We start from the raw sequence: 72,089 nt of genomic DNA, 5'->3' as shown, positions 1-72,089 counted from the left end.
ACTACATTATTTTCCCCTTTAATATTTCATTTAAAGGCACTGTTGAGGGATTCCTGGATGGCTCATTCAGTTGAGCGCTGACTCTTGATTTCAGCTCAGGTCAGGATCTCAGGGTCATGAGATCGAACCCCCCATTGGCTCCGTGCTGGGCATAGATCCTGCTTAACCTGCTTAAGATTCTCTCTTCCTTGCCCTCTACCCCTCACCCTCCCCCTGCTCATGGGTGCACTCTTTCTAAAAAATAAATAAGTAAATAAATAGAGGCAATTTTTGGGACAAACTTTGGAATGAGATTTTTTATTTTAATTGAGAGTAAATTCAAACTATTCATCCAGGAAATATATTCAGTAAATATGGCAATGTAGCAACAAACTTGGGCTCATAAGCCTTTGAAATACTCAAGTAATCTTCAAGATGTTGTTCAGGAAATTCTTCATTGGTGGGAAAAAATTACTTTTCCTCTCCAGGATTATATCACCTGGGACTATTCTGAGACTCCTTTCAATGATGCTTCTAAATGTGTGATCTTGAGTGAGACACTTTACTTCTCTGTGCTTCAATTTTCTCACCTTTTAAAGGTGATAATAACAGGCTTGCCTGGGTGACTCAGTCAGTTAAGCATCTGCCTTTGGCTCAGGTCGTGATTTCAGAGTCCCACCATCAAAGCCCTGTATGCCCATATCAGCCTCCCTGCTCAGCCAGGGAGTCTGCTTCTCCCTCTTCCCCTCACCCTGCTTGGGGTCTCTCTCTCTCTCAAATAAATAAATAAAATCTTTAAAAAATAAAATAAAAAGGATAATATTAGTACCTACTCTATAGAGTTGTATGAAGATTAATATATGTACATTTCTTAGAATAGTACACAGAAAAATTGAGCATTATACACATGTTTGCTGCTGTTACTATGTAGTTGTGCCTGACTTCTAGAAGGTATGTTCTCTCGACATTCAGAATGGGATTCAAAATCAAAATCAAGACCTCTCCAAGCATTTTTCTGAAGAATGGGATTCAGGCAATTCAAGAGCACAGGAGTGTGTTGGTAATAACCCTGGGCACTTAGCTCAGTGATAGAGACCACTTGGGCAAACCAGGTTTGCTGAAGACTGGAGCTGGAAGAAGTTGCCTAGAGTATAGGCTAAAAGAGCCCAGACAGATGCAACAGAGCAGAGGCAGAACTCAGGGAAAGAAGAGGAGACAGGCTGGACTCACAGGGTCCTAGCCAGGATGGATGTTCTGAAGAACTCGTGCCTACTTTGGTAGGGGCAGCTGACCTCAGTTTTCCTAAAACAGAACTTGACAATAGTTGCCCATCAGGAAAAGGGCCACCACCTTAGTAGGACGCTAGATATTGAAAAGAAGATGTTGAAAAGAACAGAAGATTCTGGCAAGAAGTATATGACATGCAGGACATTCAGGGGCCAAGCAAGTCTCATCCAAGACAGCCAGGACATCAGGACAATGGAAACAAAGGTATTGTGGACCTCTGAGATACATCTTTGCCTGGTCAGGATGAACTCCGAAGTCAGGTTTTTCTTTCTGGCCCCTCCTGCATCTTTGCCTGGGACATGGCCCCTGCGCCCCAGTTTGCTGAACTTGCCCTAAAGCACCAGCTGCTCTCTCCCCAACCTCTCCATTCACTCCACTGCACTGAGTTCCCTCAGCTCTGTGGACTATCAGAGCCATGAAAGCATGGAAAGACCCAAGACTTCAAGCCACTGTAAAACATGACCTTCCATAATTTCATTTGTCACTATGCTGTGAGTAGAGTTAGAGTCATCCCTTCATGCAAAAGAGTAAAGTCAAAATTAAGCTGAAAGACAATATTGCCAGGTGGAATGTCCACAGCTAGACTTGCTGCCAGGGTCTGCTGGGGTGAGAGTTAGCTGTACATCTAGCTTTGCTGAGTCCAATCTTAGAGTGAAACCACTCCTTTATAAATATGCAGTAGGGAGAAGGCAATTGGATGACATTTATTAAAACTTAAAAAAAAATTTGTAACACGTACATAACATAAACATCCTAACAGTGGGAATTTGATTTTCTTCACTGCTCTACACTGCCCTGAACCCCAGAATCCAGAATAATAGATTCAAAATATTTTACTTCAAAATATTAGTGAAATTGACTTAAACTTATGACTCAATCATTCTACTTCTTAGAATTTAGTTGCAATTTTCAGCTTTTGCTATGGTATTGAATGACCCTAAAATCCCAGTGGGAATAAGAAACATCTCTTTCTGCATTACACCACATGGAGCCTGTGGGTCAGCTCTGGTCCTCTCTGCATGTGCTCCCATTCTGGAGCCGTGAGTGGAGGAAAAGCAGCCCTTATCTCAGATATGCTGTTCCTCAGGCAAAGAGAAGAGCAGCATGTAGAGCTGATCCAGACTACCACCAGCAGATCTCCCTCCGGATGTGGTGCTCACCACATGTTCAAAGACAATAATGGGACAGGGAATGTGCTTTGTTTGCTGGAAGGCATGACAAGGGTAGGATGGACATGATGCAGTGTGAATCATCAGAACAAAATCTGTCACAGTATTGTAGGGAAACCCATCATGAATGAGTAGGCATGACCCAGGGTATTTTTTAGTCTCTTGTTTGTAAATTGTCAAAAATCATAAAATACTATTATCAATGATGGAATGGATAGTGCATACTTGAGAATACATACTTGAGAATAGCAGTTGGACATGGTGAGGCAGACTTTTATGGAATGAACAAACTCCTAAAACATCCCATTTGGTGGGGAAAAAAAAGACCATTGCAAAATGATATGTAAAATAGCAAACAGCACTAAATACTAACTTCAGTGGGTACGTTTATATGTCTACATGTCTTTAAGAAGTATGACAGTTTGGTAGATCTATTTTTAACTTTTTTGAGGCACTGCCATACTGTTTTCCATAGTGGCTGAACCAATTTGCATTCCCACCCACAGTGCACAAGAGTTCCCTTTTCTCCACATACTGGCCAGCACTTGTTATCTCTTGTCTTCTTGATGACAGTCATTCTAACAGGTATGAAGTAATATGTTATTGTGGTTTTGATTCTCATTTCCCTGGTGATTAGTGATGTTGAACTGATTTCCTGTACCTTTTGACCAAATGAAATATTATTCAGCCATGAGAAAAAAGGACATCCTGTTATTTGTGATAACATGGATAGAACACGAGGACATTATGCTAAATGAGATAAGTCAGAAAGAAAAAGACAAGTACTGGACGATATCACTTTTGTGTGGAATTTTAAAGAGCTAAACTTGTAAAAACAGAGAAAGTAAAATGGTGATTACCAAGACATGTGGGAGGGTAGGACAGATGTTGAAGGATACAAACTTTCAACAAGTAGTAAATAAGCCCTGGAGACTGAATGCACAGTAGAGTGAATATAGAAAACAATATTGAGTTATAATCATCAAATGTAATTACTCCAACCACTAAAAAAAGTGATAATTAATGTAACATAGAAGGTTTAATTATGGCTACAATGGTAACCACATTACATGTGATTACACAATCACATACACATTACATGTGATTACACAATCACCTATAATGGTAATCACGTTACAATATATCAATGTATCAAATTAAGATGTTGTGCACCTTAAAACTATAAAGTACTCATGAAAGAAATTGAGGAAGACACAAAGAAATGGAAAAATGTTCCATGCTCCTGGATTGGAAGAATAAATATTGTGAAAATGTCTATGCTACCTAAAGCAATCTACACATTTAATGCAATTCCTATCAAAGTAACATCCATTTTTTTCAAAGAAATGGAACAAATAATCCTAAAATTTATATGGAACCAGAAAAGACCTCGAATAGCCAAAGGAATATTGAAAAAGAAAGCCAAAGTTGGTGGCATCACAATTCCGGACTTCAAGCTCTATTACAAAGCTGTCATCAAGACAGCATGGTACTGGCACAAAAACAGACACATAGATCAATGGAACAGAATAGAGAGCCCAGAAATGGACCCTCAACTCTATGGTCAACTCATCTTTGACAAAGCAGGAAAGAATGTCCACTGGAGAAAAGACAGCCTCTTCAATAAATGGTGTTGGGAAAATTGGAAAGCCACATGCAGAAAAATGAAATTGGATCATTTCCTTATACCACACACAAAAATAGACTCAAAATGGATGAAGGATCTCAATGTGAGAAAGGAATCCATCAAAATCCTCGAGGAGAACACAGGCAGCAACCTCTTCGACCTCAGCCGCAGCAACATCTTCCTAGGAACATCACCAAAAGCAAGGGAAGCAGGGGCAAAAATGAACTATTGGGATTTTACCAAGATCAAAAGCTTTTGCACAGCAAAGGAAACAGTGAACAAAACCAAAAGACAACTGACAGAATGGGAGAAGATATTTGCAAATGACATATCAGATAAAGGGCTAGTGTCCAAAATCTATAAAGAACTTAGCAAACTCAACACCCAAAGAACAAATGATCCAATCAAGAAATGGGCAGAGGACATGAACAGACATTTCTGCAAAGAAGACATCCAGATGGCCAGCAGACACATGAAAAAGTGCTCCATATCACTCGGCATCAGGGAAATACAAATCAAAACCACCATGAGATATCACCTCACACCAGTCAGAATGGCTAAAATGAACAAGTCAGGAAATGACAGATGCTGGCGAGGATGCGGAGAAAGGGGAACCCTCCTACACTGTTGGTGGGAATGCAAGCTGGTGCAACCACTCTGGAAAACAGCATGGAGGTTCCTCAAAATGTTGAAAATAGAACTACCCTATGACCCAGCAATTGCACTGCTGGGTATTTACCCTAAAGATACAAACGTGGTGATCCGAAGGGGCACGTGCACCCGAATGTTTATAGCAGCAATGTCTACAATAGCCAAACTATGGAAAGAACCTAGATGTCCATCAACAGACGAATGGATAAAGAAGAAGTGGTATATATACACAATGGAATACTATGCAGCCATCAAAAGAAATGAAATCTTGCCATTTGCGACGACGTGGATGGAACTAGAGGGTATCATGCTTAGCGAAATAAGTCAATCGGAGAAAGACAACTATCATATGATCTCCCTGATATGAGGGAGAGGAGATGCAACATGGGGGGTTGAGGGGGTAGGAGAAGAGTAAATGAAACAAGATGGGATTGGGAGGGAGACAAACCATAAGTGACTCTTAATCTCACAAAACAAACTGAGGGTTGATGGGGGGAGGGCGACTGGAAGGGGGGGGGTGGGGTTATGGATATTGGGGAGGGTATGTGCTATGGTGAGTGTTGTGAAGTGTGTAAACCTGGCGATTCGCAGACCTGTACCCCTGAGGATAAAAATATATGTTTATAAATAAAAAATTAAATATTAAAAAAAAAGATGTTGTGCACCTTAAATTATAAATGTTATATGTCAAATATATTTCAATTTAAAAAAAAGAAGCATGGCAAGATATTAGCAAACTGATAGTAGATGTTGTCAGTGTAAAAAGCGAGTGGGAGTGGGGAAAGTCTTCAATAAATGCCAGAATAAAACTGCTATTCTTTTCATATGAGGGGGTTTGCTTAAATTAAACTGCTCTGCCCAAGAAGATAAGAAAAGCTGATTTTTATGGTGAACAGCTCTTCCTCTAGTCAGACAAGAACGGCAACTGAAAAAATGACCCCATGGCTCTGGCAATTAAAACCAACTCCTATGTTAACAGTTCCCTTAAAATTGAGCCTAAAATTGGTGGCTAAATTTGGTTTAAAGAAATGTTAAAATTTCTGGCAATGGTTTTTTTCATGAAAATAATCCTGATTTGAGCCCTAGAGGCTGTGTGGGCACCACTGGGTCACTCCACTAAGCTCCCTGGACGTTAGTGGGAGCTTCGGACCACTGGGCTCCCAGACACTAGATGATCTGTGTTCATGCTGGTTTGATTCTAAGAGAGAAAAAAAAAAGCAAAGCATGTAACACTTTCTATTCTCAATGAACTCTGGCTGAACCTGACAGATGTCAGAGCTTTTCATTTTCTACTCAAGCAAGGCTTAATGGAGATTTTGTTACCAGGGTAATAGCCATCACTGTTTGCTCTATTAATCTACACTCTCTAAATGTTGACTATAGATATATAAATGTGGCCTAAGTGTCCATTTTTTTCACAGATTTACCAGCTTGGCTTTCCATTTTGCAATTTTACTAACATCAATCCTCTAATTAAAAAGAGAGAGAGAGAGAGAGGGAGAGAGAGAAAAGAAAATCTTCAACTACCACGGTGGTAAATCACAAACTTGGAAAAAGGAATTTTACTTGTTCTTTGGGTCACTTCAACATGAGGATGTTATTCCAACTAAACACTTCTCAGGATGTCTGGGATTTGGAATCACACAGATTTGTGTTCACCCATTTCCTAAAAGGGAATTAGAAAAACAAAACAAAACAAAACAGAACAAAAAAACCTGTGGACATGTGTGAGCCTCTGTTTCCTCCCCTCTAGTACAGAGATAATCACTACCTTACACAATGTCATTAGGGGGATTAAATAAAATAATGTGTGTTAAGTACTAAGCTACCATCTTCAATATAAGTTTTGATCCCTTGAAATGTAATCAATGGTTTTGTGGTTACATTATATGGTGACAGATGGTAGCTACCCTTGTGGTAAGCACAGCATAAGCATAGAGTTGTTGGATCACTATGTTGTAACTTGAAATTAATGTAACATTGTGTGTTAACTTAAAAAAAAAAAAAGGACTTATTCCCTGAATATTAGTTCCCAAGATTCTGTCTCTGATTATATGTGAGAAGACTGGTTATACTGACACAGAGTATATTACTCCCTCTCAGTTGCTACAAAGTGAGTACAGGAGTATTCCTGGAGAAGGGGTAGAGGAATGGCTGCTCCAGCCAAGGGCAAGAAAATGTTCTGGGAGGGGAAGTAGACCCTTCTCAGACCAACCCTACTCTACCTACTAGTATTCTGATTTCAGTCACCACAGACCTCACTCAGGGCTGCAATCTACCCAGCCTGCTGAACATTCAGTGTTGACCAGCCCCTGGACTTCAGGCTGAAAACGGAGCATAATAAAGGACAAGAGGTATTCAAAACACATGAACTTAGCTAGACATTTTATCTTTCAGAGTCTTAATGTTACAGGATTTTTATTCCCTAATGCCCATAGTTCTAAGAATGAAGAGGTAGACCAGATGAAGAATTGTGGGCAGCAAAGCTAAATTTATTGAGTGATAGTACAAAGCTCCCAGACAGGGAGGGGACCCAAGAGGGTTGCCATTTTGGTGTTCAAATCTAGGGGGTTTTATAAACTCTTTTGCAAAATTATCCTGATCATCCTGAGTGTGGGCCCCCTGTGGATTGGCTGCTAATAGGGGTTTGATCATGCACCTGTCTACCTATTGGGTTATTGTTCACATGTTGATGGCCTTTGGGCTGACATTTGGAAACTAACTGCCTTAACTTGTGATAGTGACCAATGTTTTTATGGTTGTTTTGTTTCAGGATGTTTTGCAAAAAAGTCACTTCCGCAGAGGCTGCTAGACAAGATGTTAGTATGGTCTTGTCTAAGCTAAAAAAGAGAATGATAGTGTTTGTCTTAGCTTACCCAGATTTTTCTTTCTTGTTGGGGACCCTAGCCCTGACTACTTAAGTGTCCAATTAACTCCTAACAATAACGCTTTCATCTAGAAAGTTAGGGGGGTAAATTAGATTATCTCTGAGATTCCTTCCAGGGTACACCCAGACAAATCATGACCCTGGTGTTCTAATGTGCTGGTTATATAAATAACACAAGTAGGTGCCGTGTAACTGAATGGTGACCCACCAGCGGTGGCTTCTCAGTTCCTAGAGCTGTTTCTTTCTGTGTCTCAGGAAATTATAGTTGCTTTACTGATTTCCAAGTACTCTCCTGCAAACATGTGCTTCCTGGTATACAAAGAAATGGAATGGGTTATACTGATTAGGTATACCTTGTTAGAACTTTGACAGGCAAACTGACAAGGAATGGTAGATTCGCTGTGCTTAATTAAGGGTTTAGTGGCCATGCTGTGTTGTTGTTGTTGCTGTTGTTTGGCTAGTTCTAGACAGAGACAACCGACTTGTCTAAGACCAGGCAGAAGAGAACACCAATATGTGTTGAGCATACACAGTGGGCCCAGTTACACATGAGAAACTTCAGATATAATATATATAATATAAATATATAATGATGTTAGTATATTAAAAATAAAACAAACAAACAAAAAACCCACAAGAGTCCCATTGTGAAAATAAATAAAGTGGACTTAAGTGGACTTGAAGTTCATGCACTTCAGCGGACTCAGGATGCTACACAGGGAGGCAGCTAGGGAGAGCCATACCACCCAGTGCCGCTCACAGGAAGAACCGTCAATTAAGACCCAACGGAAGAATCCTTAATAGGAAAGAACCATCAGTTACAGTTCTCAATAGAGAAAGATGTACATTGTACCTTCTACAGTAAATTGACTCCCCCTGCAACTCAGCCAATGAGAAACGGTCATCGCCCTGAACTCTTGCTTTTCTCCAGTGGACTTTCTTTCAAAACAATCCCTCCAGCTTCTTTCTTCTCTATAAAATGTGCCTCTCTTTTGTATTTTTGGAATCACTTATGATTTTTCTGTGGCTCGCTAGCCCCGGATTGCAATTTTCTGCTATTCCCAAGTAAATCTATCTTTTGCTGATAAGATAACTGGCAGTTTTATTTTTAAGGTTGACATCATACATTCTGAAGTCTAGTTAACTTGTGTCCAGATTCTGGCTTCTCCACTTACTTATGGTGTCACCTTCCTTAAGCTATTCAACTTACTGAAACTCAGATTTCTTATCAGTAAAGTAACAATAACCACCAGCTTTACAAAGTTCTGTGTGAATTACAAATAGTTTCTGTAAACCATAGCACACAGAGTGATTTCCTTCATCAGTGGCTATGGGTACATAAATGTCACATGGAATATAGGGGATGCCCTATGTCACACCTCTGCTTTCTGTACTCCTTATGTGAGTACAAAGTCTATTTCCTCATGTTTAAAAAGGATTAAAGTAGTGTATACTTCTCAGGCTTGATGTCAAATGCATTCGGTAGAGTGAGTCCTGGCAAGTAATTAGCACTCAGTAAATAATTGCTGCTTTTCCCTACACCTTCTATCATGCACAATAGTGTTACATTCAGAGCAATCTCTTTCAGCTGATCCATATCACTCCCTGAATAATTTTTGTTCAATTCAATGCTTGAAATAGGCCAAAAGTTAGGAAGCATTCTGTGATATAGAGGTTGTGCTGGGATTTATAAACATCTTTTTCCACCCTGCTGACATCTCATGCTCACCAGGAAAAAAATACTCTACATGTTTTTCTCTATAGAAAAACAGAAAACTTACATTTACCTCTGATTTCTTCCAGGAAGCACTCAGTAGATCTCATTTGCCACACACAGGACCAGGTATCAGAGGAAAACATAAAAAGCCAGGTGTATGACAAGATGAGATCTAAATAGAAAGTTGCATTTCAAAGGTGGCTCTTAGATGGAAGGACTTTTTTAAAAAAACAGGTGTTTGGAGGTTCCCCCCCTATATTTCTACTATGAGTTTTTCCTCTGAGATTAAAAAGCAGTCAGCTTGCAAGAGGCTTCTTTCCATTTTCTGTGCTATTTTTATGCTATTTTTCTAGTATTCAGCTCTGCAGTTTTTTTTTCCCCCTCCAGTCTTCTTCACGCTTTTTTGACTGCACGTTATTATCACTCTTCTGTGTTTGGAACTGGTCCCTAGGAAGCTCAGATTCTCGCATTTTCATTTCTAATCTAGGCTGTGTGTTCTCACCTTTTGACTGTCTGCCTCTGACTTAACTTTTCACTTACGTCTACTTGGGACAGTTGGCTTTTATTTTTGTAATCAGCAGACTTTATTTTGTTAAGGCAGTTTTAGGTTTATAGAAAAATTGAACAGATACTGCACAGAGTTCCCATTTATCTCTTCTTTCAGTACTCAGTTTCCCTACTATTATTTTAACAGATTTGTTGAGGTATAATTGATATGCAAAAACTGCATATATCTAATGTACACAATTTGATGAATTTGGATATATGCACATGCATATGCATGGAACCATCACCACAAACATGGTAATAAACATATCCATCACCTCCAAAATGTTTCTTCGTGCCCCTTTGTGTTTGTGTATGTCTGGGTGTTATAAGAACACTGAACATGAGATCTACCCTCATAATCAATTTGTAAGGGCACAATACAGTAATGTCAACCACAGGCTCTATATTGTACAGCAGATCTCTAGAACTTACTCATCTTGCATAACTAGCTTTTTTAAATTGAATACATTTTATTTTAAAATATTGTCTTCCACTGCTCTGTCAGTGATAAAAACTAAAATACTTGGGCTGCATTCCCATAAGGTACATTTTAGATCTTGGCTTCCTTGAGATGCTTCCTACAGGGACAATTTAAGAATGAAGCAGTGCTTTATGAGTGACAAACCCTAGAAGGGCAGAGATCGTAAATGCTAGGTTTCTTACTAAGATGTTCTGTTTAATTTTTTCTTACTAGCATTGCCTTTGGTGTCATCTCACCTTTACACATTTATATTTGTTAAGGAAAGAATGACAACTTAGCTAGGGTTCCCTGGAAAGCAAAGCCTGAAGCAAAAGTTATGTATTACTACTTAGAAAGTACAATTCCAGGAAAGCTGAAGTGAGGGCAAAGGAGGCAAGACAGGGAAGAAGGGAGAACCAGCCATCTCATTCATCAACATGACTGTTCAACCATGTGGGTTCATCTTCTGAAAGGCAATGTGAATGTCATATTTCAGCATGGTTGAAACAGGGAAAGGAAGGAATAGGAATGTATTGACTGATCTTCACTTCCTATGGGTTGGAGGATCATCCCAATAGTACTTTGTTGTCCCAGCATTTCCAGTTGCACAGATGTGGGTATAGAGCATTTCCTGTAGAATCTTATGCCTCAATGCCAATAGGCAAACCTATGGAAGGTGATGAAAAATGACTATTGAAGGCAGGAGGCAAGGTGCTGTTGGGTTATGCCTACATGGAGCTGGCTGCCTATGAGACAGTGAGGTTGGAACAATGCAGAAGGAAAGTAGAAGCAGAAGGGCTGAGAGGATCTGAAGTAGCAAAGTAGAGTAGGTGGTGATATTTGGGACATTGTTGAGGGAGACTATAAATCCGACAGAAAGGAATAGTGTCTTCACACCAATAGTATGGCTGAAGCACAGCCATACGGAGATTCAATACTTTGACAGTCACAAGATAACTACATAACTAAGTATTCGGTTTTCCTAATCAAATGTACTTTGATTCAATAGAAATTGAATGAAATTCTAGTTCAAGATGGAGACTTCGGAGGCTCCTGAACTTATCTCTTCATTCTGACAACTGAATCTACAGCTGCATACAGAAGAATTCCCTCTGAAAGAAATCCAGAAACTAGCTGAGTGACTCCTACATATCAGGTGAACAAGGAGAAAACTCATCTTGAACTGGATAGGAGAGGCAGAAACAATCATACCACCACCCCACCCTGGGGATGGAAACATGATGGGGTGGGAAATCACAAACCCCAGCTCCTCCCTGAAGAGCAAAGGGTTTAGATCCAACACCCAGGACCCCACTTTAAAGACTTCCACATGGGGCACCTGGGTAGCTCAGTGAGTTAAAAGCCTCTGCCTTTGGCTGGGGTCATGATCTCAGGGTCCCACGATCGAGCCCCACATTGGGCTCTCTGCTCAGTGGAGAGCCTGCTTCCTCCTCTCTCTCTGCCTGCCTCTGCCTACTTGTGATCTTTGTCTGTCAAAAAGTAAATAAATAAAATCTTTAAAAAAATAAATAAATAAAGACTTCCACAAGAGCGACAAACTCCCAAAACATCTAGCACTGAAAGCCAATGGAAAGCCAATGGAAGCTGTGTCCATGAGACCTACTGATTAAAAGCAAGATGTTCCCTATCCTATAATGGATAAAATAAACTGTGACATATTCGTAAAATATAATAATACTCAACAATAAATAATAATGGGCTATTGATTTAGCTCAAGAGCATGGACAGATCTTTTTTTTTTTTAATTTTTTAATTTTTTTCAGCATAACAGTATTCATTATTTTTGCACCACACCCAGTGCTCCACGCAATCCGTGCCCTCTACAATACCCACCACCTGGTGCCCCCAACCTCCCACCCCCCACCCCTTCAAAATTCTCAGATCGTTTTTCAGAGTCCATAGTCTCTCATGGTTCACCTCCCCTTCCAATTTCCCTCAACTCCCTTCTCCTCTCCATCTCCCCTTGTCCTCCATGCTATTTGTTATGCTCCACAAATAAGTGAAACCATATGATAATTGACTCTCTCTGCTTGACTTATTTCACTCAGCATAATCTCTTCCAGTCCCGTCCATGTTGCTACAAAACTTGGGTATTCATCCTTTCTTTTTTCTTTTTTTTTTTTTTTTACAGCTTTATAAACATATATTTTTATCCCCAGGGGTACAGGTCTGCGAATCGCCAGGTTTACACACTTCACAACACTCACCATAGCACATACCCTCCCCAATATCCATAACCCCACCCCTCTCTCCCAACCCCCTCCCCCCATCAACCCTCAGTTTGTTTTGTGAGATTAAGAGTCACTTATGGTTTGTCTCCCTCCCAATCCCATCTTGTTTCATTTACTCTTCTCCTACCCCCTCAATCCCCCATGTTGCATCTCCTCTCCCTCATATCAGGGAGATCATATGTCTTTCTCCGATTGACTTATTTCGCTAAGCATGATACCCTCTAGTTCCATCCATGTCGTCGCAAATGGCAAGATTTCATTTCTTTGGATGGCTGCATAGTATTCCATTGTGTATATATACCACATCTTCTTTATCCATTCGTCTGTAGATGGACATCTAGGTTCTTTCCATAGTTTGGCTATTGTAGACATTGCTGCTATAAACATTCGGGTGCACGTGCCCCTTCGGATCACTACGTTTGTATCTTTAGGGTAAATACCCAGCAGTGCAATTGCTGGGTCATAGGGTAGTTCTATTTTCAACATTTTGAGGAACCTGCATGGACAGATCTTAAATGCATTTTGCTAAGTAAAAGAACCCAAAGGTCACCTCACCCCTCAACATCCATTTGAATGAGTATCTCTGGGTGTGGTCTGGGAATTTGCATTTCCTAGCTAGTTTTCTTTTTATTTTACTTTATTTTATTTTATTTTATTTATTTGACAGAGAGTGAGATCATAAGTAGGCAGAGAGGCAGGCAGAGAGAGAAAGGGAAGCAGGCTCCCTGCTGAGCAGAAAGCCCGATTCGGGGTTCGATCCCAGGACCCTGAGATCATGACCTGAGCTGAAGGCAGAGGCTTTAACCCACTGGGCCACCCAGGTGCCCCTCTAGCTACTTTTCAAGTGATGCTCATGCTTCTGAGTTCAGGAGCATAGAGTAGCCCTATTCCAGCATATATCTACCCGAGACCTTATTGGTCAACAGTCCCTACAGACAGATCTATATGGGAGGGAACCAAATTTCTACAAAAGGGAAAAACAAATGTGAGTGGAAGTAGGGAATGTAACTGCAAAAACATAAGCACTTCTTTACAATATATTTTACCTTTTAGTTTACTTATCTCTCTGAATAGACAGAAGTATGAAAAAAATGTTTTCTTTCAGTTTTACATTCTCATGGCTTAGTACGATTATAATCAAGTTGCAGAAACTAAATATATATGTTAACATGTAAATAAAAATCACAAAATTGGGACGCCTGGGTGGCTCAGTGGGTTAAGCCGCTGCCTTCGGCTCAGGTCATGATCCCAGCGTCCTAGGATCGAGTCCCACATCGGGCTCCTTGCTCAGCAGGGAGCCTGCTTCTCCCTCTGCCTCTGCCTGCCACTCTATCTGCTTGTACTCACTCTCGCTCTCTCTCTCTCTCTGACAAATAAATAAATAAATAAAATCTTTTAAAAAAATCACAAAATTAGAAACCTCTTTCTTTACTACTTTGTAACCTTGGGAAACTTATCCAACTTCCAGCTACAAAATGTGAATAATGACAGTAATAAGGATAAAAGGAGTTAATACATATAAACTGCAAAGAATGGTGCCTGACACTTAGTAAATGCTCAATAAATGTTTGCTGTTGTTATTTTACTGGTAGAATAACATAAAATGTGGTTTCGTTCAGTACATGCCTGATTACCTTGGAAGGAGAACACTATCTGCTGCTTTGTTGCTAGGGAAATACAAATTTCAGCAACAGACCGATTGAATAAAACATTTTCAGGGGTTTAGGGACTTGCATTCTTAACTTCCATGCTACTAGAAGTAATTGTAATTGAATAATATTTTCTCCTCCCAAAGTTTCTATTTTTGAAATGCTACACAAACATAACATTTTAAAAAAGATTTCCTTCTCTTTATTTTGGCAATCAAAATTTTCTCAAATAAATGTAAGACATTATAGTGTTTCATTAACCTCTTATGCTGAAAAAGACAGTCATTTTATCTCCACTGGAAGTTATACTAGCTTAAAATGTAGTTTACAGATAAAATCTTTATTTATCCAAATATAAGCACAAGTGAAAGGCATTTGATTAAAGTGGCAAAATTTATCAAGTCCCATCACACTCCTTTTTTGATTGGAAATAATAAGACATCGCAAATATACAGCAGATTAGCAAGAGGATGATTCTTAAGTAATTACATTCAATTCTGTAGCTATTTGGATAGATTTTATTGCCATTATCCAAACCACACTACCCTTGCACACTATAATAAAAATAGCCACCAGCCACATCTGGGTATTTAAATTAAAAGTAATTAAAATTAAATAAAATAAAAAATTCAGTTCTCCTGTCACACAAATCACATTTAAAATGCTTAATAACAGCAAATATAGAACATTTCCATCACCACAGAAAGTTCTCTTGTGGAGTGCAATTGTTGCATTAACTAATTGTCAGTGGAAACATTAGATTTTATCTCAGAAGAGGACTGTTTGGGAGTGGTTAGTACTTTTTCTTTAATGCTTCCATCTTTGTAGATAACACCGTGGATGAACTGAAAAGCGTCCTCAGGGGGTCCATGAGTAGCTCTGAATGTTCAGAAAGCTGGTCACAACAGACAGCTTCGGTTCAGTGTAGGCCCTTGGGTAGAACTCAATTTAAAATAACTTTGCACCTGCTCATTTGCTGAACACGACTAAGAGAGAGAAATGGGCTTCTGCACCATTCCCAGAGTCCATTCACCCAGACACTCACTCTCTCCCCTCTGCCCACACCACACACCTGGGCTGCTTTCCCTAAAATGGCATGGGAGACAAATTATGCCATATTGTTGAAATGTCGAACCTGTAAATTATACAGGAGGGTTCTTCAAGTCAGTCAGTTTCTTTTTCAAGAAATTAAAACACCGACTAGGTAAATTTCAGCCCATTTTCAGAAATAATCTACCTTGATCAGGCCCCAGGTACTACAGGTACTATAGGTATGTTGAGGACATAGCACTGGATGAGGTTGTGGACATTTTATCTTTTTTTTTTTTTTTTTAAGATTTTATTTATTCATTTGACAGAGAGAGATCACAAGTAGGCAGAGAGGCAGGCAGAGAGAGAGGGAGAAGCAGGCTTCTGAGCAGAGAGCCTGATGCGGGGCTCTATCCCAGGACCCTGAGATCATGACCTGAGCCGAAGGCAGAGGCTTTAACCCGCTGAGTCACCCAGGTGCCCCGGTTGTGGACATTTTAAATTGAAATACAAGCCTAGATCAGAAAAGGTGGGATTTTGAATTGCCAGAATGTAACATGAGTGTATGAAATAACAGAAGAAGGGATTTTTTAAAATTTTTACTTATTTATTTGACAAAGAAAGAGACAGCTAGAGAGGAAACACAAGCAGGGGGAATGGGAGAGGGAGAAGCAGTCTCCCTGAGCAGGGAGCCCAATGTGGGGCTCCATCTCAGGACCCTGGGATCATGACCTGAGCCAAAGGCAGATGCTTAATGACTGAGCCACCCAGACGCCCCCAGAGGGAAAGATTAATGGTAAAGTGATTTCTAAAGGGCCATGCAAGGCCACCAACACAAATTTTCCATAGGGTCAAGATGATGGCAAACATCAGTCTCCTTGGCAAGCTTTTGCATTGGGCTTTTCTCTATGGGGAGGAATTCAACAAAGTGGTGTGTTGATGGGCCTGAGGGTGATGTTCAGTATGACAGGTAGGGAAACCAATAGGTTATAATGGTCTATATGAGATATAGGCAGACACCACTGGACTCTGCAGCTGCCTCATTGCTCTGCTGTAGAATACTGAGGCATCGAGTTCAGCCTCTGGAATAACCTGGGACTCTGACAACACTATGCATTAATAAGAAGTATGTTGTTAATTAAGGGGGAATTTCCCTGTTCTATGTTCCATAAAAGTCTTTCTACAGGTATGGATAAAAATGGGGATTCTTTAAAAAAAGCATAAAAACTAGAAAATAAATATGCATTGCTCAGAGGTGAGCACACAGCAGCACTGACCAAAGGATACCCTCACTCTCTCAGGCTTAGATCCCAAGCCTGGGAGTATCCTGGGCTTTACCCAGTCTTGTGGGACTGCTTATGTCATGATGTCTAGTAAAGTCAAAGTCGTCATGTGCACAGGACTATTTCAGGAACAATTCCAGGAGAGAGGAAGTTGGAGGCTGCTAGTTGAGTGTAGATTCAGGATAGGGTTACTTTGTTACAGGGCTCAAATGCATAAGGGAGTCCAGATTTGATAATCCATAGACTTTGTTCTTTAAGAGAAAGAGTCTGACTTTGGACCTATTGCACAGACACCTCTCATAATGCCCTCTTACCCAGTAAACCCCTGGCCATTCTTATCTTGAAAGAATATTCATGTTCTACTTCATTTACTTGACTTTCTGTTCACCATGGGAAAAGACTCTTGATCAAGTCTCTAGGGATCTCCCTGACCTGCTATCCCCTCAGGAACAGATTGCTGCCTGTCTTCTGATTCTACTGGGAAAATGAATCTATGTATCTGGAGTTACTCATCAATACTTTGGATAAATAGAGTCCTGCTTACAAATGCCTACTTAATATGAGGACATATTAAAGACATTTATCCTTCCTGAAAGAGGGATTTTATTCCTGTCACTGTGTTTTGATTTTTTACCAACCGAGTAAGCATAAGAATGGTGAGGGGTGCCCGAGCCTACCCTCTGCTTCAGCTGTAGGCTAACCCTATGGGTATCCTTAGCAATCCTCCCAAACCACCTGGCCCCAGTGGGGGCAAATGTTTCTGCTTGGGTGAACAACCTGAAGACCATGACTTAGTTTAACTGTGGCCATCTGATAGTAAATGTTTGACTACCGTAATAAAATAATGAGACATGAAGAAAGAGAAAAGATTGGTTAATGATGAAAAGAAAGCAACAACAAGGGCTTCCTTTATCCCTTGAGATAATAACTTCATAGCAAACCCATCCTTCTTTGGATAGGTTTCCCCCATTGCCTTCCTGTCCCTCAGCTTCATGAGGAATATGTTCTCATTCTCCTTAGTTTACACAAATCCCCAGAGAGCAGATCTTCAGCTTGTCTAGATTTGTCCTCTGGGCACTTAAAAAAAAAACAAACAAACAAACAAACAAAAAAACAAAACATATCTCTCTTTACACATCTCTGTCTCCCTTGAAGACCTCCAATGAAAACCCCACCCCACGGCCTAGTTGGTTTGGGATCAGGTGAGTCAGGAAGGGGAGGATTCTCACTACCTGGTGTTCTGCATGGGACCTTCCTGTTAAGGTCGGTTTACATAGGAATTTCTGAGGTACATTGGGGCTGCTTCTCCTTTTTCAGATTTCTATGTTTATTCCTAGATGACCCTTGTAGTATGTAAAGTAATGGTCCTCAAAGATATCCAAGTACTAATGATTGGAACTCATGACTTTCTTACCTTACAGTCTTTGTAGATAGGGTTAAGTTAAGGATCTTGGGATGATTATCCTGGACTATCTGGATGGGCTAATCACAGAAGTTCTTATAAATTACAGAAGGAAATGGGATCATCTAGATCAGAGAAGATGTGATCAAAGCATGAGTTGCAGTGATTTGGTACGTAAAATTGAAAATGTGGCTGACCTCTAAAAACTGGAAAAAGCAAGGAATGGATTCTTTCCTAGAGCCTCCAGAAAGAAGGCAGCCCCAAACTTGTCTTCATTTTAGGGCTTCTAATATCCAGAACTGTAAGATAATAGATTCATGTTGTTTTCAGCAACTAATTTTTGGGCAATTTGTTACAGCAACATTAGGAAGTTAATATGAGATTAGAAATATTTGGTTTGGCTACATAGCAATACTATGAATAATAAGAATTCTATATAAACTTCTTTGTCTCCATTTATCACACACTGAAATTATTATAAAAGTCATTAAATATTTGGTATATAGAACTTGTTTTTTTTTTAATTATAATACTAAACTTTGCATGGATAAGACACAAAGCTCCATGATACAGCAAATCTGTACGTGATACTGAATTGAGAGCCAGAAGATCCTGAGTCTAGTGCTGTCACTGTTACTTAAATGTGACCTATGACACATTTCTGAGCCTTCTAGCTTTAACAGTTCTTAACTAAAATGGAAATTTTAATTAAGTCTGAGTAGTGAGTAAAAAAACAAAAACTAAAACCAAAAAACAAAAAAACAAAAATCTCTCAGTTTTTAATGCCTGTGGTTCATACCAAGAGGTAATCAAGTAGCAATTTTTGTTTCTAAATACCAAATTATAATTATGCTCATTGGGAGAAACAAAGGTACAGCATGGTGTACTGTTAAAAACATACTAGTGAAGCCTCGGAATGTGCTGTCAGAACTAGTAAAACAAAGAGCTAAAAGGGAATCTGAATGCTGCCTTATTTCAAGACCTCTTCACACCTCAGATACGCTCTTAAAATCTCTACCAAAAAGAAAAAAAAAATCTCTGACAAAGACAATTAGAAATATGTAAATTTTTCCTACTATTAAAAAAAAAGGAAAGAAGGAAGGAAGGAAAACAGGGAGAAAGAAAAGAGATAAGATTTATTTGGAGTCTTCCCTTCCTCTCTCACTACATTTAATTTACCCAAGGCAAAAAATAGAGATCTAATTCAATGTATTCAGAACAACGGTTGTAAACACTGGTGATGCCAGCCCAGCATCATTTTTTTTTTAAATTTTGAACTTTTGCATTTTAATTTAAAAGAAATTTAATTTAATTTAAAAGAAAAGAAATGTTGGTGCAGAAAAGTGTTCCTTGCCCCACATCTGCTCATCCCATATCCCCAGTCCCTCCCTAGAAGCTTCTGCTTTTCATTTATCTAGATCTTGCCCCATATTTCTACAGATTTTTGATTGTCTGAGTTATCAGCCACAGCAGCATCAACAGTTGCTCTCAGTAAACATTCATCCACTGGACCCATGTGTACACTGACAGCAGAACTTAACCCCTAGATACTACATTATCAAAATCAGAAGGAGTCTTCAGTCTTTCATCTCCCTGGCCAAAATAATTGCTGAAAATGACCCTATTAAGAGTGTCCCCTAGGATGTCAAAATGGAAGCCAGGAAACATGGACATCCTTTCCACTTTGGCATTGAGTTGTGGAGGAAGTGAACCCAAATGTGTGAGCACCCTGCTTTAGTCTCAAGGAAAATATAAGAGAAGATGAACCGGTCGAAAGTTATGGAGCCCTTGCTTCCAGTCTGCCAATTAAAACCCTGCGCTTCCCTCATCCATGGTCAATAAATCTGCATCTTTGACAGGCTACACCCTGTCTTCACCACAGGTAGTCCAAGGAATCGAAGCTATTACTGAATCAGTCCCAGTGGATGAAACACATCAAGGTTAAAAGTTATCAGTGTTGCATTCCTCCTTGTGAGTTCTTCCCTTTTTTGCTTGCAGTAGCAACAGTGTTGTACATACCACTTGCTTGTGGCTTTGGACCTACTGACTTACCAGAAGTCTCAGGTATGGTATTAGGGCAATAACAAATTCTTGAATCCACCAGCATTAAGGCACAATGGTGTCTTCAGGAGCCAGTTTAGCTTATAGGAATCCTTTGGGATTGGGGTCAAAGACCCACATATTATTTGCTGAGTATATTCTATATATTCACTTTTACTGACAATAAGGAAGGTGCATATGGTTGATCTGAACAGGATTCAAGTATTGCCCAATTCTTTAGAAAAAAAAAATAATCATTAATATATGAAAGAACAATTCATTTCATTATGTTTTTTTCTAGAAGATTAAGAATTTAACATGCACTTAATTTTTATTTTCTACATCACTCATCTTTCCAGGTCGTTGTCATTATAATAAACAGGGTTAGGATTGGAGATAATTATTAGTATTTCAAAGGAAGTCTTAATTTAAATATTTAAACAAATTTCCACCTGGGAGTTTCTTTTTCAAAAAATAGATTTATAACTGAAGACGTACCATCTAAAGACATTCTAAAGCAGAAAAGCTATCACATATCTTGAGTTATTTTAATGCCTCTCTACCTGAAGCACAAAGCTAGAACCACAGGAGTTGTGAGGGACTTTTCTCAGTACACTTGTCACAAAGACAAAGTTCACCATCACATAAACCCATAACTAAGGAACCTACTGGGACTTATCCTGACTTAGCTTTCAGAATGCTTAGAGTCTCTATGTTCGGAAAGTCCCCAGATGTACTTCTAGAATGAAACAGTAAATGAAGTCACTTAAGACTAGGAAACTGGTGTTGATTTAAGAATCATATAGACATGTTTGCATAAGTTCAGAGGTAATTCAGATCACTTATTTGTACTTATTCACCATCCCTCTGCCCTGGCTACTTAGCCTGACTCAGATGTTGGGAATTAAGAGGGCAGTCAGAGCCCATCCTTGTGCTTCTCTCTTCTCCCCTGAGGACCTGCCATGCTAGACCACTGGAGTGTGCACTCAGGGACTTCTTGTTTGAAGGTGCACTTCTGCTTCATGCTGTGTCCTTCCAGTGAGATTCAGCAGCTCCACCATCAGCCAAACCAAGCCAAACAGAACCTCAGCACACAACACAGCTGGCATGTAAAAAGAGCTCAACTGAAAAGAAAGATGCATTTTTTCCACTCCAATAAACAAAGTCACACACCCATGGCAGTGGACTAGGGCTAGGCAGGAGGTAAAATGCCAGAGACGTAAACCCAGGCTATTATAGTAATCTGGTGCTTAAGGAAGTGACTTTTCCCATTACCTGATTTCTCATTTTTTAGGGACTGGTTTCAATTTAAAAGAAAAGTCTCCAGAGGAGCACGAGAAAGTGGCACACCAAGGAAAAGATAAACATCACCTTAGCCAGTGAGTCACAGCCTCCACTATGTGCCTCATCTTCTGTTGCAGGATCTGAGACTTTCTACAGATCTCCCTTTGCAATTCATAATTTAAAAAAATACATATCTTGAGGAATTAGGAGCTTGAATCCCATTAGATTCCAGGTTTTCTTTCCTCCTCCTATAATATGGGTACATGCAGAAGATTTGACCTTCCGTTCACATCCTCCTGGCTCTTACCTCACCTGGGTCACTGGAAGCCCAAGCCTCTTCTGCACCTACTACGCAGATATAAATACAGACCACATTCAATTTAAGGTGATTTATCATATTCTGGTAAATGATAATGATCATTTTTAAAAGAAAAAATACCTAAATGGATTAGAGTTTCCCATTCATGACCTCATTTTGCTATTCATTATGTTAAAAAGAATCACATCACCCATCATTGCATTTGCAATGATATCTCAGTAACACTGTACCACTTCATAAAGGTGTTGTGAGAAACCGATAAAATATAAAGTGCTTTTCAATTATTTATGTTTCCAGGAGCTATAAGTTGTCTAACTTAAAAATGAGATATGACATGATTGGGCCAAATATTACTAGGCTGTGCATTGACTTAATATCCATCGAATGAAGGAAAAACTGGGGTTCTGATCTCCTGAGTCAGGACCACTGGGAAGCAGCCTCCTGCTGGGGGGGTGGGGGCAAAAGTTTCAAGATACTTGGCTGTGTTATTAGTAGGAAACAAAACCCAATGTGGCAACACTAAAATGTTAAAACTTGGCCCAGTTGCCTGTTCCTGAACCATCTGTGGTTCCTCAGTGTTCTCTCCAATAGGAGAAATGATCCTTATGTTAGAATGAGATTTCCAAATACCTTGGAATGCATCTGCAGTACTCCATTTGCTTTTGGACAAGAACAAGGGAAGGGGATATTCTTGTCACCCAGCCTGAAGAAATTGATAAACCAAGAGAGGAAAATACTGAGGGCTGAGTTTATGAAGCTGGCTCCAGTAACCAATTGATTCTGTTTTTGTACATTTAGGAATAATATGGAAGATAGGCTTTGAAACATGATTCATACCAAATGAATATTTAAAGGTTTAAAACCTGTGCTAACAAGTTGTTTATAGATTTAAGCTGCCCCTTCTGTTAACAACATGAGATAATTTCACAGTTTCTCTAGATCACTCCACGAAATACAGACTAAAACGAATTTAATAGTCCAGTGAATTGACAATCAACAAAAAATACACAATTCTCTAACATATGAAGATTTAATAGGCAATGTTATTTGTTTTTTACTGTAAGATGTGTGACTAACAATATAAATCCCAGCATTGTAAGTAAGAAAGACATTTATATTCAAGGTCATGAAACTTGATAATCCTTCTCTGTGTGACTTGTTACAGTTGAGTTTTTGTCTAATTTAGGCTCTGAACTGAGTGGAGAACAATTCTATGTTCTATTTTAAAAACAAATGGTCAAAATGTTAATCAACCCATCAAATTACAATTAGAATATGTCATGATCTTTGCTATTTTGGTTGACACCTGAATAAATACATTGTTAAACCAAGGAAGAGATTATGTAAAACATTTTTTGTTTAAGCACACTTTTTTCTCAGACCCTTAGATTTCAGTCTGCTTCATGTGCCCATATGTGTACTTGGGCACAGATGATGTGAAGAATTATGAGTGCTGAGTATTTTTATAAGTGGATATCATCATAAACCTTGAAAATAGGCATAAAATGGGAATTATTTCTGGAAAAATAGCCAATTAAAAGGGTGGAAAATTAAGTAAGAAATTCATTCCACTCAGCAAAGAGAACTGTATTTATACAAGCTGTTCCTTCTGGTGCTGTAGGCTAAGCTGAAGTATTTTGCTGAACTCTTATCATTTGATCAAAGAATTAATTTTTGTTTTATGAACAATAATATTTGGTTAATTATTCCTCTTAATATAAAAAAATGACCTTTTTTTTTTTTTTTAAAGTACAGAATAGATACTAGTGGGAAACAGAGGTAGTATGGCTAAAGGTGTTGCAGCAACACCCATGGGTCTGTCTTAATCCATTCAGGCTATTATAACAGATCATAAACTGGTGGCTTATAAATAGCAAACATTCATCTCACAGTTCTGGAGTCAGGGAATTCTAAGATCAAGGGACTGACAGACTCAGTGTCTGCGGAAAGCCTGCTTCCTTGTTCATAGATAGTCATCGTCTCATGATGACCTCACACATTGGAGGGCCCAAATCCCATTCATGATGGTTCTACTTTCATGATCTAAGCAGTTGTCAAAGACCTCACTTCCAAGTACCATCACTGAGGATTAAGAGTCAACATATAAATTTTGGGTGGATACATGCATTTGGTCTCTAGCAGGGTTCTCATCCTGCTCTGCTCGATGACCTGTAGCACTCTGGAAGGACTGACTCAGGGCCCATCTGTGACTAAGTGCCACCTCTTCTCTGTTCCCAGACAAAGTCTGTAAAACCTCCATCTGTCAAAGATAAACAAGGATGACTGCGATTTTGTTTAAACATTTACCACTGTCATTTTCAGACTCCTACTGTGTGTCCCTTTCCTTCACTGGAGTGATCCTAAAATTTAGAATCTTCAGCCTTCTAAGTGACTTACACTCTTCCTTTTTATGGAAATAGGAAGGCATCTGATAACAGCTATTTATAGTTATTGCTTGATTACTTTATTAGAATTTAGATTAGATTAGACTTAGATTAAATACAAATGTTCTGAAAAACCATTTAGATCTGGGGTCTCTTTCTTTCTCAACTACGGAATAATGGATTTTGTCATCACTGGCTAAAGGAGTGTCAAGTATTTTTAAGGAAGAGTAGAAATACCCTAGAGAACATGAAAATGTTTGCCTTCTTACCCAAGAAGACCTAAAAATAAATCTTTAAAAGATAATAGAAAATTCTGATTTTGAGAGTTTCTTTTCCAAAAGTTCCTCTGCTTTCCTAATGAGGGCAAGTGAGAGATTGGCTCCTGGATGTGTAGTACAGGAGCTACAGAAAGTTTTGGAAACCAGCAGTTTAACCTGTTCATGTGTGTGACAGTAGCTTTGTAGATCCAATCCTACCATCCCTGTAGTCCAAGATTTCTAAATGCCATTCTTTCTGATACATTCTGATACAGTATGTCTTCTGGAAGACAAATGACAATCTTTCCAATGTGGAGAAGAGGAAACAAGACTTAATGTATGATTACATTTACAGCTCAGCTGCTTACTTTTTTTCACGTAGACACCATGAATGATTGTTTTCTTCTAGTACTTTGAAGTTTGCATAACTCTTCCATATACTGTCTAATTTTATACTCAAACAATACAAAGTAGGTTGTCAAATATTTTGTTCACTCTTTTACAGATGTAAAATCCAAGGTGTAGAAAGAGTAAGTGACTGGTTTTCAATTCCCCATGCCCATACTGGAATAAGAGAAAGAGCCAGAATTAAGACAAAGTCTTCCAAGTCTTGTTCAGCATTCTGAACAATGAACAATGGCCTATGAGTTGGTGTAGAATGAGGTTCATGAAAACTTTCTGGCCCTCAGGGCATTTGGCCTAAAGTCCTCTATAAATTCTAAGTACCTACTTTGTTATTCTGCTTGACTGAAGGGCCTCTACTCTGAGTGCTTATAAAATGTCCATGAACACACTAATAAGTTTAAAATGTTAACTAAAACTTCCAGGTAGTAAGTGCCCAAGGAGTCACTCAGGAACAAAGTTAATCTTGACCCTGCAGTGCAGGGAGCTGGGTGGAAACTTCCTTCTGGCTAGACCATCCTTGTCCAAATATAGGCTCTACCTAATACTGTGTACTGGAGTTGGAGGAAATTACTTAAATTCTCATCTGTAAAATGGAATAATGATAACAACAATTAATGGAAATTTATATAAGTATGAAATATGAGAACCTAGAGAGTATATGTATTTAGAATGGATCTACTGCAAAATAAGCACTAAGTGAATTCTAGATCTTGTCGTTTCTGGTTCCCTACCTGTAATCAGTTCCCTACACAAAGTGTGTGTTCAGTGTTTCATCAAAGGTCAAATAAGGGACCAGAGGAGCAAAGGGTTGATCAAATGGTATTGCTGCAATACTTTAAAGATTATCAGGAGATACACGTCATGCCGCTTGTGTCCAAACCAGTGATTCCTGAGGGAAAGGAATTCGCAGAAGGAAAGTTTAATAGGGCTGAATCAAGAAGCAAGGATGGTAAGCCCCTAAAGCGGAGGAAAGGCGGAAGATGGAGCAGGTAGAAAAAAATAATAATCAAGCATCTATAAATGCTGAATGCCTGAAAAATGCTTCATAGTTCTGCCTCTGCTAACACTTACGGGTGTCAGGTCAGGGGGGCTTGTAAACGTTAGACAGAAAGGGGCTGGAGGAATTAATCCACAGGTCCTCAAGTGTAAGTTAAATGATTTGGTTTAGCTTCCTCCCACAAGGCCCGGGGGGAAAAATAATTGTCCTCTGTTCTGTACACAAAAGGAGTACAAAAGCAGGAAAGTAGTAAAACAAACAAACAAATAAAAAAACCCCTCTAAAGTTAGATATTTATCAGTGAGATAAGGGGAGAAAATACACTTAGGTATTACATAAACTGGATAATCACTCCTAACAATTTTGAGTGGTAACTATTTCTCAGTAAAGAGCAATGCCATTTTGCTTCTGATAAAGATGTCTATTTTACTCTTGGTACATTTCTACACTGAAAGCATAGCTTTGGAGAAATAGAAAACTATATTTCCATTCAAGATCTATCATTTCTTACTAGATATTTTAATCTTTTAAAAATAAATCTCTCTGGGGTGCCTGGGTGGTTCAGTCGTTAAGCGTCTGCTCAGGTCATGATCCTAGGGTCTTGGGATCGAGCCCCATATCAGGCTCCCTGCTCAGGGGAGCCTTCCTCTGCCTCTCTCACCCCCTGCTTGTGTTGCCTCTCTCCCTACCTCTCTCTCTTTCTGTCAAATAAATAAAATCTTAAAAAAAAAAAAAGCAAAACACTCTCTGGACCCCATTTTTCTTATCTACAGTATGGAATATTATTCCAATTGAGAGAATTGTTTTAAGGATATAAATCTGAAGCCTTATGAACTACCCAGAAATGTACCTGCCCAATTTAAAGTCCTAGTGTCAAGATTTCTTTCATTTTCTCCAATGAATAGCAAAGATGATTTTATATTTTAAGTCCTAGCCCAAATATCAAAAAAAGAAAAAAAATTCTGAACTTTTCTAATTGAGTTCACTTTTACCCTGTATGTACTAAACACAGTTGATACTTTCCTTTATTATAGCATTTATTAAGTTCAATTCAAAATTATATGTGTCTGTATGTAAGTTGGAGTACAGAAGTGTGAGCTATAGAACCTAACTGTGGATGATTAAGTGAAAAAAGTGGAATCTTGCTCCTTCTTGAAGCTCTACTAAAAAGAAGAAAAGATTTTTTTTTAATTACAAACTAATAAATCCAAAGGAATAAAAGAAGAGAATCATCAGCACAATTTTGAAAGCCAAAAAAGTGATAATTGGCTTGTAAGACTTAAGAAATGTTAATTATAAGCCAGCATAGGGATTCTGTAAAACACCCAGACCTCTTACCTTTTCAACACATAATGCATAAGCAATAGGCTTTGGAGGAGATTAGAAGATTTTTCTCTGGGGAAGATGCCAATCCAATCCAACCCCCAAAAGGAGGCAGGAGGACAAAAACCTAAAGATACTGGCAATTTGGTACTTCTCTCTATAATGCCTTAGTGACATTACCACAATAAGAACTTATAGTCATAAGCTCTAAGTGTGGGTAGAGAACTTCTTTTTAGGGTCCCAGTCTTAAATATAGGTAGGCAGTCAAGGATGTCAAGGATCATCCTGTATCTGTGAAAAGTCTGTCGTATGAAAGATATCAAAACAATGAGAAAAAGCAATTTGGAGAAAATAGATACTACACACAGCACAGATATTAAAACTTCTAAAACTAAGCTAGCAACAATACCCTCAGTGGAGTAAGAAAAAATATTACATTTGTGGAAACAAGAATTGAGTGCTATAAATAAAAGAGGAGCAGGACTTTCAGAGGGAAAATAAATCTCATAGAAATTAAAGACGTGTTGCAAATTTTTTTTAAAAGATTTTATTTCTTTATTTGAGAAAGAGTGCAGAGCAAGGGAGTGAAGGAGAGAGTGAGCATGAGCAGGGAGAGGGGCAGAGGGAGAGGGAGAAGCAGGCTCCCCACTGAGCAGGGAGCCAGAGACAGGGCTCAGATCCCAGGACCCCAGGATTATGACCTGAGCTGAAGGCAGATGCTTAACTGACTAAGCCACCAAGGTGCCCCATGTGTTGCAAATATTAAAAATTAAATGGATGAACTGAAAGATAAAGTGGAGAAAATCTCTCAGAAATTAAAGTCAAAGACTTCTAATGGAAAGTAAAAGAAAAAATATATATAAGAATATTAAACAGTCAATCTAGAAAGTCTAACAGCCAAATTAAAGCAATTCCAGAAATAGAAAAAAGGAATACAATGAGGATATATCATCTAAGATATATTTAAAGACATCTTTTAGGAATTGAAGAATATAAATTTTCAGACAGAAGGATTCTGTGACTCTCTGCAAAATGGGGCAAAAATAGATCTGCCTCAAGATACATTCTAAGAATACTAGTATGAGGTACATTATGAGGTACATAATAGAAAATATGTTGGGGTGCCTGGGTGGCTCAGGTCCTGATCCCCAGGGTCTCAGGATTGAGTCAGGTGTTGGGCTCCCTGCTCAGTAGGGAGTCTGCTTCCTCCTCTCCTTTTTCCTTGCTTGTGCTCTCTTTCCTTGTCTTTCTCTCTCTCAAATAATTAAATAAAACCTTTTTTAAAAATTGTATTTTATTTTTATTATTTCTATTTTTTTAAAGATTTTATTTATTTATTTGACAGATAGAGATCACAAGTAGGCAGAGAGGCAGGCAAAGAGAAGAGAGAGAGAGGAGGAAGCAGGCTCCCTGGCCAGCAGAGAGCCCAATGTGAGGCTCGATTCCAAGAGCCTGGGATCATGACCCGAGCAGAGGCTCTAACCCACTGAGCCATCCAGGTGCCCCTAAAATCTTTTGTTTTTTTTTTTTAAGAAAAAAATAGATATATTGGTCTCTGCCACAGGTTCCACCCAAAGAGCTCCCAAAACCCTTATAATTTCTTAAGTGATAAGAGCACTATGGCTGCCTTTTGTTTTTATGAGGGGACTCTGGGTGGGGTCTGCATGGCTCCTGGATGAGGAGGGCTCATCACTAGAAAAGCCAAGCCATGATCAGAAACTTGGAATTCAAGATCTGCCACACTCCACATCGCTAGATAGGGGGGAAGGGCTGGAAATGCAGTTAATAATTGGTTATGCCTACATGATGAAGCCTCCATAAAAATACTAAAACTGTGGGGCTCTGTGTTCTTTAAGGTCAAGGAACACATGCATGTATGGGTAAGGTGACACACCACAACTCCACAGGAACAGAATCCTGCACTAGGGACCTTCACAGACCTGTTCTTTTGTGTTCTTTATTATATCCTTAAATATATCCTTTATTATATCCTTAAATAAACTGTTCTTTATTATATCCTTAAATACTAAAAATAAATAATCAAGTGTTTTCTTGAGTCCTGACAGCCACTCTAGCAAATTAGTTGAACCAGAGGAGGGGTCAAGGGAAACTCAGATTTATCATGTCAGTCAGTAAGAAGCAGCATTGACAACATGGACTTGTGATTGACATTGGAAGTTGGGGGCAGTGTTATGGGACTGAGCCCTTAATCTGTGGGATCTGAGATAGGGTCAGGATTGGTTTAAATTCTAGGACACCCAGCTAGTATCACAGGACCGCTTGGTAGGGGAAGAAAACCCACACATTTGGTGAAAAGAAATGTCAGAAGTGAAGGGTTCTGTATAAGAAGAAAAATAAGAGACTTAGGTTTCCTAATATAACTGGGGATAAGGAGAAGATTCTAAAAGCTTTTAGAGGAAGGCAAGGCAAAAGCAAGATTAAAAATCAAAATATCTTCAGTCTTCTCCACACTGACACTATGAATGATTGAACATTACCTTGAAAATTCTGAAGGAAGACTAATCCTAATCAAAAATTCTCTGCCCCAAAAAATATAAATTATGAGTGAAAATGAACTTAACAATTTCAAGTATTCAAAATTTCAAAAAATTATCTACGAATCCTCTTTCAGAAGGTTATTAAAGGGTATGACTCCCCAAAATGGAGAAGTCAGATCCAAGATGAAAAAGACAATGAAATCCAAGACAGGGAATCCCAAGGATGATGGCACAGAGCAACTATATGACAGTTGTGGACCAGGTTTCTTGAAAAAGGAACAAGTCACGACTGCAGCTTTCAGGAAGCTCAAGAAGAAATGCCATTGAAAAGAGAATAAGCAAATCTACAGATATGGGAAGTGGATTAGTAGCTGCCTAGATCTGAGAGACTCTAGAGAATGACTGTTAATGGGTGTGAGGTTTCTTTGCTGCTGATGAAAATATTCTAAAATTTGATTATAGTAATGGCTGCTTAACTATGGTTGTACAACTCTGTGAATATACTAAAAGGCATCAAATTTTCCTGATCAAAACAGTGAGTTTTTTGGCATGTAAATTATATCTCAGTAAATCTATTAAATATGGATTTTCTTTGGTTACAGTATATTACTAGTTAAGTCAATATGGATAGAGAATATAAGAGTCAAGAATATTTGCCAATGGATGTATGATTAAATCCCAGGATGACAATCTCAAAAGGTTATCTGAAAGAAGCACTTCAACATACACTCAAAAATAATCACAGAAATGTGGTTAGTGAAACTTTAAGATGTTTGTATACCTATACATACACCACACACACACATACATACACGGTTCTTGGTATTCTTCTAGAGGAGTGTAATATTAAGGGCATCTTTGTTTGTTGACCTATTGCACTTTAATATCCAAAACATGAACTGGAAGTTTTTGTGAGGGTTGCTTTGCTTCATCAATAGTTCGCATTCTACTAATTCCACTACCAGTACTGCCCTTGAGATTTGCTCTTCTTGCAACCTCTGTCATGGTGGCAAGAGAAGCGACACTGAACCTGCCCTGAGACTCTGGGACAGGGCTGTGTACTTGCTCAGCTGGCCCTGAGGCATACCCAGGGTAGATCCATAAATCCATGCTTGACCATCTGAACTAGAATTTCATGAGTACTCTCAGTCCCCTGATGTTCATAGCCTTTTGCTCCACCTCACCCCACCAAAAGTCCAGTCCAAGATCTATATTGCTATCTGTTTTCACTCATTTCTGGAGCCAGAGTGGTACTGGAGAATGAATTCATGGACTGCAGTCAGCCTCAGTATTGCTGTCTCTATACCTTCGTCCTTGCTAGCTCCCATTCCTCTTCTCTTTATCAAATATACAAAACACTTGCTGCTCCTGGAAATCCTATATTTGATTGCAACCTGCCTCCCATCAACTCTTAGTAGAGGACACTCCTAACTACCCCTCCAAATTCAGAAGATAAATCATTAGCATCCATAACCAGCCTTTTCCCTGCTCACTCCCTGTCCTTCCTTGCCCCACCAGCTGGCAACTTCTCTACACCCATATTCATCCTTCTTAACCTGTCTCTAAGATTCCTAGAGTACTGTACTCTTGATCAAAGTCAACCTCACTGCCTGTGATTTCTTCTGCCTTTCCTCCTCTGGGACCTTGCTTCATCATTTCTCCTTCTAGATCTAAAACTAACCACATTAAGACCTACCATCAAGGAAATTTCATGAACTAGATCTGGTACTGGAAACTCTCCCTTTCCAATAGTACCTGTCCCAGGTATTTTTGATCATTTTTGGTCTCCACTCCTTCACATCCTAGAGAGACTTTCTACAATCCCACAGCCTCCTCTGGAAATCTGTCTCCTCTTACCACATCCAAACTTCTAAAACAACAGCATAAACCCTAGACTCAGTTATCTCATGCCCCATTTATTTTTCATCTTGTCCCAAATTTGCTTCTTCCCCTTCTACCCAACTGATGTCGACTTTGTGAGAAGTCAGGAACCACTGTCAGTAAGCCATGTCTAGAACTCATATTTCAGGTGCCAGGTTATTGGCCTTTAGTTCCATCCAGTTGTCAACCATATCTGTTTTTAAGCTCTCCATTCCTTTAGTGCATTCCTAATTTTTCTCATCCTCCTCTGATTTCCTTTTTTTCTGCTTATCCAGTGGTTCCTTCCTTATCCTTCATCAGTTCCTAAAATAAAATCCCCCACCACTATTCGTGGGATAATTTTTTTCTCTCTCTTCAATTCTTTATCAATAATATCATATGCTTTTATTATTTCAACTATCAATCAAAAACCAATGACTCTAAAATTTGAATATGCACCCAAGACTCTATAGTTAAATTCAGATTTCTATAAATGGCTGCCTCATGGACACCCTACCTGGGTACACTAGTAGTCTTAAACACAGCATGTTCAAAACTGAATCCTACTCATACCTGTTCTTCCCTGCTGGCACCACCACATTATCCAGTCTAAATACAGGGTGTCATCTCTTATTTTCCTCTCTTCCTCAATTTCCACATCTATCCATCAAGCCTCTGGATTCAAATTATTCACTCTCTTAACTTATTTTCAAATCTCTCCCCTCCTCTCCATTCTTATGATCACATTCCTATTTCAAGGTTTTTGTTTTTTTTTTTTAAAGATTTTTATTTATTCGACACACAGAGAGAGAAATTACAAGTAGGCAGAGCGGCAGGCAGAGAGGAGGAAGCAGGCTCCCTGCTGAGCAGAGAGCCCGATGTGGGACTCGATCCCAGGACCCTGAGATCATAACCTGAGCCGAAGGCAGAGGCTTAACCCACTGGGCCACCCAGGCGTCCCCCTCTTTCAAGTTTTGATGATTATTGCCTTAGATGGCTGAAATAACTGCCCAACCGCACCTCAATTCTTTCCACTTCAAATCTATTTTCAACACCATTGTCAGTTATAATGCTAGCCACAAATTTGATTATATCTAGTAATTACTTTTATTTATTTTTTCTTTTTTCTTTTTTTTTTTTAATTTTATTCTTAATAAACATATATTTTTATCCCCAGGGGTACAGGTCTGTGAATCGCCAGGTTTACACACTTCACAGCACTCACCATAGCACATACCCTCCCCAATATCCATAAGCCCACCCCCCTCTCCCAACCCCCTCCCCCCATCAACCCTCAGTTTGTTTTGTGAGATTAAGAGTCACTTATGGGGGCGCCTGGGTGGCTCAGTGGGTTAAGCCGCTGCCTTCGGCTCAGGTCATGATCCCAGGTCCTGGGTTCGAGCCCCACATTGGGCTTACTGCTCAGCAGGGAGCCTGCTTCCTCCTCTCTCTCTGCCTGCCTCTCTGCTTACTTGTGATTTCTCTCTGTCAAATAAATAAATAAAATCTTAAAAAAAAAAAGAAGAGTCACTTATGGTTTGTCTCCCTCCCAATCCCATCTTGTTTCATTTACTCTTCTCCTACCCCCTCAACCCCCCATGTTGCATCTCCTCCCCCTCATATCAGGGAGATCATATGATAGTTGTCTTTCTCCGATTGACTTATTTCGCTAAGCATGATACCCTCTAGTTCCATCCACACCTTGTTTATATTTTTTCTTTTTTATTGAAATATAACTGTTACACATATTTTATTAGTTTCAGGTGTACAACATAATGATTCAGTATAAGTATATATTGCAAAATGATCACCGCAGTAAGTCTAATTAATATTCATCACCTCACATAGTTAAAACTTTTTTTTTGTGATGAGAACTTTTAAGATTTACTCTTAGCAACTTTCCAGTATATAATGCACTATTGTTAACGATATGTACATGCCTATGTACATGCCTATGCCTATGTACATATTAGGTCTTCAGAATGAACTTACTTTATAACTGGAAGTTTGTATTTTTTTACTTCTTTCACCTATTTCACCTACCCCTCAACCTCCAACTCTCCAACCACCAACATCTTTTCTATATCTGTGAGCTGTTATGTGTGTGTGTGCATTTTAAGGTTCTACATATCAGTGAGATCATATGGTACTTATTTTTCTCTGTCTGATTTATTTCACTTAGTATAATGCCCTCAAAGTCCATTAGTTATTTTTACAACATAATTAATATTAATTACGTTTAAAAGATAGATAACTTTTACATATAGGATAATGTCCAAACTCCATCTCTGGGCATAAAAATAAAACTCTATATAACCTGAACTCTAGCTAGTTTTCCACTCTTGCCCCAGAATTTTGTGTATTTCTACACTCACACCGTATCTTTCTAGCCTCTATCTCTTTGCTTCTCTGTACCTTCTCTTTAGATTTTATCTCATTCACCTGTGGTACACCTGGCACATACAATGTTTCAACTGGTATTTATTGGAAGAGAATGAAATAAAAAAAAAAAGGAAAGGAAATGGGAAGGACAAATACCTCCCTACTTTCTGTCTCCTTTATGGTTCTTCTAATACCTAGCTGACTCATAACTTTCACTTAATAGTCAACTCCTGAATCACCATCTTCTGAAAGTTTTCTTTGATCCCTCTCTCTTCCCAAGGCCAGTTAGAAATCTTTTTTTTTTTTCCTAGTAAAAAATCAATGTGCATGATGCCACTATTGCCTTCAACATATTATATTACCATTCTACCAGACTGTGAACCCTTTGGAGGCAAGGATCAACTATGCATTTCCTATCTGAATGTTATAAATATACTTTATACATAACAAGTACATGGTAAATGTTTTTAGAATCAATGAATTATTAAAATTTACAAATAATACCGGGACAAATAACAAATGAAAGGACTGAATGCTAACTTCAGAAACCTGACAAGCTTCCTCAGTGGAGTGTGCTGTTGGGGTGCACTTCCAATTGCCCTCAGGCTGGTCTATGTTCAAGGGAAAGCCAAGTAAGACATGGGTAAGTTAATTATGCAACATGGATGCAACTAGACAACCCGTGTTGATTTCAAGATTTCTAAAATTCCAGAGTATATTTTAATGAATCTTGTAGAAAATAAAAATAATTGAAACAGCATAATAATAAGAATTTATTAGACTCAGAAAACACAATTTATGACAATACTTATTAGTCATGACAGACTACAGAAATAATAAACTAAAGCATGCTTCAAAAGGACAAATAGATGGAATGTCTTCAGGGCTCAGTGTAAGTCATTTGAGATAACATTATGACCATTGATTTTATTTTATTGCATCTCTATCATCAGAGGGAATTCCTGTACTTGCTAGGTATACAAACTCAACACTTCCTCAGCAGTTTCACTGCAAGTTAGCATTAAATAATGTACTGAACAAAACATATTAAAATTGTAGTTGTTTTTAATTATTTACTCTAACATTTGGCATGGTTATTATTCTTTCCCTAGTGAGTTACTACAGGAAAAACAATTTATAATGCAATAAAAGAAAGTACCAATAAGGGAAATTTCCAATGCTCTATTATTTCAGCTGCCAAACTGTGCAGAACAGAACTAAACTTTGCCATCTTTTAAAGATAATCAGAAGTACCTGCAAGCAATCTGAACACATTGTGCTAAAACAGTCAATTTATGTTCCATTAATAGATGCTCCCTATTTTTGTAGTGGTGCAGTGGCCATTTTTAGGCTGGTAAAGGTTTCTAATAGTGTTCTCCTTCCCGAGCCTTTTTCCTTTGCTAGTGGTTTTCTGCCTGTGTTTACCACACAGTAGCTATCAAGTTTGGGCATTCAATGCCAGTGCTATTGTAGTAAATTGGAAGGAATAAATAGTTGTTAGATAAATGCTAACATTTGAAGCAGGAACTACAATTTGTTTTGATGGTTCACTGAGCATAGCTTGGTCATGTGGATTGGCATGTACTGTCTGCATAAAAGTGAGGCCTTGACCCCATTACTTCCTTTCATATAATTGTCCTTTTAAGGGAAACCTTATAAAACAATAGATACCAGGCACCGATGAGTTTATTTAAAATAATCAATAAATCAGTTCATCCTCATCCTAGGCCCTGAGATGAGTCTGTCACAGATGTAAAGTCTCATTATCCAGTCATTTCCTCTCTTTAACCAGGTCCTCTTATCTGAGTGTGTCACTAAATGTACTTTGAACTCCTGAATAGTGCTGTATAAAATCAATTGCCCCAATTTTAAGTAACACAAGTTATTTAAAATGGAATAAAAAACAAACCTAGAACCTGCTAAAGAAAAACAGTGTTTGTTAATAGTTGAATAGTTTAATATTTACATATGGAACTATGAAGAAATGTATTTTTTTTTAAGTTTTTTTAATGTATTTGAGAGAGAGAGAGAGAATGAGTCAGGGGAGGGGGAGAGGGAGAAGCAAACTCCCTACAGAGCAGGGAGTCCAAAGCAGGACTCAATCCCAGGACCCTGAGATCATGACTTGAGCTGAAGTCAGATGGCTTAACTGACTGAGCCACTCAGGGACCCAAGAAATGTATTTTTTCACTCTAAAAGCACATACATTTATTTTTGTGCCTACTAAAGTATTGCACTAACAGAACTATAACAATGAGTAATATTGACATGATCCCCATTCTCACAGCTAAGTTAAATACGCATTCTAATTCATTTATGAATTCTATAAAAGGAAAAATTAAGAGTGTATGATTGTTTTAAGGTCATCTAACTCAAGGCTGTGGGGTGGCTGGTCAGTATAGGCTTCACAGAAAAGTTAGAATGATTAATGTTAATATATTAATTAGTTTATTTAGGGAAAGTTAGGAGGCATATGATAGCAGTGAAGTATTCCAGGTAGTGTCCAAGTAACAATCTAGACAAAAGCTATGTATTAAAGTGCTCTATTTTAGGAAAGAACTCAGCATACCTGAAGGGTAAGGTATGTGGCTGAATGACAAAATAGAGGTAAGGCAGGGTTTTTAAAACAATGTCATGTAGTTAAGATTTTATCCTAAAAGTAATGAAAAGCGGACAGCGGTTTATGGAAGAAAATCATGTGACATATTCATACTTTATTAAGATGTCTCTAGATATATGTGGAATATAAATTAGAAAGGAAAAAAAACTGTTAGTTACAGTGCAGTTAAGAGAAATGAAGGCCTAATCTTGGGTAGAGTTGGTGGTGATAGAAAAAAAGTAGATATAACTGAGAATATTTAGCAGGTAACATTGTCAAGACTTGTTTATTAAGAGAAAGAGGAGTGATGTTCAAGTTTCTGGCTTGGGCACATGAGTTGGCAGTAATATCAACCTAGATATAGAACTCAGGTAGATCAGCAGTAAAAGGATATTTTCAGTTTGAGATTGGAGTATCTTGGGATATGTGCAAGGTGAAATTCAGTAGATGGTGTAAAGTTCACAAGAACAATCTGTTTTGAAAATAAAACTTTCTGGGGGCGCCTGGGTGGCTCAGTGGGTTAAGCCGCTGCCTTCGGCTCAGGTCATGATCTCAGGGTCCTGGGATCGAGTCCCGCATCGGGCTCTCTGCTCTGCAGGGAGCCTGCTTCCCTCTCTCTCTCTCTCTCTCTCTGCCTGCCTCTCTGTCTACTTGTGATCTCTCTGTCAAATAAATAAATTTAAAAAAAAAAAAAAAAAAAAAAAAAAAAAAGAAAATAAAACTTTCTGGGCCACTATAAGTCACAGTTAATGTACACCTCTGGGGTAGGCAAAAATATGTATAAATTCAGAAGCAAAAATGGCCTGGAATAGGAACTGGTGGCAACACCAACATTTAGGAAGAGCAGACTAAGAGAAACATACAAAAGAGGCTGGGCAGGTATGGCTAGAAGGTGAGGGGACGAGACCATAGTGTTCTGGAAGTGAAAGGAATACACACACACACACACACACACACACACACGTATCTTAATTCATTGATGAATTCTACTTTTATGCATTTATATATATTATATATTATATATATTACTTTTTCAAGAGAAGAACAATCAGCAATGTCAAATATAATAAAAAGAACAAGAAAGATAATAAATGGAAATGCGCAGAGTTAGTAATGCCATTATACATTTATAGTTGTTTAGCCCATTTTTTTTTTCATTTCCTCAGTACATTAATCATCATCTTCTGCCCCACCTGTTGTTATAATCATCTGCTCTATAAAAACAGGGCTACTTCGGTCTTGTGTTCAGACCCAGAGCCACATTCTCCAACCCATTCCATCTCAATCAATGTCAGACACATGTGCCAGAAACTCTCTTCCTCAGGCTTAATGTTTCATTTTATAGTTTCAGAAAACTAGTTTTCTAGCTTCTGGCTGAAGAGAAAATGAGCTTAGATTAGTGAAAAACATGTTTCATTAGATATATGTGGGATTGAGTGTAAACATGGTTGCCGATTCCAGTGAGTTTCAGAGTAACTGCTCTCACCTATCTTAACAATTTCTGAGGTAGTCATTTGGAACATTCGTGCTATCAAGAGGCAAAAACTTTCTTAAGCCAGCCTATTTTATTGTTTTGATGCAACCAGTTCTAGCACAAGTATACATTTTAGAATCTATTCTCTGATATGTCACCCTCCTAAAATGCTGCACAAAGTTTGCATGTGACCCATAATTGTCTTTTCAATGGTTTTAACATATTATGATCAACACCACTCTTTCTGTACTATATACAGTAGTATACTGAAGAGGAGGAAAATTTAGATTACAACATTTTAATAGTTGTAATCTTACTCTACAGAATAATGAGTAGTCTCACAAAAACATGAGCTATGAAAAAAATCTTTGTATATGAGCAAGAAATGCAGACTATAATACAAGATTCCATTTAGTGATAAAGAATTCCAAATATACGAGAAGACTATAAATATGTAAATACTTTGGAGACTCATTTAAAATTTTAGAACTGTACTTATTCATGAAACAAAATGTTCTCATGTATTTTTCTTATTAATGTCTCTAGTTATATTTGCACATCTAGTTACATGCCAGGCATTTATTATTTGATGACAGGAGATACGCTTAACACATACAGCACAAAAGTTCTTCCTTTGGCTGCAAAAATCACTTGCCAAAATGTGGTATTAATTTTCATAGTGAACATCAATTAGAAGCAACAACAAAATGTCTGTGATGCAGCTAAGAAAAGATCCTGACTGATCTACTGTCAATGTTAATACAATCCCCTTTGAATCTCTGTAGGCATTGCCTTTTTTTGGTAAACTTTAATCATTTTCTGAACTTTATTCAACTCCGACAGGAAGATGGGCTGGAGATATAAAAGGATATAGGGGAAATCAAAGTTTTGCCCTTAAAAAAAAGTTGTGATGCCATCTCAGGAGATTGGGGCAGCACGTCTAAAATGAAAGGATGAATACCCAACTTTTGTAGCAACATGGACGGTACTGGAAGAGATTATGCTGAGTAAAATAAGTCAAGCAGAGAGAGTCAATTATCATATGGTTTCACTTATTTGTGGATCATAACAAATAGCATGGAGGACAAGGGGAGTTAGAGAGGAGAAAGGAGTTGGGGGAAATTGGAAGGGGAGGTGAACCATGAGAGACTATGGACTCTGAAAAACAATCTGAGGGGTTTGAAGTGGTGGGGGGTGGGAGGTTGGGGGAACCAGGTGGTGGGTATTAAGGAGGGCACGAATTGCATGGAGCCCTGGGTGTGGTGCAAAAACAATGAATACTGTTATGCTGAAAATAAAAAAATTTTAAAAAGTGGTGAAAAAAAAAATAAATAAAAATGACTTATATTACTCAGGAGGGTAAGAACGAAGTAAAGGCAGAATGAGACTTCCAGCTATTTGAGAGTAATATCCTTATCTCTTTGAGGCACAAAGGGATGGTACGATAGGCTACAACCATTTCTGTAATGCTAAAATTTGATGATTAATTTTATTGATGTAATATAGTAGTCACTTTTCTTATCCTTCCTGCCCTCTTCCTTACGTTTGCATGCAAAGTGTTTTGCCATAGCAGGATGTTCATGTGAGTAGCAGAGGTGTGTAAGGCAACTCAATTATGTGTCATCATGAGACTATTATCATTTGATATTTATTGAAAATGTTTAAGATTTTCCACTGACTTATTCTATGAGCTGAAGTTGCCATAAATTAACAAGACCATCTTTATTGTATTTTTTTTTTCAGAAAAAAGTCAATGGAAATTTTTTTTTTAAGATTTTATTTATTTATTTGACAGACAGAGATCACAAGTAGGCTGAGAGGCAGGCAGAGAGAGAGGTGGAAGCAGGCTCCCTGCTGAGCAGAGAGCCCGATGTGGGGCTTGATCCCAGGACCCTGTGATCATGACCTGAGCTGAAGGCAGAGGCTTTAACCCACCAAGCCACCCAGGCGCCCCCTGGAAATGTTTTAAATCAAAGCCAAGCAGGGTGTCCTTCTTCCTTCCTTTTTTTTTTTTTTCTTTTATTCCCTTTAAGTCTTATTTTTGTATAACAGTGTAAATAAACTACAGGTTAAAAAGTAACATCGAAATAATATTGTGTAGCAAAAAAGGAGTGTTTTCATTTGCTTAATATTCAATTATTCATCATGCAATGCCAAAAAAGAGAGAGAGAGTGGGGTGAGATCTCTTGTTTCCCATATGCTAAGTACCCTGCTGTAGGTACAGTTGTCATGGATACTGCTTGCGGAGCTCATGCAGACCTTGACTCGCCAGTGTTTACAGGGAATTGATAGACTGAAACTAAATGTTACACAACAGCATGTTGTGCTTGCTGAAAGCCTGGCAGGGCAGGCATGACAGAAGAACTCCGTGTCCCCTTCTGGGTGTGCTCTGATAAGATTAGAAAAAACCACTATCAGTCCATTTACTTTTCACTGCATTTTTGGGCAGAAAGGGTTGTGGAAAAGGGAGGATCATGCAGAGAATAGATAGGTGAAACAGGTCCATAAACCTAAATAGATCCATCTAAGAAGAAAGATCATAATCAGAATAATCTAAGAAAGCAAATATGTTCATGAAATCTCAACTCTGTTAGTTGTAACAACCACAGTTTACATAGACTGTAACCTCTGTGAGTTCAAAGACTAGGCTTTATTCATTTTAGGGCTTCCCAAATTACCTAGTAGCACACTGCCTCTAGTAGGTGATCTGTAACCATTTGTTGAATTTAATGTGTGCCTTTTGCCAGTTTTCTTCCATTTCCTTTACCAATAAACAGATACTCACTGTACCAAGTGCCTATAGGGAAGAGTAATTTTCGAAACACCTAGCCAGCAGGGCTCTGGCCTCAGCCATCCATGTGGGCTCTGTGGATGGCATAGGTCTGAGCTGGTCCTGGGACCTTCCTGCCGTATCAGGTACTAATCACCATCTAGTGCTAGTGGAGAAGATCCAAAGGAGGGGGCTGGGAACTAACGCAGTAAGGGAATAAGGAACTAGCCATCAAATAGCGATGTTTTTGAATATTTTAGCAACTGCTATGGATATACTTTCACAGACGCACTGAATAGTGACCCTGCCTGCAGAACTTCAAACAGACCCTCTCCAAGGTTCATTAATATCCCAAACTTTAATGTTTCTATCAAGAAACCTTGGTCAGATTCTACCATATTTATAAATAGTCTCCGCAAATTTCAAATACTTGGTGAAAGAGTCATTTGATGAGCAAGGTGTTAGCTTTCTCCATGCACCAGATTGCCATTGAATACAGACCCACCTGAAGTCCAATGTGCAGGGAGAAAACAAAGCTCTCTGTAGGTGAGGAGTAGCCGAGACTAATGGAATCAAGTTGGGGGCTATGCTGCAAAGATGTGCTAAACTGTCCCGAGGGTTGACCAGTTAGCTTTAGCTCTGAGTACCCTTAGAAATGGAGAGGAGAAGTGAGTTGGGAGAAACTGGAGGGGGAGACAAACCATGAGAGACTGCGGACGCTGAGAAACAAACTGAGGTTTTTGTGGGGGGTGGGAGGTTGGGTGAGCCTGGTGGTGGGTATTATGGAGGGCATGTATTGCATGGAGCACTGGGTGTGGTGCACAAACAATGAATTCCAGAACACTGAAAAGAAATAAAATAAATAAAAGAGAAAGAAGAGGGGGGGGGAAGAAAAGGAGAACTTATACTTGTCTCTAGAAAAGTCATTTGGCATTAAAGGAAGACAATGTCTAGCAACTTATGCAAAATCGGGATAGTTGTACAGGCTAGCTGAAGATCCTCTTTTCATATTGGTACATACTTTTTTTGTCATGCAAATAAACATGGCCCAAACAACTGGGTAATTAGTCATTAGAATTACATGCTGCCAACATTCTCTCAGAGGAACATTTTGTGAACTTTTCTCCATTGCTGTCTATAGGAAGCAGGCCATAGAGAACATCTTGGAATGTATGCACTTTTCTTACATTTTATGTCTTATTTATGTTTGTCAAGGGCCTCCCTTGTGTTATGAGCTGAATTGCATCCCCCCAAAATTCACCAAAGTCCTTACCTCAGTACCTCAGAATGTGACCATATTTGGAGACAGGGTCATTAAAGAGGTAACTAAGGTAAAATGAGAACTTTAGGGTAGGTTTTATGCAATCTGACTCGTTGCCTTATAAGAAGAGGAGATTAGGACACAGGCACAGAGGGAAGACCTCCAAAGATACCACGAGAAGACAGCCATCTATAAGCCAAGGAGAGAGATCTCAGGAGAGAGAATCCAACCTTGTCAGCACCTAGATCTCAGACTCCAGCCTCCATAACTGCGAGAAAAAAAAAAAATGTCTTTAACTCACCCAGCCAGTGGTATCTTGCCATGGCAGACTTGAACCCCTGTAAGCTATCCTGCTTGTCCCATATAAGTACAACAGATGGAGTAAAAGGTTCAAAATATTTAGAGTCTCACTTTCTAAAACTGTGCCTCTTTTTTAATGTCATGTCCAGTCGATACCTTGTCGTTTTCCTGTTTTCTGTGGCCATGGCCTCTGTCTGTGCTCTCCTTCTTGTTCCAGCCTTGCATCCATCTTTACCATCTTCCAGTTTAGGATCTGACTGATATCCTTTAGAGTCTCTCCCTTTCTCTTCTAACCTAGCTTGGCCCCATCAGTCTGTGCTAGCATTACTTCGCCCCTCTCATTCTTACTTGACTCTTTATTCCAGACCCACACTTGTATCAGTCTGACTTTTTCATGGACTCTCCCTCCTTCCCAGTCCTTCTCTGTGGACCAAAATTTCTTAGCCTAAACCTTCTGGCATGGAGCTTGAGTAGGAAAGCGAAAGCTGGGGGGCGGCGGGGAGGAAGGGCGCTATTAGCTCCTTGTGTCTTGATTAACATCAGGAAGCTCAGTGTCTGGGAGAGTAATTTTGCTTTCCAACCTGATTTTGTGTTTTCTTTGCCTAGAAACTATTTTTCTTCATGGTAGAACCAGAAAGAGTTTGCCCATGTAAAAATGTATATATTTAAACGTATGATTTTTAAAGCATTCACCAAACATCTTATAGATAGGCACATCTATCAACAGAGCATGTTTACAATCATGAATATTAGGATAACTCATTTCAGCATCTTATCAAGTGACCAAGGAGAAAAATTAAGCTGGGAAAAACTGATCTAGAGATGGGGGCATAAGTCCCATTTTGCTGCTAGAATAACCTCATTGCAAGAGGCTCCTTTAAGAATCACTATTGTTAAAAAAAAAAAAAAAAGCTATTGTTTTTAAAGACACAGACATGATTTAGAATCCTGACTAGACAAAGTTCACAAAGTTACACGAGGAAATTCAGGTGAGGCTGGCTTGTCACGTTTTGAACTTGAGAATGTTGTGCCAGGCAGAGCAGGTGCTGCCTGCCTTTAATGAGGCACTATTTATATGACTGAACTTTGAGGAGAAAACACATTGGGATGGGAGGAAATGGAACACAAACTGATGCTGGTCTTTCAAAAATCAGATGCTGAGATATTTTAAATGGGATGGCAAAAGGAGAAATCTGGAGGTAAATGGTTATTTGCTCTAACTATGATATCAGTTAAAACTCTGTACCACCCTAGAAGAAACCTAAATCAGAATATTTTTAACATTTTATGGAGTTGCAAGTTGAACCAGAAATATTGAAAGCAGATGCTAAAAAGATTGCCATACAGATAGAATCTGCTTATTAAAAGTAGGAAATGGATTTATTTACCTGACCCTTCAAATAACTTTTTAAGAGACTGTCAGTTCATATTACTAGAGTCATTAAAAGAGGAAAAGAGAAAGCAGTAAGAAAGGTAAGAAACAAAAGAATGGAAAATAAAAAACATATTAAGAATAATCTGCTTTTCTGGTTGTTGAAGATAAAAAACCTGCTAAAGTTAGAAATAATAAATTTTGTGACAAATATACATGAAAATCTCTGAATGTTGAGAAGTTATTATATCACATGTGATTTTTAAAAGTTAGAATAGATATTGCTCCCATTTAAAAAAAAAAAAACTTGAAACAACAGAAGTTCACAATCATATTCCTCTTACTTAAAAGACAGAAAAAGCTAGTGGAACCAAAGAGTAAAGATATAAAACTGATATGAAAAGTATCTCAGGTGAAAAATTCCATTTACAGCTTTCCTTCCCTTGGAGATGATGTAGTTTAATCTTCTTGGGAATGAAAATTAAAAAGTTGAGTGTTTTGCTTTATGATTTGGCTGCTAGGGAGCTCAGAACCAAACATGATTCAGTTATAACAACTGTCCTATTTCTTCCTGATAATTAATTCACATCTATATACTTGAAATACCCTGATCCAAAGTTTTAATTTTTTATGGTGTTAACTTTTATTTTGCAAAAACAACAACAACAACAAAAGAAACAAATATGAGCTTCTGGATATGCATAAGCAAATTTTTTACATTTTCAACAGCGATTACCAACATTATTTGTCATTCGGGATGGTGGTATCAGTTTATACTCTTATACCAAGCACACACATTTATAAAATGTTTATCTTTACCTCATCACCACTGAAATCGTCTTTTTTTTTTTTTCCAGTTAGATAATTTGATAAATTGGATACACTGGGAAAAATATCAAATCCTTCAAATTAAATTGCCCTAGATCACTATGAAGGTTGAAAACAATCAAGAGTTTTCAGGCTTCCCTACTCCCTCAGTGAGAATGCATTGCCTTGAAGGACCTTCTGTCTGCCCTCCTTTTGCTCTTCCATCTCAGCCAGGGTCCCTTGGTGATGTTCTGTCTACAAATTCTATGGTATTTACCTCAACAATCTTGAATTTCACCATGCCTCGTGTGAGGTATGGAGTTTTCAGTCCCTGAGAATGATCAGCATGTTTTCAGCCGTCATTTTTTCCCATTATTTTTATTTTTTATTAACACAAAATGTGTTATTTTTTTCAGGAGTACAGGTCTGTGACTTATCAATTTTAGACAATTCACAGCACTCACCATAGCACATATCCTCCCCAAAGTCCATCACCATCACCAAGCCATCCCATTCCTCTCATCCTGCTCCCCTCAGCCATCATTTTTTAAGGCCCATCCCCATCCCACATTTGTCTAAAGCCATCATTTCACCATCTTAGCTCACCATTAAGTATAATGACATGTTTTTAATTCACAACCAACCAGACTTTGAGGCAAGCTAAACATGATGGGATGAGAAAAAACTACTTGAAACTCTAGACAAAGCAAGAAGTTCCACAAGAATATTTTACTGTTTTTGTCTTTTTCTTAGGGCTTGTAGATGTGAATCATTGTTAGAAATACCCCCTACTGGAGCATCTGGGTGGCTCAGTGGTTTAAGCCTCTGCCTTAGGCTCAGGTCATGATCTCAGGGTCCTGGGATCAAGCCCCACACGGAGCTCTCTGCTCAGCAGGGAGCCTGCTTCCCCCCACCTCTCTCTGCCTGCTGCTTTACCTACTTATGATCTCTCTCTGTGTCAAAAAATGAATAAAATCTTAAAAAAATTGGCTATTTGATTGTCCCCCAAACTTTTTTCCCCTAATAGTTATATTTTTTCATGAGGTATAGCTTACATGCTGTAAAATATACAGACCAAATATTCAATTCTGTGAAGATATAAAATATTTCCATTATGCCAGAAAGTATCCTTGTGACCCCTTTCAGTTAAATTCCCATTCACACCTACCAGACAGAACTATTTTCTGATTTTTGTCATCATGGAATACTTTAGCCTGTTCTGAAACCTAATAAAATTGGAATCATACGTATCTGCTCTCTTGGTATGGTATAGATGGTATAAATGATGTAGATACAGATACAGGTACACATATAGAAAAGTTCTCATGTAGGACTGGGACAAGATTCCCTGCCAACTTGACTGGGTTGGAGATGTGTCAGCGTTCTCCGAATTAGAAAAGAACAGAGCAGCATATTGTTGTTTGCACCTGAAAGTTGTAGCTTAATTTTATTCCCTCAGTAGGTACTCTCATTTTTTCCCAGATTAATTTTGCTTACATTTAGAGTAGTAGTTCTCAAATTTATTTGCACACTGGATTCATAGAAAACTTAAAACACTGCTGACCTCTGAGTCTCACCTCCTCCACATACCCTCCCTAGAGATTGTGATGAATTTCTCCAAAGTATGCTATGGATATTTGAAGATTTAAAATATTCTCTGGTGAATATAATGTACAGCCAAGGTGGAGAAGCAAGGTTTGTAGTTCTGCTTCAAGTGTGTTAACATTCTTATAAATTACAAATTTCCATTGAAATTCAGATTTTGATTCAGAAGTTCTAGGGGCTGAGAGTACTCATTTCAAACAAGCTCTGAGGTGATGTCTGTGCTGGTCCATGGACCATACTTGGAGAAGTGAGGGATATAAATGTTCTTCTTTCACTTTCCTTAGACCCAAGACCTTCTCTAACTTTCTTACAATCCTGAAATCCATCACAAAACTGACCCTGATAAAGACAGGGTTGGCTTCCTGATCATACCTGCTGTGTACTCTTTCATTCACATATTTGAGTTTCTGGGACCCACATACTGAATCCTTTCCTTCTCTTAATAATTTTTCCTTAGACTAAATCATCTTCTCTGTTGATAACTCACAAATATTTCTTTTCTTTTTAAAAAAGATTTTATTTATTTATTTGAGAGAGAGACAGTGTGAGAGAGCATTAGAGAGGAGAAGGTCAGAAGGAGAAGCAGACTCCCCATGGAGCTGGGAGCCCGATGTGGGACTCAATCCTGGTATTCTGGGATCATGACCTGCACCGAAGGCAGTTCCTTAACCAACATAGACACCCAGGCACCCAGATAACTCACAAACATTTCTTTAGCTTAAATCTTGCTCCTGAGTTCCAGACCTGCATACCCAATGATTTAATTTGATATTTCCTCTTGAATGTCTCACAGAATTCTCAGCATAAGTAGGTTCAAATTGAATTTATGATTATGTTTCCAATCATATATGACATCTTCATAAGTCTTTAAGATATATATAATATATACGACTTCTTTATTCATCAGTTGATGGACACTGGCTGTTGCCTCATAGAACTTGTAGATAATGCTTGTGGCTCTTGTAGATAATTCTGCTATAAACATGAGGTACATGTTTCCCTCTGAACTAGTATTTTTGTATTCTTTGGATAAATATCCAATAGATTGATTGCAACATCATAGGTAGTTCCATTTTTAACTTCTTGAGTAACCTCCATACTGTTTTCCCACAGTGACTACACCAGTTTGCATTCCCACCAATACTCCAAGAAGGTTCCTCTTTCTCCACATCCTAGCTAATACTTGTTGTTTCTTGTGGAATTTAAGAAACAAAACAGATCAACATAGGGAAAAAAAAGAGAAGCAAACCAAGGCATAGACTCTTTTTTTTTTTTAAACACATTTTCTTAATGATGGAAAACAAACAGGGTTACCAGAAGGGAAATGGGTGTGACATGGGTTAAATAGATGATGGGGATTCAGGAAGACACTTTTTATTTTTATTTTTTAAATTTTAATTGTTTATTTGACACACAGAGAGAGATCACAAATAGAGAAGCAGGCAGAGAGAGGGGGAGGCAGGATCCCTGCTGAGCAGAGAGCCCAAAGTGCGGCTGGATCCCAGGACCCTGAGATCATGACCTGAGTGGAAGGCAAAGACTTAACCCACTGAGCCACCCAGGCACCCCTAAAGAAGGCACTTTTGTTGAGCACCGGGTATTGTAAGTGTCATATCACTATATAGTACATCTAATGTTACACTGTATTTAAATAACTGGAATTTAAATAAAAACTTAAAGAAAGAAATATATATAATATAAAAATACATTTCATATATAAATATATAAAATAGTGTATATTTTATATACAAACATATAAAATAAAATATTATGTATTATATATACTTTTATGTTTATATTATATATATTATATATGTTATATATGTTATATATAATATACAAATATGTAAGTATACATATTTATATTTTATATATTTTTATAAATTATATACTTATATAATTTGTGTGTGTGTGTGTGTGTGTGTGTGTGTGTAAATGGTACTACCCAGACAATTGTTCATGTAAGAAGCCTTGGGCCATCCTTTATCCTTTGTACCTCTCCACTTTCACATCCAACCAACAACATTCTTGTTATTTTTCAAAACATATTTTGACTCTTTTTTGCTTCTTTCTGTGTCCACTACTACAAGCACGGCCAAAGCTCTTATCGTTTCTTATCTGTACTACTTGTAACCTTAACCTGGCTCTTCTATTATACATTCTTTGCAAATCCAGTATTACTTTCTTAAAACGTAAATCAGATTATGCCCTTACCATGTTTCAAACTGCTGTATGGTTCTCAGTACGTTTAGAATAAAATTCAAAATCTTGTTTAATAATGTTTCTGGTTATCTTAAATGTTTCCAAAAATAATGACAATGACATGCCATTTCAATGTTGACAAATGCTTTGCTATAAGGTAACAATATCACCATGAAGCAGATGCTGTGATTAAGTTCTGTGAATGAAGATGAGAATTAACCCACTGGGGGATGACTCTTATAAATGTTTTTGCTTTTGTAACTTAGAGGAAATTGTGTCCCCATTTTTTTTTCCTTCCAGAAAGAGTCCCAGTTCTTATGTAGAATTGGTTGATGGGGAAAATGTAGATTCTATAATGAGGCAAAAGTCCTTTGGGTAAAAAGTATCCTGTGGAATACCACACCATTTCTCTAAATCTTTGGAGATTTGGGGACTATCAAAATAGACTAGGATTTTCCATTCCAAAGCTCAGTGGCAGAAAAAGAAATAAATACATTGAAATTTGGTGATCTTAGGGGAAACAGGTTGCTGTGCCAGCCTGTTTCTTCAAAGCTGAGAGCTAACCTGACCTCTGCTCAGGGTAAAAGGAGCTCAGGCTGGGATCCACCTGGAACACATTGGTTGAGCTTCTAGGAGCATTGCTGGAGTTTTTAGTGCAGGGTTGTAATTGTTGTGCCCGTTGAGGACCACTCCTGTGGCTCCAGTCGGGAATGAGACAGGAAAGGGCAATTTAGAAGCAGTGGAAAATTGCCACCTGACAAAGAGCCCTAAAATATTGTTTAATAATGACACAGTCAGACAACAGGAGATAAGAGCAAGTTATGATGGGCCCTGTGTGGTGCCAGTTCTCTCTCTTAAGATTTGTGGATGAGGCTAAAATTTTTCTTTTGAAGGCCATCCCTAGCTTTTGGTAAACAGGGATAGGAAGAAATGGAGAGCTTCGAGAGGGCACTGGCCTTTCTGCTGGTAGAGTTAGTGAATGTCAGGGGATTAAGTGAAGAAAGAAGAAGAGGAAGGGGAGGAGATGATGAGATGACAATAACTCTACCCCAGGGTCATGCCATTTTGGCAACTGCACTGGAGACCTTCACAAACTCTAATACAGAAATCACTAAATAACACTATATTGCTGATGTCAATTTATTCATTGTTCATTCATTTAACAAATACTTATTGAAGTTCTGATGAGGACTAGGTGTCCAGAACAACTGTAGGTGCTGAGAATACAGCAGTGAACAAAGCATTCCAAAGCTCCTCTTTCAGGAAGGCCATATTCTCGTGGGAGGGTTGGCAGGAGTCTGACAATAAACACGACAAGTAAGTCAGATGTTAAGTATGTAAGATAATGAAATGAGGTGTAAAGAAGTACACAACAGGAAAGGGAGATAGGAAGTGTGTGCTGGAGATTAATTTTAAGTAGGAAGGTTAAGGAAAGTCTCTTTGAAAAGGTAGTATCTAAAGAAAGACCAGAAAGCAGTATGGAAGCCAGTCATACAGATATTGGGAGAAGATAGTTTCTAGGCAACAGGGGCAAGAGGGGCAGCAGGTGCAAAGGCCCTGTGGTGGCCATGTGTCCAGTATTCAAGGAGTGGCTAGAAAGACAGTGTCCTAGAACAGAGTAAGAATGGGTAGGGGAAGCAGAAGACAGGAGATTAGGCAGATAAAGGAGAAGATAGATCCTATAGATCCTTGTAAGCCATTTTAAGAATGTCGACCCTGAGTAATATGAGAAATCATTGAAGATTTGGGGCAACAAAGTGCCATAATTTGTCTTATTTATTTACAGGATTACATTGGTTGCTGTATTGAGAATCAACTGTGGGGAAGCATGAGAGAAAACAGGAAGACCAGTTAGGAGATGACAACCATAATCAGGGTGAGAGATGGAGCTGGTGAATGATCAGATGCTGGATATATTTGTAAAGTAGAGGTCACAGGGATCTGTCTATGAATTTGAGGTGAAGTATAAAAGGAAATAAAACATTAAGAAAGCTTCTAAGGTTTTTGACTTCAGCAACTTTCAGTAACTGAGATGAAACAGGGTTTGGTTGGAGCAAGTTTATGAAGGAAGAACATGTTGAAGTAGATTGTTATATCCATCTGTAAAATTTACATAGGTTGCTGGAGCTATAAGACTGAAATTTACCTAAGGGGTGTGAGGGAGATCCCAGCTGAAGACATATGTTTGGGGATGAAATATGTTCAACAGGGTATTAATGCTGTCAACCCTGGAGGCATTTCAATCTTGAGAGACTGGGGATGTGGGCACAAACCATAGGAAGAAAAAAATGAGATATGCATCCTGGAAACCCAGTTAAAAGAATTATATTTCTATGAGGAAGTTACCATTGTTTAGGTAAAACACTGCTGACAGGTCAAGTGTGATGAAGACTGAAAATTGGCCATTGCTAATTGACAATTGGATTTAACAATGTAGAAGTCAAATTGATGTTTGAAACAATAGCCATGACTGAGAAGTCTAGCATACAAGGATGGGCATGGACTCTTCCTAGATAGAAGTGAACTATAAAAAGTTTGGGGCAAAATGACCCTTTATGATATTCTAAAACCTTGTTCCTCAAAGTCTGGTCTACAGACCAGCAACACTGGCATCACCTGGGATCTTAATAGAAATGCAGAATCTCAGACCTCACCCCAGATGTACTTCATCAGAATTTGTACTGGAACATGATCCCTGGCCAATTTCCCATGTGTTAGAGTTTGAGACACAATGCTTTAACACATCTGGACCAGGGATGCTAATATGCTGATGGCATCAGGTGCTTCCATAGCCTGATGTTGGGCTTCTGCAGCTGCCTCTCCTATGAGCTTTAAGGGCATAGAGAGCAGGGAGCTGAAGGTTCACCCATAGAGTGTTCACCATAGAGTTCACAGAGTTCACCCAGAGCCAGGAGGACCTGAGGTTCACCCATCTGCTTGGGAGTTAGTGTTCTTGGGTTTTTAGCAAAGAAGACAAAAATCTCATTATTTTGGCTCCAGTTGATGATCTCTCCAGATCTGAGTACTAATTTGTTTGTCTCAGCTCATAGTGTTCATTACAGCTTTCCTGCTTGTGTAGGCAGTGGCTTTTGGTTAATCCCCTTCATTAGGTACAGGGGCTTATCACTTGGTCTACACTCCTGAAGCCTCAGGCTCTCTTGTCTCCATTGATGTGTGATGTTGCCTGTCCTTCCCTCATATAAGGCTCCTGGTCATATGTCCTATGTTACCTGTGCCCTAGTATGGTGTTTAATTTGTTCTGTAGAATGTTAATCATACACAAGTTCCTGGTACCAGATTCTATAAAGAAATATGTTTGAGAAAAACTGAGATTTTTTGTTCTCTTAAGGAATTAAACTGCACATGGAAAGACTCTGGAAGATCCATACTTAGAATCCTCCCTTTACACCGTGTAGTGCCCAGTGCCAATCAGGCCTTTTAATCCTGTGGAGCTAAATGTTGTATGGACATATGCTGGGAGATAATAAACCAGTTAGATTCAACTTAAAAAGAATTCCTGCCTCAACTTTGTTACTATTCATATGAAAGAAAGAGCAATTAAGTAACTGAAATTAAAAATTATGTGTCTGGGGGCGCCTGGGTGGCTCAGTGGGTTAAAGCCTCTGCCTTTCGCTCAGGTCATGATCCCAGGGTCCTGGGATCGAGCCCCGCATCGAGCTCTCTGCTTGGCGGGGAGCCCGTTTCCCTTCCTCTCTCTGCCTGCCTCTCTGCCTACCTGTGATCTCTGTCTGTCAAATAAATGAATGAAATCTAAAAAAAAAAAAAATTGTGTGTCTGTATCATACAAATTACAACATAGTTTAAATGACATAGTTTAAATGTCATAGTTTAAGTTAAATGTTATTATTTAAATGAAGACCCATTCATTTATTAACGCTATTATCACTTAAAATTCTTCTCTGACTCTGCTACTTCAGTGTGAATACAAAATAAATGTGGTGCAAAGTCAAGGAAAAGGTTCTAAATTGAACTAGTTTAAACTAATTTTTAAAAATTTAAACAAAAATTTAGTTTGGGATACAGCTCTATGTGTAGATAAGCCCCTTTTTGCTACAGTTATGACATATATCCTTTAACAAAGTTTCAGGAATATTGTATCATAATTAAAAGTTCTGAATGTGAATATACATATTTGCATTAAATGGAATGACTATGTTTATGCAAAGTAAAGAATAAAGAGAATTTTACTAAAACATGCTTATTACATTCAAGATACCATCCAGAAGACTTCCATTTTTGCATATAATTATGCCCAGAATTTAAGAATTATAAGAAACAATGACAATAAAACTTGTGATAATTTTTTTTCTCTTTTTCCATCCTAGATTTTGGTTAAATTACTCTTTCCTTCAGTTTTATTTTTTATTTTACTTTTTCTTTTAAAAAAGAGCATTAAACACCAATTTAACAAATTTTTAAGTGTACAATATACTAATGTTGACTATAGATACAAAGTTATACAGCAGATCTCTAGAACTTATTCACCTTGCTTGACTGAAACTTTACCCCTGCTGATTTATAACTCTCCATTTCCCCCTCAGCCCATGGCAACAATTCTTCCACATTTTGATTCTATGAATTTGACTCTCTTAGACCTACATATAAGTGGAATCATGTAGTATTTGGTTGTCTGTGATTGACTTTTTTCACTTAGCCTAATGTTCTCCCTCAGGGTTCATCTGTATTATTAAATATGGTAGAATTACCTTTTTAAAAGCTGAATAATATTCCATTTATGTATATATCACATTTTCCTCATCCATTCATGACCCTTGGGTGGGTTGTTTCTATGTCTTGGCTATTGCAAATAGTGCTGAGATTAATATAGGAGGGCTAATATCTCTTTGAGATCCTGATTTCTTTTTTCTTTTTCGAAGCTTTTTGTATTTGAGTATAGTTGACACACAACATCAATGACACACATTAGTTTTAAGTGTACAACATAGTGATTCAACAAGTTTATACATTATACTATGCTCACCACAAGTGTTGTATCATGATACAATGCTACAATAATATCTTTTTTTTTTTTAAGATTTTATTTATCTATTTGACAGACAGATCACAAGTAGGCAGAGAGGCAGGCAGAGAGAGAGGTGGAAGTAGGCTCCCAGCCAAGCAGAGAGCCCAACACGGGGCCCGATCCCAGGACCCTGAGATAACAACCCGAGCTGAAGGCAGAGGCCTCAACCCACTGAGCCACCCAGGCACCCCTACAATAATACCTTTGACTATATTCCTTATGCTGTGCCTTTTATTTCTACATTTAGTCATTCCATAGCTGGAATTTGGTATCTTCCACTCCCCTCCACCCATTTTGCGCATCTCCACCCTCCCAGCAACTGTTATTCTCTGATATAAGTAATGTCTGTTGTAAGTCTGTTATAAGTCTGATTATGCTTTTTGTTTGTTTTGTTCACTCATTCATTCATTTTTAAATGAATATTCACATATTCATTTTTTTAAATGCCACGTATGCATGAAATCATATGGTATTTATCTTTCTCAGTCTGACTTATATTACTTAGCATAATACCCTCCAGGTACATCCATGCTGTTGTAAACAGCAGGATCCTATTCTGTTTTATGGCTGTGTGATGGACCATTGTGTACATCTACCACATTTTCCTCATCCATTCATCTACTGATGGACACTTAGGTTGGTTCCATATCTTGGCCATTGTAAATGATGTTGTAGTAAACAAAGGGGTGCATATATCTTTCTGAATTTGTGTTTTTATTTGCTTTGGATAAATATCCAGTAGTGAAATTATTGGACCACATGGTATTTATATTTTTAATTTTTGAGGAGCCTCCAATAATATGGAGATATTATTGTAGCATTGATATTATTGTAGCAAAGATATTATTGTAGCATTGTATCATGATAGATGGTAGCTACACTTGTGGTGAGCATAGCATAATGTATAAACTTGTTGAACCACTGTGTTGTACACTTAAAACTAATGTGTGTCATTGATGTTGTGTGTCAACACACAATTCCACAATTGCCATGCTGAATGTAAATGGTACCTTCCCACCAGCAGTGCACCAGCATTCCTTTTTCTCCACATCCTCACCAACAATTGTTATTTCTTATCTTTTTTTTTTTTTTAATTTTAGCCCTTCTGACAGGTGTGAGGTGGTTTTATGATTTGCATTTCTCTGAGGATTAGTGATGTTGAGTAACTTTTCATGTGCCTATTCACCATCTATATGTCTTCTTTGGAAAAATGTCTATTCAGATCCTCTGCCCATTTTTTTTAAAGATTTTATTTATTTATTTGACAGACAGAGATCACAAGTAGGCAGAGAGTCAGTCAGAGAGAGCGGAAGGGAAGCAAGCTCCCCGCCCAGCAGAGAGCCTGATGCGGAGCTCCATCCCAGGACGATGGGATCATGAATCAAGCTGAAGGCAGAGGCTTTAACCCACTCAGCCACCCAGGTGCCCCTCTGCCCATTTTTTAGTTGGATTGTTTTCTCAGTGTTGAGTTATATAAGTTCTTTATATATTTTTAATATCAACTATCAGATATATCATTTGCAAATAGCTTCTCCCATTTAGTCAGTTGCATTTTTGATTTGTTGGTGGTTTCTTTAGCTGTGCAAAAGCTTTTTATTTTGATGTAGGCCCAATGTTATTTTTGTTTCTGTTCCTTTGCCTTAGGAGACATATCTAAAAAACTATATCTGTGTCCAATATCAGAGAAATTACTACTGTGTTCTAGTATTGTCATGATTTCAGGTCTTATAGTTAGGTCTTCAATGCGTTTTGAGCTTATTTTCATGTAATGTATAAAAAAGTGGTCCAGTTGGGGGCCAGGGGAGGGGGTTAGGAAGAGGGTGGTGGGGTTATGGACATTAGGGAGGATATGTATAAAAAAGTGGTCCAGTGGGGGGCCGGGGGGAGGGGGTTAGGAAGAGGGTGGTGGGGTTATGGACATTAGGGAGGGTATGTGCTGTGAAGTGTGTAAACCTGGCGATTCACAGACCTGTACCCCTGGGGCTATTAATACATTATATGTTTATAAAAAATAAAAAAGTTTTTTAAAAGTGGTCCAGTTTCTTTTTTTTTTTATGTGTAGCTGTCCAGTTTTCTCAGCATGTTTTGTTAAAAAACTTTTTCCCATTGTATATTCTTGCCTCTTTTGTCATAGCATGTAAGTAGGGGTTAGTTTCTGGGCTGTATTCTGTTTCATTGATCTATGCATCTATTTCTGTGCCAGTACCATGCTGTTCTTATTATTGAGATCCTGATTTTAATTATTTTGGAAATGGGATTGATAGATCATATGGTAGTCCTTTTTTTAATATTTTGAGGAACTGTTTTCCATGGCAGCTACACCATTTTGCATTCTCATCAACAGTAGGCATGTTTTTATAATTTTTGATTGAAGGCTGATGTTTTATATAGGACAGTAGATACTGGGGTATATATATTTTATGCTTGGAAATGAGCATTCTTTTCCTTCTGCTAGGTCTTTAGCATGGTATGTTATGTTAGCCTCCTTAGGAATTGGGCTAGGTTTATAGTTTGTTGTTGCTGTGGTTACCATCAGTGCACCATTGCAACTTCAAATTTCTCTAGTAACTATGTGTCCCTGCTTAGCTTTGGGTCTTTCCTTTATGCTTCCCTACAGATATATCTATCTCTTACAGATGTGTCAAATGTTTAAACTGATGATTTTTCTTCTACCACTTGTTAGCCTGGTGGTAAGTGATGGAAGAAGAGTTCTCTCTGATGTTCTGGTTGATCCTCAGCCCTGGGCAGGCACTGTGAACCCGACTTTGGAAGTGTGGACTTTCCAGGTACTCCTGCCCCATCTGCAGATGAAACCTTGTCTTCACACATATTCCTGCCCTGTCCCCAGTGTTTGAGCTTCTCTTTTAACTTTGCTCCCTCCTACAGTTTTAGTGAGTGGCCAGCGGTGCCCTTAGGCTATAGTTTTGGTGCAGGGAAGTCTTTTGTTCCTTAGGGGAGATGGATCTCAGTGGATTCTGTTCCACTCTCACCTACAATGAGATTCCACAGGAGCTCTTAAGTTGCTACAATTTCCCCAACCCTATCCAGCATCATCTCTGAGCTTTCTTGACTCCTCCCATTTCCTCTGTGGACACTTGGTGGACTCCTGGAAGGAAATTTTCCAAGATGTTATAACCCCTTCAGGTCTGCAGCTCATAGGGGCTTCATACATTCTTATTAGTCCACATTCAGTCTTCAGCAATTTGTCAAAAATGCTTGCTCTTACCAGATGTTCACTAGTATTTAGTGGTATCTGTCCCAGGTAAGCAAATACCCAAGACCTGTTTCTCCCTGCTGGTTCCTGTCTCTCTAGATTTTGTGCTATTTACTCTATGATTTCATCTTTATAATGGGTTTTTTAAAAAGTCATTAATATAAAGTTTTACAGGCTTTTTCTTGTTACATGGGTGGGATAAATACTCTTTCTAGCTCTCTGCCTCTCTGAATTGAAATCAGAAAACTATGCCTTCTTAAACGTCAGGTTTGCACTTCAAGTAGTACCAAAAATAACACATTCAGTCCAACATTTCTTTATATGATCTGATCCTAGGGTTCAAAACATTTATTTGGTAAAAGTCATCCTCATTTCCCCCATTAATTTTATCCAAACAAATTTTTAAAATCCACTTAATAATTACTGAAAAATATAGCCTACTTCCTGTAACCAGAAATATCACTGGTCAGTGATCAAAGTAACATTCAGTTACATTTTCCAAATATATTTTATCACTACTTAGCACTATATATATTTATCACTACTTAGCACTTATACTCTAAATGTACCATCCTCTCGTGATTTAATAAATGCAAAGTTATCTAACGCCCCCCCCCCAGTCCTATGGTATATGTTGACTTAACAGAAACCATGTTACTGTGACTCTTCAAGAATTATGTTTTTAATTAGGAGGAAGCAAATTGCAAAGGACTTGTAAGTCCAGCTTATATGCTTATCATATTTATTCAAAACTTCCCAGCCACAGTGCATCTTATTACAGAACTAGATTAAAATATTTTTCTTGCAAGTTTGCAAATACCATTTTTGTTTCATTTCCTTTGCAGGTCAATCCAGAAATAGTAAATAATTCAAGAATAATCCATTTTGTGAAGTTTTATAAATTCACTTCCATTCCAAGCTCTAGTCTCCTGGGCTCACTCTAAATGGTTAAGACCAGTCTTAAGTAGATGCACGCACATGTGTGCATGTATGCATGTGCACAGACACACACACACACACACACACACACACACACACACACACAGAGTGCTGGAGGCACATGGCCTTATGGTTGATTTCTAGACTGATAAAACATTGAAAACCAGTTTTGTTTTGTTTTTTAAGATTTTATTTATTTGTCAAAGAGAGAGAGTATGCACAAGCTGGCAGAGTGGCAGGCAGAAGGGGAGAGAGAAACAGGCTCCCTGCGGAGCAAGGAGTCCAATGCGGGACTCAATCCCAGGACACTGGGATCATGACCTGAGCTGAAGTAGGCAGCTTAACTGACTGAGCCACCCAGGAGTCCCTAGAAACCAGTTCTAGTGTTAATATCCCTTTGAGGATATTAATATCTTCTAATAACCCTTTGAGGCCTAAATCTTGCATTGTTTTTTCCCTGACCCTAGTCCCTTGCTCCAAGTTAGGTTGAGCTCATTAAGTGCCTCTCTAGGCTTCTATAGCACTAAAGCAAGTCTCTATAGGATGCATGGACCACCTAACATTGTGATTGCTTCTTGGGTGAAAAGAAGGATGAGTATATATACCAGAAAATCTCTTGCTTTAATGGCATGTTTCTCTGGGTGACATCTGTAACTTGGGTTTTCATTCTTTAGGTGTAAAAAGTGATGATAGTCATCCCTCGGTAGGGAAGAAAACATCCACCATTAGAGGAACTGTCCTCTGACACTGGATGTCCTGCCAGCATGATTCTGTATTTCCCTGTATGGTCACTGTCTCCCCTTCCCAAGTCAATCAGGACCCTGAATTTCTGGCAAGCTTTGAAAACTTGAAATGTAAAAGAAGATAGTCTATTTCTGGGAGTCTGAATCTTCATTTCAACTTGCTCATTACTTCCACAGTGTGACTAGTCTATATGACAAAGCCTAGTGGTACTTATGATTTTTATTTTCAGCAGTAATTCTTAGCCTGTCTTCCTCAATGCATTTTCCACACAGCAGCCAGAGTGATTTACTTACTTAGTAAATCATAGTCTGGCCACAAGATACATGTGTACAAATCTCTTCAATGTCTTTTCTGCTTCTTCCTAACTGTGTGACCTTGAACAAGTTACTCAACTTCTCTCTGGCTCTGCTCTTTTCTATGTAAAATAGGGCGAAGAGTTTCTGCCCCATAAGATTGTTATGGGAATTAAATGCAAAATTCTTAGAATAGGGCTTGGCACATTGCAAGGTCACAGTCAACAGTGCTGCTGCTGCTGTTGTTACATTACCACTATTAATACTGATGTTACTCAGATGAAAGCCCCTCAACAATTTTCTCTTGTGCTTTATTAAAGTCAAACTCCTGTTATGGCTGTGAGGCCTTGTGTAGTCCCGCTCTCTTCTAATCTCATGTCTCATCTGCATTGTAGCCACAGGGGCCTGCCTTCTGTTCCTGTGCTCATGTCTCTGTGCCTGTGACTCTCCAACTGTTCTCAGCGCTGATCTGGAGGCCCAAGTCACACCTCTGTCCCCAGCTGCTCCTGCAGGCTCACCATGGGGGTGTCTGATGGCAAAGCTGTGATGAGGGTCTGCTACTCCCCTACTTTCTGTTCCTTTAGTGCTACCTGGGTGAAGGCCCTTCACCCATTTGCAGGAGAGCCAACCTCTCGCTGTTCTAGTGTTCCAGAACTACCTTCAAGGTGTCCATTCAGAACCTCTGGAACTAGCACCACCAGCAATGCTGTCCTTAAAGATCTGGCCTCAGTTCTGTAGGCTCCGGTTTGTATCACTCCAACCTGTCCCCTCCCTCCCTCCCACCTGCCTCCTCTCTCCATGCAGCTACCAACTCTGTCTCCTCAGCATTCCTGGTTCACTTTCTCCATCTTCCAAAACCATGTGACCTATTCCTTCTGATTTGTGTTATTTCCAGAAGGTTATGTTCCTTCTGATTTGTGTTATTTTCCAGAAAAGGCCTTTACTTGCCCCCATTCTCTTTTTCTGGAAGGTCTTGTCCTCTCATCCACTCTCAGCTCTGCTCCTTAACTGGCTATATTGAGTCATCTTTCAAGTCTTGACTTAAAACCTTTCTCTGTTCTCCCCATCTAAAAAGAGGTTCTCACCTCTTCGTAGTTAGTACATTAGTCATTAGTTCCATTCCTACATTTCTCCCAGTTTATAATTACTATTTGCATTCTGCTTAAGCTTTATGAGGGTGGAAACCACATTTCTTCTTCATCTTTAACACATCCTAAACTTCATAATCAATGCAGTGCCTGGAACATAGTACATAATCACTACATAGTCTCTATGAGTGAATGCATTCCTACTACCCTGGGACTCTTGCAGCAATGAGACTTGTTACTAACACCCATGTTTCAAGGCTTCTGTCTGTTACCCCTTCTGGTAAACAAAAAAGAAAGTGTGCTGAATTTGTTGTGAATGTTATTTCTTCTGAGTAATTGAAATACAGTTTTGTTTGTTTGTTTTTGTTTTTTGTTTTTTGCTCACCAAATATTAAGAATAGACCTTGTAAAATCACATGGCATCATTAGAATAATCCTTTTAGGGAATCCAAAGAGGTAATATTTTTCTCTTTTGCTCTTATTAAAATGGGATTAATATCAGTAAAGGCAGTTTACTTCCTACATTTTATCAATCAGTTTTGACAAGCATAGACACCAGGGTCCAGAAGAAACTGTATTACATTGAGTTTTGTTTCACATCATGGTTCTACTGTGCCCTGAAGCTTTCTCTAAGCAGCATGAAGTTGGGAGGGATATTTTAATCAATTACCTCAGTGTAGAGGAGTGCATGAGTGCTTTTCAGCATTTTTAAGGTCAGGGTATTTCCCTTTGTAATATTTGCCATCTTTATGAGGCAGGCCACAATTCTGATTTTCATCTCATAATTTCATTTATTTCCTAGTAGGCTGTTTTTATGCAGACCACATTATAGGAAACTTGCTTTGAGATACAACTAAATGTGAAATATCATGGAATCAACCAAATGTGTAGAATAGCCCACTTTAAGAACACATTTAATAAGAAAGAATATATTGTCAAAGCTGGAGGGATGCTGTGAACAGTCCCCAGAGACCTCTGACACTTGTTATGGTCTAATGGAGTAGAAGGAGGCAGCCTCATGATCCATTGTCCCATTTTCCATAAGAAGCTGGGTACCTACAGCAGATCTTATTTAGATTTTTATTCTTGCCAAAGCTTTCCAGTTTTGATTTCTCAATCTCTACCACATCATCCTAAAATATCTCAACAAATCTTATTTGTATGAAGGTTCAAATATCCCTCAAATATTAATTACTCCCAAACATATCTCTAATCCTATAATTAGTATCTTCCTTTCTGGTGATTCTCTTACTGGGAGTATTGCCAGTGCCCTCAACAGTCTTCTCATCCAAGGACCCACCTCAGATGCACCTTCTCCCTGCCACTGCCATCATGTTCCCACACGGACTTCTCCTGTCCTGACCCCACAGTACCACACCTATCAATATAAACATGGCTCATTTTACTCTTCCTGTTACGTAAGTGTCACTGAGATGTGTCTTCAAACATTTCCAGCTTTCTACTGTTTGGACCCATGATTACAATTGGTTTTCCTCAGTCTCTTAAAGATTGGGAGGGCCAATGGAAGATTTAATTTCCCATGCGAGGTGTGCTAGGACTCTGTGAACAGCACTGAATGACATTGGTGGTGGTAGCTGCTCTGTCAAACAGAGGGCTTGAGTCACCAAATACCTGGGTTCCCTGCCAGCTGTGACAGATGGGGAGCATTCTTAAAAAACAAAACTTTGTTGTTAGGCAACTAGATTCAGGAGCTGTTTATTACCTCAACACATGGCTAGCTTATCCTGGATGAGATTCACTTATGGAAATGACCTTCAGCTCCTCTAAACTACATGTAATTTAAGGACAGAGATAGTACCCTTTACATTTTAAATCACACACATGGTCATTTCATCCAGCAATTGCTCTAAGTTTGCGTGTGTGTGTGTGTGTGTGTGTGTTTTAATTGAAATGTATTCAATAAAACCACACATAAAGGTAAAGAAAAATGTGAGTGATTCTAGGGAAGTGGAAAATTTTCTTTTCTCAACTGGTGAAGTGAAACCTGCGGTATGGATACACTGGTGATTTTTGGCAATGTTCAGGATGTAACTAAACAAATACAGTGTTGGGTACATTTTCAAAAATGAAAAATAAATTGTGCTGATTTTACATAAAGGAAGATTTTTATTTTCCTGACACAGCTATTTCTCAGGACAATACAAAAATATTTGCTTTACCGTATTCTTAAGTGACTATTTGGCTTTTAAGCCAGAAATAGTTGTTATTTATTAAAACTTCCTATAAGTTCAGCATTTAATTTACAGAGTTAACATTTGAAAATAATAATATCTAGGAAATAAGCAACAGTTTTTACCAAGGACATCAAAGCTTCTGTTCAAAATAAGTTTGTTTCCATGATGAAGGAATATGAGAGCTCAACCTCATCCAATTGAAAAAGGAAAGACTAAAGTCCTAGGTAGGGTAAAGCTTGGCCCATCACAGGCTGGTTGGAGGCAGAGAGTGACTTCTTACATAGGTTTACCCTCCGAAAGAGAGATCCCATAGATTTATTTCCAGTGGGGTTTCTGTTAGAGCAAGAGGGCCACGGCACCTATCAGGTTGTCTATTTTGGATTTTCTGTGTATAAATCTATTTGTGGAAACTCAATGTCAAGACAGAGGAAGGAGGCATCAAGAGTCATTATATGGAGTTGAAAAGTGAGAATCAGGAGTAAAATATGAGGTCCAGAGTTTGCAACTCGAAAGCAGGCTTCTCTGGCTTGATCTTGTATCTCCTTTTGTCTCCTGATAGTCCACCAGGGCATGCTCTAGGCAGCTGAAAAAGAAAATAGTTTTTACTCTGCAAGAATATGAAAAGTAGGATCCTTATTTTCAGTATCAGAGTATACCTTCATAAAAGCAAAACAACTTGAAAGAGAATGACTATCTTGTGACATAATAAGAAATATGTATTTGGTTTCTTTCCCCAGTTCCTGATACCCTAAGTTCCTAAAACCCTTATCATTTCTTGTGTGATGGGTGGGAGGGGAGGTGATAGCAGCATTTTACAAAGAGCTCGGATATCCCTTAGAATCTCCTGGGAGATAGAAGCATACTTGTTCTAATGAGGTGACTCTAGGTATGCTCCTGGATAGCTTTAAGATAGGGCTAGTCACCAGAGAGACTAAGCCAAGATTAGGAGCTTTGAAAAATTCAGTCCCATCCCACCATTCCCTGGAGAGGGGATAAGGGCTAGAGACTGACTTAATAATTGATTTTGTCCATGTAATGAAGCCCTCCCCTCCCCCAAAAATGCCTGGTTTCAGGCTGGTGATTACATCTGTGTGCTGAGTATGGCCCACCTCAACTCCATGGGGACAGAAGATCCTGTACTAGGGATCCATCAGGACCTCATTTTGTATACTTCTTCATCTGTCTGTTCATCTATTTTTTATAATAAACCAGTATACATAAGTAAATGTTCCCTGGAGTTTTGTAAGCAATTATAACAAATTATCAAACCTGGGCAGGGGGTTGTGGAAATCTCCAACTTAGAGCCAGTTGGTCAGAAACACAGTAGACATCCTGAGATTTGTGAGTGCGGTGTAAAGTGGGGACACTTTGGTGGAACTGAGCTCTTAACTTGTGGGCTCTGCACCAACTCCAGGTAGTTAGCACCAGAACTGAGTTGTAAGACACCCAGCTAGTATCTAGAGAGTTGGAGAGTTAGAGAATTGGTGGGTGTGGGAAGACCTCCCCCACTACACACACACACACGTTTGGTGTCAGAAGTGTTATGAGCAGAGGAAACAAGTTTTCTTCTACAACTCTAACAAATCAAGTAAAGCATCATAAAAGCTGAGCTCTTCAGATATGACACAAGCTCAGATTTTCTTCTGAGTTAGGAAATGCAAGTGACCATGTTCCCGAAATAGCATTCTTTTTGAAAGGAGCAGTGGCAGTATCCCTGGAGTAATGCAGGCATTAACTGTAATTTAATTTTGAGATCTTCTCTCACAGTTGTTACCACCTTTGGAAATCAATGACTGTGTTTTACTCAGCTGTTGAGACTTCTTTCCTGATTTACTGATCTCCAGTCACACTCCAGACAGCCAGTGGGGGAGGGACCTCAATGCCTTGATTAGACGATGCCTTTATCAGCCCTCTGACAAATACTGGGAATACTGGAGACTTTAAATTTGCTGATTTTTCCTTGAATGCAGCAACTTTGTGTCCAGATTAAATGACTAAGATTGTTTTGTTTTGTTGTTTTTTGTTTTGTTTTGTTTTCTTAAATCCTCCTGCAGGTAGGATTTGGGGAGCATTACAAACTAAAATTTTACTAAAGATTTAAAACTATGGTTTTTACTGATAGTGAATTACAAAGCAGGTTTATATTTATTCACTTTGGTTCACAGTTCCTCTTTTTATACCTAGAAAAAGAGAAGTAAGGTGTTGCCTAAATCTTATAATTATGGTCACTGCCAGGTTAAAAAAAAATCTAGATTATGAGGTGTTTGCCATGTTGTCATAAGTAGCAAATTGATATGATACTGTTTTTAAAAAATATGTGCTAGGTTTTTTTTTTAATGAGTGTTTACACAGTATAATCAAAAAAGATTTTTGAAGATTTTATTTATTTATTTATTTAAGAGAGTGTGTGCATGCATGAGCATGGGGATGGACAGAGGAAGAGAGAGAATTCCAAGCAGCCTCTGTGCTGAGCACAGAGCCCAACACCGGGCTTGAACCTATGACCCTGAAATCATGACTTGAGCCAAAAGTAAGAGTCTGACACTCAACAGATTGAGCCACCCATGTGCCCTAGTCAAATGTTTTCCTAAGACATACCCAAAAAATGGTTGTCAAGATGCTTGGAGTTTAGACAATCTGAAAGAACTTAATGCAAGAAGGAGATCAAAACAGGTATGTGTTCTTTTTCATCTTAACTGAAGGAAAGATCTTGAACACTGCTGTAATGTTATTCACCAGATGTTCTATTTTCTATGTTCCTAATTACTTAATTTTCCTCCCACCATCCATTTGCTATACTTAATGGGATTGCCTCTTCATTGTTCAGTGCATGAACTAAAGGAGATGGGAGGGTACTCAAAACAGGCTGCGTCAAGCGGTCTCAGGCTTCCTGAGCAAAGTTGCCAGGTGTTCCTGTCACCTGACTGCGCAGGCCACAGTCAGCACGTTCCACATTTCATCTGCAGAATGACTACATTTTTCTTTTCCAACAAATGCATAATTATATGTTTACTTATTGTGTCCCTGTCAGAACAAACCCTTTGAGGACAATGCCATGGAGTCTTACCCTGGAATCCCTACTTTCTAGCAGTGCAGGTAGAGAGCTAAGCAAAACATTGATATGTATTTGCAAAGTGACAGGATAACTTATTAAAATTGAAATATTAGGGGCACCTGGGTGGCTCAGTGGATTAAGGCCTCTGCCTTCAGCTCCAGTCATGATCTCAGGGTCTTGGGATAGAGCCCCACATCGGGCTCACTGCTTGGCTGGGAGCCTGCTTCCTCCTCTTTGTCTCTGTCTGCCTCTCTGCCTACTTGTGATTGCTGTCTGTCAAATAAATAAATAAATAAATCTTTTAAAAAATTAAAAAAATAAAAATTGAAAAATTAATATAGAGTCTTATAGACACAGGATACCAATGGTTATAAACTTTTAAAATGTATCTGCTAAGGCTTCCAGGGTGGCTTAGTCGCTGAAGGGTCTGGCTTTTGATTTTGGCTCAGGGCATGATCTCTGGGTCGTGAGATCAAGCCCTGCATCAAGCTCCACACTGGATTTGGAGCCTGCTTAAGGTTCTCTTACTTTGCCCCTCCCCCTCCTCTAAAAAACGTATACACTAATGCAGCTTCCACAGAAATATAAAGTTAGCATTAGACCACCAACTTCCTATTTTGCCAGGTGAAGGTATTTTTTTAAAAGTTACAGTTAAACCATTCAGTTTATTACTGTTGTAATATTTATACACAAGCACAAACAGAAACTAGGTTTAGAGTTTGAGAAGGCACTCTGTATTTTTCTTTTTTCTTGTTGTTCCCCAGTCTTCTATTGTTTGAATTGACACTGTTCTATTAATTTGGGGGTGCATCATAGTGGTTTGATATTTTTAAACATTATGAAGCAATCTCCATAATAATTCTAGTAACCATCTGTACCCATGTGAAGTTGTTACACTATTATTAACTATAATCCTCAGGCTGTACATGATATCTTCATGACCTATGTTTCTGTAACTGGAAGTTTGCACCTTTTAATCCTCTTCATCTACTTCACCTGTCCACCATCAACTGCCCACAGTGACCAACAGTTTGTTTTCTGCATTTATGCATCTGTTTCTGTTTTGTTTTGTTTGTTCATTTGTTTTGTGTTTTGAGTCCACATATAAATAAAAAAAATATGCTATTGATTTTCCTTTGTCTAGCTTATTTCACTTAGTGTAACACCCTCTAGGTCCGTCCATGTTGTCACAAATGGCGAGATCTCATTTCTTTTATAGCTAATATTCCAGTGTGTGTGTGTGTGTGTGTGTGTGTGTGTGTGTGTGTGTACCATATCTTCTTTATCCATTCCTCTGTTGATTGCTTGGGTTACTTCTTTATTGGTTCTTGCATACTATGAATCTGTGAAAACTGCTATATGTGTTTTCTATTGTTGCTATAATAAACTACCACAAATATGGTGATTACACAAATTTATCATCTTATAGTTCTGTAGGTCAGAGGTTCAAAATGGTCCACATGGGCCAAAATCAACGTCTCAGTTAAAGTTGAGTTGAGGAAATGGATTTCTTTCTTTTCCAGCTTCCCAAGGCCATTTTTTGTTTTGTTTTGTTTTGTTTCGTTTCGTTTTTTGACTCATGGCCCATCCTTCCTCCCTCTACAAAGCCAGTAATATAACATTGTTCCAACTCTTCTTCCACTGTCTCATCCCTGACTAGCCATGAAAATGTTCCATCTTTAAGAACTCATGATTTCTGTTGGTGGGAATGAAAACTTGTACAGCCACTTTGGAAAACAGTATGGATTTTCCTCAAAAAGTTGAAAATAGAACTATCCTGGGACCCATCAATTGCACTACTTAGTATTTACAAAAGGATTCAAAAATACAGATTTCAAGAGGGTATATGCACTCTGATGATTATAGCAGCATTATCAATATTAGTCAAACTAAGGAGAGAGCCCAAATGTCCACTGACTGATAAATGGAAAGAGAAGATGTGGGGTACACACACACACACACACACACACACACACACACACAAGAATATTACTCAGCCATCAAAAAGAATGAAATCTTGCCATTTGTAATGGCATAGATAGAGCTAGAGAGTAGTATGCCAAGTGAAATAAGTCAGAGAAAGACAAATACCATATGATCTCACCCATATGTGTCACTTAAGAAAGAAAACAGATGAACACATGGGAAGATGGAGGAAAGGAGAGAGGGAAATAAACTGTAAGAGACTTTTAATGATAGAGAACAGACTGAAACTTGATGGAGGGAGCTGGGTGGGGGAATGGGTAAAGTGTGTTAAGGAGGCCGCCTGTTGTGATGAGCACTGGGTGTTGTATGTAAGTGATGAATCACTGAATTCTACTTCAGAAACCAAAACAGCACTGTATGTTAACCAAGTAAAATATAAACAAATAAACAAACAAATAAATAAGAGAGACTATTAGAAAGAAGGAGGAAGAGGAGGAGAAGAAGAGGATGAAGAACCCATGTGATTAAATTGGATCCCCAATGTTTATATCTCCATCTCAAGATCCTTAACTTAATCACACATGCTAGATCCCTTCTGCCATGAAAGGCTAGCTAGTCACTGGTTTAGGAGATTAGGACATGTACTTTTTAGGTGGGGAGCATTATTGTACTGACCACAATTCCTCACACATTGACCCTGCTGCTGAAAATGTTGCATTAGATTTTCCAAGAAGAGAAGGTGAACGATGGATGTGGTCTGAAAAGTGAAGAAAAAGAAAGCTGAAGAACAGAAAATCTTGATGGCCAAATTCTTCTGAAAATATTATCTAGTGACTCCTGGGAATTATCTGGCCAAATATGGAACTGGCCCATTACATGGAATTAGGATGTGAGCCACACTCCTTTGAAATCCATCATTATACCCCCAGATCCTCAGATTCACATGATGATGGTGGCAAAAACAGAAACAAGGTTTAGACCATTGTCTTCCCTTATTGGTGTGTCTGTAGAAAGGGTTATATAGGATAGCAACATTTTGAGGTGAGCACATCGGCACAGCTTTGCAGGACTTGACATCATACACAGAAAGGACCTCCCTAAACACCTAGCATTAAACAGCTTTGTTGCTAGAGTGGCTCTAATGTTAAATGAAATTTGTTTGTGTCCTTCCTTGTCAAAACTCTTACCTTCCTTTTTTGGTATGTTTTCTTCCCTTTAATTGTGACTATCTAAAGACCAGAGACAATTTGCTTAATTTTCTTAATTATGAAAGAATGCCTTGATATTAATAACTTCTAAGACATAGATAATTATCATGTAAAAAATGTCATTGATATATATATATTACACTGAAATGTAATTATGTATATTTTGAGATATAATCTTCTATGCAAATCACATGTTATATATGTATACACTGCAATAACTGCATTATTTCTCTCTCGCATTTTATTATTCCATTTGTAAAATAAAATGGAACTGAATGTACTTTGTAAGATTTTTAGGGTTTTTTTTTAATTGCAGCTTTGCAAAGATTTAGTTGCATATTCATAACCACTGGTGACATAGTGCCAACTGCTGAAACAATTATTCAGTGAATTCTTTGCATGACACTTCAGGGGAAATGATAAAAGTGCTGAAGCTGGGTTCTATTTTAAGATCTTTGGCTGATGTTAGAACTGCATAAAGGAACACTGCACAGCTAAAGAAAGGTTCAAGAGGAGGAGAAACAAATCTTATATGTTTAGGTAGAAGGAAAAATTAACGTAGAGTATGGCACACACTGAATTCCTTAAATATTAATTGAATAATTGAAACCATTCTAGTTTTGGAATAAATGTTCCAATTTACATTTTAAAAGTTAGTATCTGTACCTGCTTCATGAAAATTAATACATAACCCCCCAAAGATCTCATCTATTAAATAATAGAGGAAAAACAATAGTCCATCCTTTGAAATGATATTTCAACTGGTCAAAAATGATAAGCAGAACAAGAATAATTTATCCCCTGTTTACAAAAGAAGAAGCTGAGGCAAATAGATTTAAATGTTTTGTTTAAGTTCTCAAAGCTGGGAGTGCTAACCAGAAATCTAGTTTTCTCATTTCTCTCCCTGTGGTTTTTCCAGAATGCTATGCTGCAGCTCACAGGGCTTGCTCTTCATTATCCAACAATCCCTAGTGCAATATGAGTTAACTTATTTTAATGAAAAGTGGTGGCAAATAGAAATTCAGTATCCAACTGTTTAATCATTTGCTTCTTTGTATATGTGTTCAAACAATATCTAAGTTGAACGGTAGAAATCACTTGATTCAGATAAGCCTTTTTAAAAGGCACCTTATGCTTTGAGTTAGCGCCAATATCTTCAACAAGCTGAGAAAAAAGACCTTGGGAGATCACTTTTCAGCAAAATCTCATGATTCCATTCCAGGAGAGGGAGAATATACAAAAGGAAAATCAGCTTATAGTAATTTTTTAATTAACAATTTTATTGAGGCATGAATAGCAATCAGTAAGTTGTACTTATTTAAAGTACAACTTTTTATAGGTATAAAAGATCAGTTCAATCAAAGGGGTGAATATATTTTTGGGGCCCCAAAATACCTTTGTGCCCGCTTGTAAATCTTTTTATCTACCACACTTCATCTGACCTGCCCAAGTTTCTAGGCCCTGTAAAATTGCTGCTTTCTGTCACTAGAGATTAGTTTGCATTTTCCAAAATTTTTGGTAAATGAAATCAAAATCTTTGTGGTCTTTCTTGTGTAGTTTCTTTTACTCAATATAGCTACTATAGGATTCATCCATGTTATAGGATTCATACCTGTTATTGATTAGTAGAATTTTATTGTATATGACAGTTTGCTTACCCACTCATCTGTTAGTGGAAACTGGGTGATTTCCATTTGGGGTCTTAAAAATAATGCATCTATAAACATTTGTGTCCAAGTCTTTACATAGTCATATCCTTGGGTAAATACCTGGAGAGGAATGGCTACGATATATGGAAAGTGCATGTTTAACATTTCAAGACACTGTCAAACTGTTTTATAAAGAAATTAAATTCAGGAAGTAAAAAGTGTTTAAAAGGGGGCACTTGGGTGGCTCAGCTGGTTGAACATCCAACTCTTGATTTTGCTTCAGGTCATGATCTCAGCTTTGTGAGATCAAACCCTGTATAAGGCTCTAGACTCAGCACAGAGTCTACTTCTCCTTCTCCCTCTGTTCTCCCACAGCTCATGCTCTCTCTCTCTCTCTCTCTCTCCATGAATAAATAAGTAAATAAAGAAATAAAATCTTAAAAAAATGTTTGAAAATAATCTAAGAGCCCAAGAGCAATGTTTCTTGCTCATTTAATGCGTTGGTGCATAAGCATTCTAGTTCTTCCATACCTTCATCAATAGTTGGCAGTCAGGCTTATAAATTTTAGATATCTTATTGGTGTGTGGTGGTGGTATCTCACTGTGGTTTTAATTTGCATTTCTCTAATGACTAATGATGGTAAGCATCTTTTTATGGACTTAGGTGTCATCCACATATTTTTAACAGCTTTATTATGACATAATTCTTATACCATATGATTCACCTATTTAGAGTATACAGTCCAATGTTTTTAGTGTAACGACAGTCAACTTTAGAACATCTTCATCACTTCAGAAGGAAATCACATATTTTTAAAGTACCATCTCTCAAACGTCTCTATCCCTGAGCCCCACTCTCAGTCCTAAGCCACCACTAATCTACTTTCTATTTCTATAGATTTCCCTTTTGACAAGAATAGAATCATGTAGTATGTGGTGTTTGTGACTATTTCTTTCTCTGAGCAGAACATTTTTAAGGTCCATATTTGTAACAGTACTGCATTCTTTTCTGTACCTGAATATTAACTCCACTCTATGAATATGCTAATTTTGTTTATTTATTCATCAGTTTATAGACATTTGGATTGTATCCACTTTTTTGGCTTTTATGTATAATGAGGCTAAAATGTTCATGTACAAGTTTCTATGTGAACATCTTTTCATTTCTCTTGGTTATGTAAGAGTGGAATTGTTGAGTAATATGATACCCTTTCAAACTGTTTTTCAAAATGACTCTACCATTTTACATTCCTACTCTCAGTACCAAAGCTTTCAAATTTTTCTACATCTTCACCAACCCTTGTTATTATCTGACTTTTAAATTCTACCCATCCTAGAGGGTGTGGAGTGGTATCTCATTGTACTATCACATTGCATTTCTTTGATAACTAATGATGTTGAAGATCTTTTCACATGTGTATTGACCATTTATATACCATTCTTGGAGAAATGTCTCTTCAGATCTTTTGCTCACTTTTTAACTGGGTGTTTAACTGAGGAATAAGAATTCTTTATATTCTCAATACAAGTAACTCATCAGATGTGCTGTCTGCAATACCATCTCCCTTTCTGTGGGTTGTCTCTTTACTTTCTTTATCATGTCCTCTGATGCATAAAATTTTCGATTATGATAAAGTCCTATTTATTTCTTTATTTTCTTTTGTTCTTTATACTTTTGGTGTACATTTGAGAATTAATAGCCAGGTACAAGGTCATAAAGATTATCCTGTTTTCTTTTAAGAGCTTTATAGCTTATCTTTTATGTTTTGGTCATTGACTTATTTTCAATCAGTTTTAAATACAGTGTGAGGTGAGGGTCCAACTTCATTCTTTGCTTATTAGCCAGTTTTTCCAGCACCATTTGTTGAGCAACTGTTCTTTCTTTTTTGGCCCACTTGTTGAAAGTCAGTTGACTATAGATATATAGATAGTTGAGAGTGTTTTAAATAAATAATAAAAATAAAAGAACCCAAGGATTTGGGGAGCTAAAAAGATAGGTTATAAAACTTATTTCAAGTTTGGAATAAAAGTTCAGCTGGATTCATAAGTGCTCAGCAGTCAATTAGAATTTATCTGTTACCATAATTTATGCTTTTCTTATGGCAGATACTTAAATAATTCTGATAAACTGCTTTATTTGCATGGAATGCCTGACTATGGGAGTTTCCTGAAATTAGTATTGACTGGTAGGTACTGAATCTGGCTGCAAATTTTCTCTAGGGATGTTATGAGCCACAACTAGAGAGGCAGCAGAAGATTGATCAATAGATCTGAACATCCATTCCTGAAAGCCAATGGAACGAATTCTGCAGTTGGAGATGGTTATATTTGGTATCTAATTAGATTGGATTCAGTTTAAAAAAAAAAAAGAGGTCCTCCTAAGTAATTTTGGATTAAAGAAAACAAAAGTCTAATTCTCCTTCATGTGAATGTAATTGGGGTCTGCAATCCTGGACTAATATAATATTAGAGTCCCAGATTCCTTTTAGCTCACTGTTTCACTATCATCTGGGCAAAGCTATCATCTTCAGTTCTCCAAAATAATGTATCATGTTTCAACCATCACATATGTATTCCATACAGCAGATTGTGAGATGCGATATATGGAAGGATGTGGGCAAATCGTACTCACCAGATGCTGTTAAGGAGATTTC

This window comes from Lutra lutra, chromosome 7 (assembly GCF_902655055.1).
Source record: "Lutra lutra chromosome 7, mLutLut1.2, whole genome shotgun sequence".
In the NCBI taxonomy this organism is placed as follows: Eukaryota; Metazoa; Chordata; class Mammalia; order Carnivora; family Mustelidae; genus Lutra; species Lutra lutra.
The sequence above is the reverse complement of the archived record's forward strand: the minus strand, read 5'-3'. Positions refer to the sequence as shown.